This window comes from Caloenas nicobarica, chromosome 2 (assembly GCF_036013445.1).
Source record: "Caloenas nicobarica isolate bCalNic1 chromosome 2, bCalNic1.hap1, whole genome shotgun sequence".
Classification (NCBI taxonomy): Eukaryota; Metazoa; Chordata; class Aves; order Columbiformes; family Columbidae; genus Caloenas; species Caloenas nicobarica.
Window position 1 is genome coordinate 90,908,676 of NC_088246.1, and position 71,574 is coordinate 90,980,249.

General features: G+C 41.4%; 3 protein-coding genes across 4 annotated transcripts in view; 1 reads left to right on the plus strand and 2 right to left on the minus strand.

The window, feature by feature from the left end:
• Positions 1-666: 666 nt before the first annotated feature.
• SRD5A1 (steroid 5 alpha-reductase 1) lies at positions 667-16,785 on the minus strand. 2 transcript variants are annotated; one of them, XM_065629485.1, is made up of 6 exons: positions 16,374-16,785; positions 16,251-16,272; positions 14,130-14,296; positions 6,679-6,780; positions 3,642-3,792; positions 667-756 (listed from the first exon to the last, which is right to left on the minus strand). In XM_065629485.1, exons 1-6 carry the CDS (start codon positions 16,780-16,782, stop codon positions 690-692), a joined length of 918 nt encoding a protein of 305 aa, XP_065485557.1. In that variant the 5' UTR covers positions 16,783-16,785; the 3' UTR covers positions 667-689. The 2 variants fall into 2 exon arrangements, with proteins under 2 accessions (XP_065485557.1, XP_065485559.1); XM_065629487.1 differs by lacking the exon at positions 16,251-16,272 and having other exon boundaries at positions 16,406-16,785.
• A 332-nt stretch (positions 16,786-17,117) lies between these two features.
• NSUN2 (NOP2/Sun RNA methyltransferase 2) lies at positions 17,118-38,236 on the plus strand. The gene is made up of 19 exons (XM_065629484.1): positions 17,118-17,198; positions 17,276-17,433; positions 17,585-17,689; positions 17,788-17,893; positions 18,531-18,602; positions 21,274-21,358; positions 22,174-22,366; positions 22,771-22,845; positions 23,974-24,104; positions 26,699-26,772; positions 29,568-29,698; positions 30,306-30,402; positions 31,490-31,665; positions 32,024-32,116; positions 32,518-32,653; positions 33,925-34,005; positions 34,233-34,371; positions 35,222-35,261; positions 35,890-38,236. The coding sequence occupies exons 1-19, from the start codon at positions 17,118-17,120 to the stop codon at positions 36,290-36,292; spliced, it is 2,376 nt and encodes a 791-aa protein (XP_065485556.1). The 3' UTR covers positions 36,293-38,236.
• A 26,597-nt stretch (positions 38,237-64,833) lies between these two features.
• Positions 64,834-71,574, minus strand: part of UBE2QL1 (ubiquitin conjugating enzyme E2 QL1) — a 17,574-nt gene continuing 10,833 nt past the window's right edge. Inside the window, exon 2 of the mRNA XM_065629989.1 lies at positions 64,834-66,154. Coding sequence (XP_065486061.1) covers positions 66,023-66,154 — 132 coding nt within the window. The 3' untranslated portion in view covers positions 64,834-66,022. The remainder of the gene's footprint in view (positions 66,155-71,574) is intronic.

A 71,574-nucleotide genomic window follows, 5' to 3' on the forward strand; every position in this document is an offset into this window, starting at 1 on the left:
AATATTGAGATAGTTATCAAATTTGAGAGGTAGATGACAATCTTAGTGTACTATTTGGGAAAGGTAGCACTACAACTGTTTATGTAAATAGCATTAAGTATTATCTATACAGTGTCCATACCCAGGTAATAGTGCAAAGAGAAAGCACACTGACTCCTGCCTAAGAGCTCATATATTTATCTGATGTCTTTGGTCTGCATCATCAGTTCTCCTGGAAATGCTGGCAGGGGGAAGGAAGGATTAGAAAGGCAAGGAAAAAAACCCCACATAACCCCATTTGTGTATGCAGGCAAATAACAGGCAGAACACAGCATCCAGGTTGCAGTGAGGGTGACTGGGCCGACGGCACAATCCTCAGGACAGTGTGGGTAGAGCGAGTGGAAACAGCAGAAGCTGCACATGCAGAAAAGGAAGCATCAGAAGTCCTGTGCGGTACTTCCCATGATGTGAATCCAGACACATTGCTTAATGTATTTATGATGGTGCTCTGCTGTTGGAAAACCATTTCTGTTCCTGTTCGCCATGTCCAGATTCTGGGTTTTCATTAGAGGAAAAGCAGTAACTAATAGCAGCACTGATGCCAAGGCTTTGTCACAGTGATGATCAGGGTATGCTGTTAACCTGCCAACACCTGTTGTGTTAGCTGTTACAAAAAGCATCAGTTTAAAAAACAGTGTTAAAAGCACAGCTCAGTACACAAATGGGATCAAAATTTTTCTGTTCTTTGGGTAGTCTTCAAATTTCTCCAGGTACCACCTGAAAAACAGACAGAAAACTGATGAGTACTGAGTCTTCAAATTGCTATTAAGGAAATTAAGTTATTGTACAATGTGTTCAATAACTGCCATTTATCACATTCATCCTAATGACATCTAATCACCAACTACAATGAAACAAAGATTCTGCTGCCAGCAATGGGAATTCAAAACAGAGGTAGTGACAGCAACCAGGAAAGAATAACCTGTTGTTGCAAAATGTGTGTTGTTATGCATGCATTTTTTGAAGGAAAAGAAAACCCAGCCAACCAATGACACAAAAACTTTCAAGGGTATAACATGTCATTGTATAGTGACTTCATGTGGATGCAAGGGATACTTCACATACTGGAACAACAGTCCTTTCCTGGATAGAAACATCTTCAGTTCCAGTCAGGATTTAGGTAATCAAACAATGTGACAAACATTCCACTAGCCTTACTGCTAATCCCCTTCAAAGACCATCCCTGTTTTCAAATCCAGACAATTTTAAAAGAAAGCATAGCACTACAAAATGCTATTATTTGTCTGGTCACCTTATATAACACATATTTACTCCCATTTTCAAATATTTATTCTTCGGTTTCTCTAAAATATTAAAAAATATAATTAACTTCATCTGGGCTCCTCAAAGGTGCAGGTATTCATATGATCAATGGCTAACTAAAAGGTCAAAGCTGTAATAAAAAGAATAAAACATGCAGTACATGATAACCTGCAGCTGTGTAATACCAGCATTACACTATTTATCCTTTTCAGTCACTTATTCTAAGTTTTTCATACTTACAGACTATATCAAAATCTTTCTTCACTTCACATGGATTCACTATCTCTAGGTTTTTTTGTTTGGTTTTTGCTTTTTTGTTGTTGTTTTTGTCTCTGTGGTTGGTTGGTTTTGGGTGTTTCTTTGTTTTGGTTTGTTTTTTCTGTACACTTCTTTCATTTTTATGCATTTTTCCTTTAGTGCAAATTACTTCCTTTAACAACATTTAGCTTTTCAGAATGCTCTGTAAGTCAAGAGCTCTGAAAGAGTGCAGTCAAGGCTTAAGACAGACAAAAATCAAACATGGAGTTTAAGCCTGAAGAACATAATATACAGGAGAAACCTGCCATTGTTTAGTCTGGTGAGGAAGAAACTAAGGGACTCTGCTATTGCTGTCTACAGGATGGGGAGCTATTTAGGACAATGGAGCAAAACTATGAATGAAATGCAAACTCTTGCAGCTGGAATGCAACGTCCCCATGCAAAAGTGCAGGCCAGAGACTGAATGGTCAGATAGTAGCTCTGCACAAAAGGACTTGGACATCCTGTTGGACAAATTGAACGTGAGTCAGTAAAGGATCCCTGCAATGATGAAGGCTAACTACATACTGGCCTGCTTCAAAGAGTATAGAGCCACCAAGTCAAGGGAAGTGATTACTCAGCAGTTGAAAGCCTGCATCTGCATTATGTCCTCCAGTTTTCAGCTTCCTGTGCAACAGAAATGTCCCCAAACTAGAGAAGAATCCAGCAGATGGTCATTAAGATGATTGCACAGCTGGAACATAAGGAGGAGAGGCTGAAGGAGCTAGTCTTGTTCCGCCTGGAAAAAACGTCAAGAGGCAGATCTAATTGCAGTCGTCCACTGCCTACAGTGATATTATAGAGAAGGCAGAGCTACACCACTCCTGGAGGCACACAGCAAGTGGACAAGTGGCAGGGGATAGGAGCTGCAGCGCGGAGAATTCCAGCTGGACATAAGGGAAAATCCTTCTTTCCCCATGAGATTGAGAAAAATCCTGTTTCAGTGCTTTGCCAGAAATATGCTGAAGTCTCCGCCCTTGGAGACACTCAAAACTCCACTGGATGAGGCCTTGGGAAACAGAGTATAACCTTGTGGTTGGCCCTGGTTGGAGCAGGTCACACCAGGTGACTGGACCATCTTCAGATGCTCCTCCCAACCTAAGATAATCTGCAACTCTGCTAAGTAATAGTAGGTGGTAAAACAAGGAGAGATGGACACAGGTGACAGGCTTTGGAAGGTTCAGGTTGGATAGTAGGAAAATCTTGTTCACTGAAAGGGTAATACAAACAAGGTGCAGGAAAACCTCTGTTTCTGGAGGTTTTCAAGACTCCACTAGACATAGCCATGGCTGCCCTGACAGACAATGCAATGGCTTTTTTTTTTTTGACCTATTCCCTCCATAAACTCATGTTTATTTCCTTTTATGCCACTAAGTTTCAGCATGAGAACCAAAGCAGAGAAATGAAAATAACCAAAATGAGTTGGTGTTCAAATTCTTTTAAACATGCTATTCCTTAAAGAGAATCCTCTCAAGAAACAAGTCTTATCAAACTATGATCCCTCTGTTAGCAGGAGAGCCACATTGTCAATACAGTACATTAGTAGTCAGTTTAAGTACAGAGCAGAGACTTTATTAAATATAATCTACTAGAACCATCTTCATACTGTCTATACACTTGATTATAGACAATGTGATATAGACTTGACTATAAAGTGTGCCTGTTACAAAAGAACTGAGTGTCTTTCAAAATTTTGATATTGAAACGAGCTTGAATTGCAAGGTATAGTACATGTTCAATTATGTACGTGATCAATTATGACAATTTTCCATCTTCTTTACAGATCCAGGATGAACTATGTTCATTTAAACATTATTTTGACTACCCTATTGTACGTTGTGTATGTTTATGCTCAGTACTATCCCACTGAAATTCAGTAGTGCTTAACACTACTCAGATTATTCTCTACCATATTCTCCACTGCAGCAGCAGTCTTTTACAAGACTTGCTCTGCAACATCCCTGTGGGATGAGGCATAATTTGTGAAATGAAGATAAAGTGTGGCATAGAGACAACAGAAATTATAAGACACAAACACTTACTGGTGGTGTTGTTTTGCCCTTGAACCCAAGACGAAAAGTGTACACAATGCGAATGCAAGGCTTTCAAAGGTGTAGCAGGCAAGGGCAAACCCAAACCATTCCAGGATCTCTCCAAAAAAGTTGGCTCCGCTGACATACTCAAACATTCCTCCTGAAAGCAGGACAGAATTATTTTAAAAGCACCTTAATCAAGGATATCTCCAATGCTATCTTTTACTGTAAGTCAAATAAGAGCTATATGACCAATGTCTCTATGTAATTTTTATAGAAAGTGGAATCAGTGTTACTCAGTTCAAGCTGTACTACGAAGGATGACTTCAGACCTCATTCTAAGACAGACCTTCTCCAGCTCCATTTTTCCTCTTTAAGTCATGAAACAAAAGCAGATTTACCAGTAGCAGAAGCAAGCTCATGCCTCTGTAAATAATTACTTAACAATGATATTAAACTGGCTCCTCGATCATAAACTAAGCCTTACTTTAAAATATGTAAAAATGGAAAATACACTTCCCTTTAAGAGTCCCAGAAAATACTCATAGGATTACTTAGCATACAATGTTTAATTTAAGTACTTCAGAAATTAAGTGTAATTATGAAGAATATTATTATTATGAATTAAAGTTCCAAATTTATTTTGTAGCTTAAAATGTTTGTTCCCGACTCCCACCAGGTCCACTGCTTCAGCCCTGACACTCAGTGAAAGAAGTAATTGGCAATCTGTGTTAAATGTTTAAAGCCAATTATGCATAAACAACCAATACTCACCTGCTGGAAATTTTATAAAATAAGAACTTTCACCCTAATTCCAGAGTTAGTGTACAAATTGATAACATCTCAGTATGTACTTTACCAGTGGGACTAAGCAAACAAGTATTTGCCAAGTGTAATAAAGGACGTTTCGACCTTGCTTTAATTACTTCACTTCCGTGACAAAAAAGAAGTAGAATTCTAGCACTTAAACTGGATAAGTAATATCAAAAAGACCAGCTCCTCCTGATTGCACAGCAAATAACATTTCTTTCAAAACTTTTGTGCACTGAACACAGCACAGTATGTTCATATTCATTTTTCATGTAAGCTTGGCTTTACATCTATTAAAATTATAAAGTTACCTTTCTTTGTGAAAAATAAGTCTATTACCTTATATGTTTAGTTATTTAAGTTCCATTAAAACAGTCTCCCTAAAAACCAGGAGAGAGCAACAACTGAAGGAAAAACTCAGAGAAACAGCACAATTATTTTTCTGCTCTCACTGAGTGTAATATACCTGGAAGAGTCTAATGTTTCCAAGAGTGTCAAGAAACCTTAATACTTCAGTAGGGTCCTGTGTTGGCAGTTGCACTTCTTCCCCCCACGCCCTGAGAACTGGTGTGGCAGTCATACATCCCCCTCTCAGAACTGGGGCCTTAAATGGGGCGGCTGATGGCTCTTTGTGGAGACCCAGAGTTGGTGGGCAGGGTCATCAGCAGAGGAGAGGCCAAGAGCGCCCACAGCCCAGAGAAGCTTCTCGAATGCCCACAGTTGAGGGAGGGGTGCAGAGAAGGCGAGAAGCTTCTGGAATGCCCACAGCCAGATCTGAACAGACTATAAAAGGGGTTCCTGCCGGAGACCCCCTTTGTGTGGTCTCCTCGGAGCTCCGGGTCTGCCATGCTGCTGGAGTCCCTCCCCTTAGACGGAGAAGCCATCTACGGTAACCTCCCGGGATGGGGAGCGCCTCACCTCTGTGTGTGGGTGAGTGATAAATTACTGAATATATGCTTTAATAAGTCCTTGCCTGGTAGGCGAGGGTAAATTCCTCATCTGGGACAGACAAGGGTAAAGTCCTGGCTGCAGTAGGCTAGTGTTTCTCTCTTATGGGCAAAACGGGGCAGAGAGGGCTCTGGTTTTATTTTCTTGTGAGTGCGTAATGCACGCTGTGGATCCTCATTATTCTTATTTCGCTGCACCCCAAATAATGTCCTAACCTAATATCCCAACCTGTATCTTATGTTATCAGAGTGCTAACTAAGTATATAAACCCCGTTTCTAATCGGTTTATCAGCAGTACTTTTCCAGCCAGAATAAAGTTTGTTTTGGACACTGTTGCCCGCCTAAACTTATTTTGGGGTGCCTCCGTGACAGGTCCATAAGAAGTCCTTTCATATTCTCTGTTTTCCCATGATGACCAGAATTTATAATGCGTAACTTCCTTTGGATTTCTGTCCTCTTTTCCCTGTATCTCCCTACTGCAGTAGCTGTTGCTCTCTGATCACCCAAGATCCCTCCCTCTTCATGTGTAGGACAACACAAGATGGGTCAGCCACACACAGTTGCTGAGTTCTTTCTCCCTTCCCCTTTTGCCTCCACACTGGGATAGAGATTTAGGTCTTCTTTCTCCACCCACCTGCTGATTCTCATAAAAATTGTGGAATAGTGCATTACATTTTTACCACGTTTTAAAAACACAGCCAAAGTTGGTCAAAAATTCAAAGACTCTCACACGTCACATAATATCATGAAACAGATCCCTTAGAATACTTGGCTTAGGAGCTAAAAAATAGAATGTTTCCCACACTATGAAATCACTCTTGAAGTAGACAAACTGCTATTTCCACTTTCCTCTTATATCATAAATGACTATCTCCCCTAAAACACATCAAGCTTTAGAAGGTCATCTTGTTAGGTTGGAAGGGACCCCTTGAGATCATCTAGTCCATCCCACTCAGGACCACATCCAGTCCAGTTTGCAGTACCTCTACAAATGAAGACTCCACAACCTCTCTGAGCAACCAGTACCAGTGTTTGACCACCCTCATGGCAAACAATGCATTCAGATGTAATTTCATGTGTTTGAATTTTGTGCCCAGTGTCTCTGGTCCTGTCACTGGGCACCACCGAGGACAGCCTGGCTCCCTCTTCTTCATTCCCTCCCATCATGTATTTATACACATAGGATCCCCCTGAGACTTTTCTTCAGGCTGAACAGTCCCAAATCTCTCTGCTTCTCCTCATATGAGATATTTATTTTGCTATATAAATTTCTAACATTTTTACTCACCTCTTGGTATCTTGTAACCAGTCTCTCCAGGTTTTCTCAGATTTCTGAGAATATGATCAGAATGAATATTGATTGCCATGCCGACCAACCACCCTATTAAACCTAAGGAAAAATATTTAAAATACTATATTTAATACACTGAGCCAAGGAACTTTTTCAGAAAACAAGCTACAGTCATATATCTCATATTAGGTGTACTGTGTCAAAGTAGTAGGAACGTAGGCAGTATAAGCACTTCTGGTGACATCCTACACAACCCAAATCCCACACTAAGCTCTGCAGTCAGCAGAGCTCACAGTAATCAACAAATCACAGGTCTCTAGACAGGAATAGTACTGTAAGTATATAGTTTATTCTTATGTGCAAAACTTACATAAATGTACGCATGTGCATATATAGAGATGTAATGTGTATATTTCCTTAACTTCCACATAGAAAAAACAAATACACTAAAATTTTAAACACTGAAAGAAACAGCCATTCTCATTCCTGACAGGGGAACACATCTTAGTCCCCTTTTTTTCTTTTACTGACAATATACCAGTGTTTCCACAGCAGACTTCTGTGCTATAAAAGGAATAATAAAATTGTGAATTCACACCCCATTTACTTGTGTCATTACGCAAAATGGTTTAACAATTTACACCAGGCTTTCATAGAAACTGAGATTGTCACATTCTGCATCCTTATGTCTTATTGCCATAATTGCATGGGATAAATAAAAAAGAATTTAGGACCGAAATCCTGTATTTTCACCCTTCCATTTTGAGTCTTTGGCTACATGTTATCTATGTTATTTTCCTTTGAAGGCATCATTCCTTGTTACTAGAAACAGACAAGTTTTGGATTTTGAGGATAGATCCATTGTGTTGTTGTGAATCCACCTCCAAGCTTATTTATTTTTATTTAAATTACCAAGAAAGTGCCAGTGATGTGCTTCTAGAACAAAGTCACTTCAAATGTCAGATAAAGAAGGCTTTCTTTGCCTTTCTGCACCCATAACTTGAGTATTTCAGATGGTTCTCTTTCAGTACAGAGAAATGCAGTAGTATGATGATCTTGGCAAAGACATTAAGTGGACATCCAGATGTATAAAGCCGGGTTGCAAGACTAGTAACTTGTCAGAGCACACTTTACCAAGACTTAAGCTACACTTCAAAGTGAAGCTACAGCTGTAAGTGGACTTTGCCTCTCAAACAACTTGTTTGATAGGCAGCTTTCTTCTCTCAATCCCTTATGGGCTGTGGTTACCAAAAGGACCTAGCTGCCTGTTTGCACGTGGATTAGTAGGAAACGACTACTCTGCAGAGAAACTGAGGTTTCTGCATGAAAGCTCTCTCCGTATTTACCTATATAAATTTTTTTTAAAGTGTTGATTAGCTTGCTACAATCTGCTTACATTACAAAACTAGTAGCAGAATTTAGTCCTGCAAACAAGCATATTTCTTAAACTTTTGTTCATATAGCACACTAAGTTTCCATTAGCAATCAACGTGTGTAGACACCATATATAAAGTTATCTTTTGTAGTAAAATTTTAAATATATAGTTGAAAGGATTATGATAATGTAATTACATCATCATGAGATAGATTAGATCAATGTAACGAGGAATTTACAGACCAAAAAGCACAGAATTACAGTCATAGAATCGTAGGGTCATGGAATCATAGAATAGTTTGGGTTGGAAGGGACCTTCAAAGGTCATCTAGTCCAACCCCGTCAACAAACAGGGACATCTTCAACTAGATCAGGTTGCTCAGAGCCCCATCCAGCCTGGCCTTGAATGTTTCTAGAGATGGGGCATCAACCACCTCTCTGGGCAACCTGGGCCAGTGTTTCACCACCCTCATTGTAAAAAAAATTTCTTCCTCATGTCTAGCCTGAATCTCCCTTCCTTTAGTTTAAAACCATTACCCTTTGTCCTATCATAACAGGCCCTGCCAAAAAGTCTGTCCCCATCTTTCTTATAAGGCCTCGTTTAAGTACTGAAAGGCCACAATAAGGTCTCCCTTGAGCCTTCTCTTCTCCAGGCTGAACAACCCCAACTTTCTCAGCCTGTCCTCACAGCAGACGTGTTCCATCCCTCTCATCATCTTGGTGGCCTCCTCTGGCACCTCTCCAACAGGCTCATGTCTTTCCTGTACTTAGGGCTCCAGAGCTGGACACAGGACTCCAGGTGGGGTCTCACCACAGCAGAGCAGAGGGGCAGAATGACCTCCCTCAACCTGCTGGCCACACTCCTTTTGATGCAGCCCAAGATACAATTGGCTTTCTGGGCTGCAAGCGCACGTTGCCGGGTCACGTCCAATCTTTCATCCACCCGTATCCCCAAGCCCTTCCCAGAGGGCTGCTCTCAATCCCTTCCTCCCCCAGCCTGTATTGATTCTGGGGGTTGCCCCAACCCAGGTGCAGGACCTTGCACTTGGCCTTGTTGAACCTCATGAGGTTTCATGGGCCCACTTCTCAAGCTTGTCCAGGTCCCTTTGGATGGCATCCCATCCCTCAGGCATGTCAACTGCACCACTCAGTTTGGTGTCATACCCAAACTTGCTGAGGGTGCACTTGATCCCACTGTCTATGTCATTGTTAGAGATGTTAAATAGGGGTCCATACTGGGACCAGTACTGAAGGATACCACTTTTCACCAGTGCCCAGACATTGTGCCATTGACCACTAAACTCTGGGTGTGACCACCCAGCCACCAAACAATCCACCCATCAAACCCATACCTCTCCAATATAGAGAGAAGGATGTTATGGAAGACCATGTCAAAGGACTTACAGAAGTTCAGACAGACAACATCCATAGCACTTTCTTTGTGCACTGATGTAGTTACTCCATTGTAGAAGACCAGTAGGTTGGTCAGGCAGGACTTGCCCTTGCTCAAACCATGGTGGCTGTCTCAAATCACCTCCCTGTCCTCCATGTGCCTTAGCAAAGCTTCTACAAGGATCTGTTCCATGATCTTCCCAGGCACAGAGGTGAGGCTGACGGCTCAGTAGTTCCCAGGGTCCTCCTTTCTACCTTTTTTAAAAATGGGTGTGATGTTTCCCTTTTTCCAGTCACCAGGGACTTCCCCTGACTGCCATGACTTCTCAAATACCATGGAGACTGGCTTGGCAACTACAGCAGCCTGTTACCTTGGGACTCTGGGATGCATCTCATCAGGTCCCATAGACTTATGTATGTTCAGGTTCCTCAAGTGGTCATGAGCCTGATCTTCAGTTACAGTGGGGAAGGACTTTGCTCCCCAGTCCCTGTCTTGCAGTTCATCCACTTGATAAGTGTGGGAAGAAAGCCTGCCTGTGAAGACTGAGGCAAATAAGTTTTTGAGTACCTCAGCCTTCTGCTCATCCCTTGTTACCAGTCTTGCTCATCAGGAAGGTTACGCTTCCTTTTCTGGTTGACACACCTGTAGAAGCCCTTCTTGTTATTCTTTGTGTCCCTTGTCAAGTTCAGCTCCAGCTACACCTTGGCCTTCCTGACCCCATCTCCACACAACCGGGCAGCATCCCAGTGCTCTTCCCACGATACCTGTCCCTGCTTCCACTGCCTGTGCATTTCCTTCTTGACCTTCAGTTTGACCAGCAGGTCTCCACTCAGCCATGCCAGCCTCTTGCCCTCCTTACCTGATTTCTTACAACTGGGGATTGAGAGCTGTTGTGGTTGATGGAAAGCATCCTTAAAGATGTGCCAGCTGTGTTCTGCTCCTTTGTCCCTGAGGGCAGTTTCCCAGGGGATCCTGTTAACAAACTCCTTAAAGAGCTTGAAGTTGGCTTTCCTAAAATTCAGGGCCTTAACTTTACTCTTTACCTACCCCACATGCCTCAGGGCTGTGAATTCCACCAGTGCATGATCACCATAGCCCAAGCTGCCTCCAATCTTGACATCACTGATTAGCTCACTTGCATTGGTGACCATCAGCTCCAGTATCACATCTCCCCTGGTAGGACTGTCTATTACCTGTCTGAGGAAGTTACCCTTAATGCACTCCATGAGTCTCCTGGATTGCCTACATCTCACTGTGCTACTTTTCCAGCATATGTTGGGGTGGCTGAAGTCCCCCAGCAGGACAACATCCTGTGAGGGAGATGCCTCCTGCAGCTGGAGTAAGAAGGCTTCATCAATAGTCTCCCCCTGACTGGGCAGCCTGCAGCAGTCATCAACCACAAGGTTTCCTTTGTTGCCTTGGTCTCTAATTCTTACCCATAAGCTTTCAACCTGCTCATGGCTATTCTTTAGAGACAGCTCTTCACACTCTATCCACCTCTTTCTTGATGTAGAGGGCAACTCCTCCACCCCTCTTTCGTTGCCTGTCCCTTCTGAACAGCCTGTAGCCACCGATCGCCACACTCCAGTCGTGGGATCCATCCCACCAAGTTTCAGTAATGGCCATAGCCTTCTAGCAGCACTGTGGCCTCCAACTCCTCCTGCTTGTTACTCATGCTGCATGCATTGTTGTAGAGGCACTTCAGCTGGCCTGTCAGCCATGTCACCTTCTTAGAAGAACAGTCAAATACTGTTGAATTCTACCTTTACGGAAACGGATCATTTTAACTTTTTTCCTTCAAAAAAGATCTCTATCCAAACAGAGAATATTGAATCCCCACTGCATCCAGCAACAAAAATAGCTTGCTTCTCTTAGTGCTTAGTAACTATGTATCAATTTGCTAATTGCCAGAGAAGATTGAGACTACCTTTGAAAACAAGGGATGTTACTCATACAGCTAAATAAGCAAGTCATTATCTCTATCCATACAATAATTTGAAAGGAAACTTCTTAACAAGCACAGAGGTCAATTTTACTTAAATGTAAACAATACTACTAATTTACTTCAGTATTAGCAGGAAGAAAAAATCTATACCTAACATTAGTATTAGTTATAGAAAGAATATTAAATTTCTTTCTCAGGAGAGGAAATTAGAGGCCTTCTGATTTCTCTGAAATGCCACCATAAGTTTGGAGAAAGTTACCCGTGTGTTCTGTATTGGTATCTGTAAATTAGCATATGAACTACTAAGAGCTTCTTAGATAACGCAAAAAGACTGGAGCTTGCTTTAAGGGTGCCCAATTACTATAAAAGACTAGTTTGATTCTGTGCATTTTTACCCCTCCTACTTGAAAACAACCACGTGTCAGAAGGAAACCATCAAATCTCTCATCATGAACAACAAGCCAACGAATGCAGGCTATTTTCACAGCACCCTCTTCAGTCTGAAGATCCACTTTCCCCTGAAGTACTGCATACCCACATCCCCTGTGCCTGTACTCTGTGGGCATTGTACTTCACTGTCCTCATCCTCTGATCCTCACCATGGCTCAGCCCTAGGAACGCACTCTACAAAGCCAAGAGCTGGTTATGCACCATGACCTGCATGACTTGGCTTCCACCACGGGGAAATGTGGGTATGTAAACAGGAAGAGAGCCACAGTGTACTCCAGTAGATTCTCAGATCCACACGATACACCACACAACACAGATGACCTCACATCATAAGAAGGACCATGACTAAGTCGATATTACCAAATAACCTGATGCAATGGAAGAACACGTGTGCGTTGTTGCACCAGTGCCCTCTGCACCCTCTCCCATATAGAATATCGCGCAAAAAGATCTACTCCTGTTCTGCAGGCTGTTTCAGAGTGACAGCCTGGTAACTGCTGTCTGGTTCACCTCCTCACTCTAGGTTTCAAGAATATGAAGTGCAGGATGCTGTACAGAAACAGCAGGAAGACAGTTTCTACAGCTGCACGGAAAGAGCCTGGTAGACACTTCAGCTGAACCAGTGCCTCATTTCAGATGGTACTGTTAGTCTCTCCAAGACAAGACCATTTGGAGCATCCTGATGCCTATATTCAGATAGATACTGACTAACCCATGTCCCTCAGTCATGAGACTGCATCCAGATATGGACATGCCCATGCTCTCTTCACACCTGTTCTGTGTAGGAAGCAGAGGTGACATGTGTGCTTGGTTGCCTGACTGCCTGATAAAAGGCCTCAGGCAACACACCACGTGCTGATGTTCTGTCACCTGCAGTTTCTGAGTTGTAGGTACTGCTCTGCTTCACAGAGCTGCTGTGAAGAAAAGTGTTTTGATGCACAGAAGGGTTAACAATCAACATTAGAAGGAAGTAGTTGAGTGGGGATTTAAAGGAGTAAGAAAAGAGATACAGCATACTGCAAAGGGTTTGATGAAGCTAAAGCAAGCAAAGGAAGTAACAAGTTTTCAGTTAGAAGTGCAGACACATCAGGAAAGAACACAAGGGTGAAACAGGCAGGTGCATATGCCCTTGTTTGTAGCATTAAACACTTCAGGGTATCATGGGTACTCATGGTAAGTTCACAAACTTTTTATTGGCACACATACATAAGGTACATACTGAGAGATCATGATGTTATTCCCACAGTGGTTTGCAAGCTCATGGTTTTATCAAGTATTGTACTGCATCTGAAGCAGAAATTTCCATTTCCTCTGAAAATCAGACTAGTTCACTGCACTAACACACAGTCCAGAGAAAGCATGAAGGAATGAAAACAAAACTGTATTGCTGCTCCAAATGAATTGCTAGCATAGATACAAGCTATTGCTTTTCCAGAATTAACTCCTAAATATCTGAAAACAGTCTGTATACTAAGGTTCCACAGACAGAGAAAATGAGTTGTTTGAAATTCACCACCATGATGGTTAATCAGCCTGACTTCCCCAAATTTCTGTCTTCCATGCACGTTTATCTAATTTCAGCTTTCAACGACTGAACTTGTTTGGCTGCTACTTATAAACATTATCCTATTTCTCTTCCTCATGTAACTTCATATAGACCTAAGAAATATCTTGTTAGCCCTCAGCAAATATGCTTTCTTGCTATTGTTATTTTCTAATCTTATACTCATTTTTTTAAGTCATTTTAAACAGAGGCCTAAAGACACTGACAATGTTTTTTATTAACTAGAACATAATAGTCCAGTTGTTCAGGGTGTATCCAGTGTAAAATACAGCATTTCTGCACTTGAGTGACTGAAACTACTGGCATAAACTGCAGTTATGTGGAGGTACTTAGCTAGGATGAATACAAAATAGCAATTATAAATATCCACTATGTTCCAATTACATAGACATGCACTACAAAAACAAATAAGCACAAAAGATGTTCTAGTTACAGGACTAAAAGAAACAAGAAGTCTTAGGTTTAGCTGTTTCATAGCCATGTCAAATTTTAGATAAAGATTTATTGTAATAGTCTCAAGAAAGTCAGTGAGTGACACTATTAAAATGGATGCATACCAGGAATCTAATTTTCTTAGTTTCCCGCTACAGCAAACAAGAAAATTAACTATTAGAAAAGTTATAAAAAGGGATTGAAACTACTATAAAATTATAGTAAAAAATAAAAATCTGTGAAGACAAAGAAACTAGATCTAACATTCCCATAACGTGTTTTAACTTACCTGTAATGAAACGTGGATCTTTTAACCAGCCTGAATGGTACTTTGCATAGTTGGTTAAGCTTCGGCCTTGCAAGTATCCATTGTAAACACAGAACAGAAGTGCTAGCAGAAACGTGAAAAACGGCGTTGGCTTTCCTTGCCGGATCAGAAGAGGAAATATAAGTGCCCTACAATGAACAAGGGAAGGAAAACAGTTGCATTAACAAACAGAAAAGACACTTTTGATATCCAAAACTGTAATCTATAGTCCATAATATCCTGCTTTTCAAATTCTCAGCAGAGTCTGATTCCAGTTCAGGAGGATAGTTACACTTGCTTTAACACCTAAACATTAATTTTGTTGCTTAATTGGAATGACAAGATGAGTCCTCTGACAGAAATTTAGAATTTTGTGTCCAAGGCAATTACTTTGACCCAAGCAGTAAAGGCAACTGATGTTAAGCACAATTTATTTTTGTCCGCCTGTGTTCCTAAATCCTCAGTGTTATCATCAAGCTTTCTGAAACAAGTCAGGTCTCAACAACCCCTACACCAAATCCACCAGCACTTCCACCAGTGTAAGTCAACCCTCTTGAAATTAACCTGAGCTCAGTTCCTCCTTGCCTTAAAAGTCACTTAAAAACATCATTGCTTTGCCTTGACAATCTTGGTCTACCCTATAACACCTGCTAAAGACATGACAAATCCACAGCTGCCATCCCATTTGGGAAAGGCATCTTGATTGCTTTCCACAGAAAATCACGGAAGTAAACAAACAAGCTCCAAACAAGAAAAGCAGGTGAATGATTTTGTGCTCTGCCCTACGTAACTAGCCAACTCCCCATCTCCTATCAATTTAATTACAATCTATGACATGGAAGCAGGATTATTGAAGCCTGAGCATTCTTCAGGTGTTTTCCAGCTACCCAAGGACTGCTGCTTCAAAGGAGCCTTTCTAGCAGAAGCAAAACCATAACATCTTTCAGGAAAGCATAACAAACTCATTAATATGGTTATTTAAAGCCATTAATTACAATAAATGGAACTGGACAACAGAGGTCTCTTCCAGTCTATATTCACTTACAGAAAAGCCCCTTGGTCAGGCAATAGCAACAAACAACTGGAAAAAAGAAACTACAGTTCAACTTTCTGTACAAACCTTTTTCTTGTGTTTCTAGCTTTTCCCAGACATTGAGGATGGATTAAGATCCAAGGCCAAAGCTAATCTCTTCTCTCTTGTGAATGGAAAAAGTAGTAAAGAGACACTCCTGGGTTTGCAAAGTCAGTCACCCACCAGGCCAACTGTACATTGCATCCCTCTTGGCTACAAGGATGTGGAATACTGTTAGTCGAAAGCAACCATCTCTTGCAATAAGCATTGGAAAACAACTGCATATCAAGCCACACACTCAGCTTAGAATTAGTCTGACAAATCTATCTCTACTGTGTTAGTGTAGCGGCAAAATTACTTGTGGAGTACTACCAGTAACTATGGTCAATGACTTGAAGGGAACAGTGAAATCTTACCTGAGCTTCAGCTAAGCTGCCTGCCCCTGAGTAGTTCTATAAAATACCCAGATATCATTGACTACATGGCAACACGGGGCACTCTGCCTCAGCTTTGCCAGTATTTTATTATATATTAATATAATGATTGAATATCCTGAGCTGGAAGGGTCCCATAAGGATCATCAAGCTAAAGCCCTGAAATAAACACTACATTGAAAGACATAATTGGAAAACCAGAGTTTCATACAATTAAAATGGCATTGTATTAGCATCCACAGCTGAATCTTCCTTGTTGGAACACCGTGTCCTTCAGACCACCTTGGTTAAGTCACCGCTGAAACAGGGGTCATCACGGGAGCTACGGCTACAGCGTACACACCGTACAGACAGCGACAGAACACCGAGCACTCAGTTTTTATGCCATTTCTGAAAGGTGCCGCACACCACGCAGCAGCAAAACAAAGCAGGAAGCACAGCACCACCGCAATTACTTGCTCGGCTTATGTCAAAGCATAGAACACCTTAACATAAAGAAGCAGAAAAACTACTTTAGTGATCGTTATGTTAAGTAATAAGCATTAATTAAGAGCAGGACTTCAAACCCTGCAGTCAGGCGCTTCTATCAAGATGAACCTCGAGCCGCCACGGGCCCGCACTCCTCCGCTACCAGCCGCCCTCCCGCCGCTCGGGCAAACCCCAGCGGGAGCACCCGAGGGGCGGCCCCGGCCAACCGCTCCAGCGCCGGTGCCCGCCGGCAGCGACCCCCCGCCCCGGCCGAAGCGCCGCACCTGTGCGTGTAGTGCACGACGAAGCAGCCCAGCAGGAGACGGTTGGGCCAGGCGGCGGCGGCCGCCCCTCCGCAGGCGGCGAGCCCGAGCGGGATGAGGAGGGACGGCAGCTCCTGCAGCGCCCAGGCGGGGCGGGCGGGCAGCAGGCAGCCGAAGCGCCGCGACGAGTACCGGCCGTAGGGCATGGGGATGAAGCGGAGCAGCAGGGCGGAGACAGCGCCCAGCGCCACCATCCCGTAGGAGAGGAGCTCCAGCAGCCGCCGCTCCTCCGCGCCCGACACCCGCCGCCAGAACTCGCACACGCCGCCGCTCAGCCCCATCCTGCGCCGCGGGCACCCGCAAAACACGCGCGCCCGGGCGCACCCCGCCGCCTCCATTCATCGGCCGGCCGGCCGGCGGCACGCCCACCGCCGCAGCGAACCAATCGGCGCCGGGAAGGTACCTGCACCGCCCCCTCCCCGCCCGCCGGTTGGTGGGGCCGTCGCGGGCGTGAGCGGCGCTTGGCAACGGAAGTTCTGCCGCTGCCGTGAGCGGCGGTGGCGCGGCGCGCCGCCCCTCCCCCGGAAGAGAGCGGCGCGGGGCGGGCTCGCGCAGGCGCGCGGCGGCGGGAGCACGCGGCGCCGCCGCGGTTGGGCCTCGCGGTTCCCGCGGGACGGGGGCGGCCGCACCGGTGGCGGGGCGCGCGCTGAGGCTCGGGCGGGGCCTGGCCGCCATGGGCCGCCGGGCGCGCGACCGCCGGCGGCAGCAGCAGCAGCGGCGGCCGGAGCGGGACGGGGGCGGCGGGGACCAAGCGGTGAGAGCCGGGCCGGGCCGGGCCGGGGTGGGGAAGCGGCCGGGCCGCCGGACTTGACGGGTGGCGGCGTGTTTCAGGGCTGGGCCGGCGGCTACCCAGAGATCGTGAAGGAGAACGAGCTGTTCGAGCGGTACTACCGGGAGCTGGGCATCGTGCCCCGCGGCGAGTGGGACGCCTTCATGGCCGCGCTGAGGGAGCCGCTGCCCGCCACGCTGCGCATCACCGGCTACCGCAGGTAGGGACGGCGGGGCGGGCGGGGGACCCGGCTCTGCCCGCTCCCCCGGTACCGGGCACCCGCCGGTTCCCCCGCGGGGGCGGCCTGCTGGCTGGAGAAGGGCTGAGACACCCGGTCATCTTCCGCGGGTTTCTCCCTCTCCCCCCTGCAGTCACGCCAAAGAGATTCTCCACTGCTTGAAGGAAAAGTACTTCAGAGAGCTGCAGGACCTGGAGGTAGACGGCCAGAAAGTCGAAATGCCGCAGGCGCTGAGCTGGTAAGCGAAATAAGGAGCCCTGCATATTCCTGATGTTGAGCCTGACAAGTTGTTTTCTTTCTTTTGCTTCTGGCCTTTTTCCATCTGTTTTTCACCAGGTATCCAGAAGAGCTGGCATGGCACACTAACTTGAGTAGAAAAATCTTACGCAAGTCGCCACAGCTGGAAAAGTTTCATCAGTTTCTGGTTAGCGAGACAGAATGTGTAAGTTTTGGGTAGATCCTGATTTTTATTTTTTAATTTCATATCCTAAGCAGTGTTTTATTAAAGTGTGTTATGAGAAATTGAGACTGTACCTTTTCTCTCAGAAGTTGATTAACTCAGAAGAATCTGCATTTTATGTTGCTGTTAACAGTGATTCATCCCATGATTCTGGCACATAACTGCAGTTAGGAATATTTCTGCTGAACTAATTGCCTTTTTTTGTTTGTTTGAGAATGGGAAAATGAGTCCCTGTCAAATAATTAGTTGCTGTTGGAAGACAGGTGTTTGAGTCTGCTAAAAAGTGCTCATGCGTATACATACCAAGACTTACCTTTAGCGATGGATGTTTCTCACTTGGTTGAATCCAGTTTCTCATCTCTCTTAAGCAGAAACTACACCGACAGAATTAATCCAATTAGAGTAAATATGCAATTATCAGAAATTTCAACTGGATGAAATACTGTGATTTCAGTTGTTAAATGCTAACCAAATTTAACCCTGAGTTTATAATAGTGTGCTTTTCATTGCTTTATTGTTGTACTACATAGAGGTTTAAAAACGTATTGCAAAAGAAATGCATTCTTTTGTAGAATAAAAAGGAGTTTGTTTAGTTTGGTTTTGTTTTCCTTCTTTCAAGGGAAATATCAGTCGTCAGGAAGCTGTTAGTATGATCCCGCCTCTGCTACTTGATGTTAACCCTCATCATAAGGTAACTCTGGAATATACTGTGTAGTAGAGTTTTTCCCTAAAAGATAGTTTGATTAAACTACAAATTACAACAGCAGTATCAATGCTGATACACGATTCTGTCTTGGGTTGATGTGGCTTATGTTTTCTGCACGTAAACAACCACAATCAACTAGTGTTCAGATCACTAATACAGTCAGTGCAACATGTGCTTTGTCAGCTATATGTAATACTCATAAAAAACACTTTGTTTTGAAGTAGTCGCATAATCTTACTTTCAAAGTTTAAATGTGTTTAGCTGGATCTAAGTTATGTATTCTTGTTTCAACCCCCTTTTAAAGTAAAATGACTGTTTTTAACTTCCTGCCTTTTTTTTAACATCACACTGTGAACAGATGTAGTTTTCAAGATCCAAGTGATAATGTGCTTTACCAGGTAGTTTTCATCTTTCTGTGCCTTTTAGAGAAGTTGCATACTTCTGCTCTGTAAATCTGTCGGTTAAATTAATTTGGGTGATTTGACACATGCTGTTGATGGTGCCTAAAGAGCATCGATTGTTAGTTTTAACTGAGTTGTCCAAGGAATGCCCATGGTATTTTCTAATGGCAGATTGTAGGAGTGGAGATGTCTGATAGTAAACTTGCAGTTCTGACCTTAGTGATGTTATTATACACTGCATTTGTTTGCAGAATGAATCTGTCAGTGGCCTTATTCTCTTAAACTGGTAAATTAAAGAGATATGCCTTGCTATCTCAAGCAACCGTGTTGTGTACTTCTTAAAATTTTTACACCATGTCTTAAAATTTTAAGTTTTCAAACTTAACATATGAAAACATATAAACTGACATATATGTTTTAGAGACTTATTCGTACATACTGTTTCTTTATTAACATTGCCTAGCATACATAACTTTTCAGTTTATTTTCAAGTACTCTTACCCCAGTCCTGTATAACACAGGGCTGATGGCTGTGTTTTGTGAGGAAGGGTCTTCTCATCTCTCTTAAATAATGAATTGAATGATATCTTCAGTCCTAATGTGTCATGGGTGCATTTTGAGTTTTGTCTGGAGCTGAACAGATAGTGAGTGTGTTCAACTTAATGTGAAACACAAATTGTGAGAATATTTTTGCACACACTTTACTTATATTGCATATACTAAGGTAGCAGTATTTGGGTTTTGTATTGAATTTTTAACTTTGGTGACTGTATTTCCGCAAGTGCTTTCCAGAAGCGCCTGTAAGGTTTGACAATTTTCCTCATAAGTCAGACTCAGAATAGGTTCTTTATCCTCTCTTGTCACAAGACAGGAAATAGCTGCTTATGATGCCGTGGCTCTTGTTGTTCAGGACCTTTTGTGGTTCTTAGTGCCTTAGTTTCTGAGCTGCTTGTTATGCCCAGAATTACAGGTTACTTTTGATGCTTAACCAGCACATTCTGTACATCGTGTCCTACATGCTAATTTCTATCTTACACAAGGATCAACTTGATGACTATCAAACCTCTCTGTAGTTGTGTTGATTTTTAATCTACTTTTTACGGTTCAGTTTTCCCTCACCATCAATTTGCTGGACCAATTTTAGAGCATGTTTAGGCTTGCTTATTCTTCATTATGTTCTGCATTATCTACAGAAGTAAGTAGAAACCAGTAGCATCACAACTGTTGCTTTAAACAGCAGATATGATGCTCTCTTACTGAGTATGTCTCATGATGCGCTAACACTGCTGCATGGCAGCGCTTATCACGTGCTCTCTGGAGCTGTCCATAAATGCTATTTGTGTTTCTCTGGGGTCTTGTCTTCCAATTTAGTCTTGTTCATGTCAGGGGCTTGCATGAGGATCTGAGGAGATCTGTCTCCATCTTTTATCTTGTTGCATAATTTCAGCTAACTTTTACTGGAGCTAAAGGTCCAGAAGATAGATGGGAGTCATATGTTTCTGAAAATCTGTAACTAGGCAAGAGGAAAGACTCTAAGCTTCCTTTCTTAACAGTGTTAGCTGTCTAATGATTTGCTGTGAAATGATTCTATGAATGACTTGATCACAGGCCAAGTTTGCGATGAAGCAGGAGGGAGAAATATGCTAGAAATCAGATGTTGGTGCCTGTGTAGTTCTGTTCTGCTGCCCAATGACAGTTTGAATATTTCCCAAGTACTTCTTCCAGGATACAGAAGCAGGCAGCTTATACTGCCCTGATTTTTTGCATTAAGATGGAAATGAGTGAGGAGGGATAGCAGTTTGTTTTTATAAAATCTACATGATCTACCATCTCAGATAGTCTCTGATTAATTCGTTGATATTTAAATAAAAGTGCAGCTTCCATACCTTTGCCCTTAATGTTTGTGTGTATTTATAAAGCTCCAGTTAACTTCAGTTGGAATTGTTTGTGAGCTGATAAAAGGGTCATATCCTGTATCTGTATTTAGATTTCTCTTTTATTTTTTTTCCAGCTAATGTATTTGTTCCCTACAAACCAAAGTCCTTGTTATATTTTAGACCCTCACAGATAAAGCTGCATTCCATGATGCATACAAAGAATGGAACTGTACTTTGTGTTTTTGCAAACTGGTGTTCAGAACAATCATAATTCTACAATTGTATGCAAAAGTATTTAGACAAGAACACATAGTAAATTTCTCAAGTACTTAAAAAATATGAGGTAGGACCTTTTTTTTAACTTTCTGGTGTTTGTAGATTCTAGATATGTGTGCTGCACCTGGATCTAAGACTGCACAGCTCATTGAAATGTTGCATGCAGACATGAATGTTCCTTTTCCCAGTAAGTCTGGAAAAATTATCAAAAACTTTTGTGACTTTGAATTTCTGCTTTTTCTTGTAGAAGATTACTTTTAATATCACAGATAAGTAACTGCATTTAACTACATATTGAATACCCAAAGTAGTTGAGTTAGATGGGAAGTACTGCACTGCTTCCTTGAAACTTGTAGGCTTCCTTGCCTTGAAGGAGAATGATGCATCAGACATATATCTTCACAGATCAGACTACAGTAGATGTGGTCAGAGGTTAAATTTTATATATAAATCAGGTTTATTTAGTAGATGGTGGCCTATGAGCCCTTGTATTTTAGTGGTATCCTGCAAACACTGGATTAAGCTGCTTTAGCCTTAAAATGGTCATGATAGTTATCTTTTTTTAAAGCTTCAGAATCTTTCATTTCAGTTGGATGCTTGCAGAAAATACTGCCCATAGAAATTGTGAAGTTGGGGGAGTGGATTCTTTCTGTGTTCCACTGAAAACCTGCTGATGTACAGAGATTATTTGGTGGCAGTGGAGGTTTTCTCTGTTACAAGGGTTTAACTTTGAGACTGAAAAGTTCAAGGGCCCTTGGTTGTGTCTTATTTCCACTGCATGGAAGCTAGAACTCTTGAGACCATATTTGACACATCAGTTAAACGTCAACATACTTGTATGTTATTTTATGTTCAGTAAGGGGTCCTCTATTCCATAAGCAGCCTTTTAAGGAAAAACTTCTAGTGAAAGATTTACACAACTTTAAAGATAAGGCAGTAAACAATATAAAATTATTCAGCTCTTGGACAGTAAAGCATCTTCCCACTATTTTATGTTCACAGAGGGTTTTGTAATTGCTAATGATGTTGACAACAAGCGCTGCTATTTGCTGGTTCATCAGGCTAAGAGATTAAACAGTCCATGCATCATGGTGGTAAACCATGATGCCTCCAGCATTCCTAATCTACAAATAGATGTTGATGGAAGAAAAGAGGTCCTCTTCTATGACAGGATTTTATGTGACGTCCCCTGCAGGTATCTTGCATGTAACTTTCAATACACAGATTTTATTGTATTAAGTGCACTGCTGGAATTTTTGTGTTACTGAGTTACACTTTTTGTGTTGCTTAATGAGTTATGGTTTATGCTAACTTCCAAAACAGGTGAATGCCTTAAACTGTCGTAGGTAAGAGGACATCAAATCAAGGTGAACTTTTTTCATTACAAGTGGAGCTTAAATTTGACTAGTTGAAGGGCTACAAATTTTGAGCTCAGACTCAAAATATTGAAATTCAAAGATCATGTAGAAACAAACAGTACAGCATAGGAAAACTAGTTAACATGGGAGAGGGACTGTTAATTTTTTTCTGCTATAAAATGACTTTGGTATTAAATTAATTTTACCCACAAATAATACAAATCTGTTCAACCTGTTACAGCGGAGATGGGACCATGAGGAAAAACATCGACGTGTGGAAGAAGTGGACAACACAAAACAGTTTGCAGCTCCATGGGTAAAAATGCTTATTACACATCTGCACTTCTTTCATTTCTCTCTCCTCCTTTTACCATATCTTTAACATCTGCATGCATTCACATGTTAATATATGACAAAGCAGAGACTAAGAGTTGCTTTTCTGTCAAGTCAAGATCTTACATGCTATTCAGAGAAGTGTAGTGTTTCAGATGTCAGGAGTGGATTGTGTGAATCCAAATTGTTTGCATTCTTATGAATATCTGACATTAATATTCATTGAATTAATTTAGACAAGGTAGCTAACAAAAACAGGGAACAAATAATTTGATTGGAATTCTTAGTGTTTAGGCAGGTAAAACACTGTTGAAAAATCAGTAGCTTCTAAAATTTATTAGTAATGTTTTAATGCCTTTAGAATATTAGAGATCATACATAAATGGTTTCAGTTACCTGAGATTGATTTATGCTAACTGATGGTGAATGAGTACTTAGCCAAGTGCGGGCACATGGTAATAAGCAGTAATTTAAACATAGATGAAAAAGCTTGGAACATTTTACTGTGCAATTGTAACAAGCTGGGAATGTGGTCAGTTACTGTGACTCATCTGACTTATGGTGACTTGTTACTGCTTGATAATTAATTCATAATTACAGGTTTCATTTTAGTTTTAAGTATGCAGGTAGGATATAAGCTGGTGATTCAGCTGAATGATATTTTTGTTATAAGTCAAATGCTAGCTAAGACCTATTGTCCATAATATTTGTAACAGTCAGATTGCTCCTCATTTTAACTCTAGATTTCTGAGAAGACTCAGATTTTTAGGGTGTTATTTTTCTGGTGTTGAGTACTTTTAAAATAAACTTGATGAGGCACTAGAAAGAACAAAATACAGAATGTGATGTTAAAAGTTACCAAGCAGTAGTGTTAATGTTTGACCTAATTGTTGTTTTAATAGGTGTAACTGTGTGTCTGCAGTATAAACTGCACTAAGCTGACTTAGTTTAAAACTGATTTCAATTTGTGTACTGGTGACAGCTGTGGAATTTGGTATGTGCTGGTTTAGTCAACAGAGAGTTAATGTGTCTGCAATATAGCTTCACCTGTAAGAAATTTGATGGCAAATCTTTCTGGTTCCTGAATGATAGACCAAGAGTGTTCTGTTAGATTGCAGTTAAGAATTGCAACCCGTGGTGTTGAACAGCTGGCAGAAGGCGGGAGAATGGTATATTCTACATGTTCGTTGAATCCTATTGAAAATGAAGCTGTGATTGCATCTCTGCTGGAAAAGAGTCAAGGTGAGAATGCGAGCTTGGGCAGAGTGGGTAAATCTTTTTTTCTCAGCCCAATAAAGGATATGTGTGTGATAGTATTAATAGTACTAGTAATAATAGTACTAGTAATAATACTCTAATAAGCTTAGAGTAGATAATGTGGTCCTAGTATGCAAAACTTTAGCAGTTTTGGTACCAATAGTATTTAATTGGTGTTCATATGAGCAGTCTTTTAAAATAGATGTAAATCAGGTGCAGATATAAAACCTGAAGAAGTCATGTTAATGATGTGCAAAAGACTTCTACAGATCACTAGAATTCAGGCTATGCTATCTGGCTTCTGCTAAGCAATTCCACTCGTTGGAGTCCATGTCATATTTCATTTGGAAAACATGGCATGGGACATTACTGCTGTATGCTATAGGAGTGAAAAGCCCAGAGTGTGCTTAAGCAGTTAGAGGAATGTTATTGTGCACCAGTAAGTGGGAGTCACTGATACCTTTAGCATCCTTCGACCCACATTTTTACATGCTGGGAATTTTAATGTGTTCAGGGTCATGGGTTTTTTTACACTTTTGCCTTGCATATGAAGGCTTGCTTAAGTTGCTGTTAAGTCTCCATCATCTGAAGTAACAAGGTGGAAACATTGAGATGAGCTGGGAAACTGCACTGAGTCAGTTTCTGATGGCAGGGTTTAGTAGCCCAAATTTCTGGTCTTGAGCTGATGGACACTGTTTTTTCTGTGTCAAAAGCCTGAAGTTTGGAGACACCTAAATGGATTTTGCATGAAAAGTTCCACTGACTTTGTTGAGCCTTGTACAGAGCAGAAGCAGCTGTATTGCTCCGGGAGCTGAGCTGGTTCTAGAAGTAGAAAAGCCTGTTTTGTGCAATGTTTTCTTTGTGCCAGTCACTATTCTGACCTCAAATTATGCATGAAATTTCATTCTCTCAGAAACAGCAATTTAGCTGTGGTACCTGCAGATAATTAGGAACTGACTATTTAGTTTCCACTCAAAGGACATTTTTATTTAGAGGTGGTTTCTTTGGCAGACTGAGTGAAAGAACAGCATAGACATGTTTCTGGTAAATTATCATATGTGTGGCTTACCGAAGGCTGTAGTATGCCAGTTAAGTTTAATGATGACAAGATTGGTAAGGACTAGTTTGGATAGGAGTGTGAAGCAGTAGGGATGTTGATGGAGGCCAATAATGGCAGCATCTAGGGCAAATCCAGTACTTGGAAGCAAGGGTCTTGAGTGGCTGTGGCATTTGAATCTTGTTTCTGCCCAGTGGAGGTATTCTGAGGCTTACTGGGAGGCTCTGATGTGTCCCAGTGTGTGAACGTTATCCTTGGGGCTTGAACATAGTGTAGCTCAAGAAAGGTGAGGTAGCAGAGTGGTCTGCAAGGGGCATTGGATCTCAAAGATTTGCTAGGTCAGTCCAGAACATTTGTTGGTTCTTCAGTCTTAAGTTCCTAGCACTGTGTTATACTGCTACTTGTGGGGCAGATCAGAGATTGCTTTCCCCTTGGGGCTGAAGGAGTAAGGAAAAGGCACTTTTGTACCATGTTTCTCTGCTGGGAATTGTAGTATTTCTGACAGACCATTTAATGACTGATCAGTCTGATGTAGTTTTGAGCCATCAATTGAAGTCATGCTGTAGGTAGGCAGGACTTTTCAAAGGAAGGATGCAAACATCAAGTTTAATCAGATTTGAAATGTCGTTTTGGAATTTGTCTATGAATTCATGTCTCATGTTTTCATTTATTTGAAAGACTTCCTTAAACGGTCACTGTAAGAGTAAACGGTTAGTCCTGTAGAACAGGTTGATAAATTGTGTACAACATGAGGAAAAGCCTACCTAATCGTTAAATAACTAGGTAACCAGAATCACAAAAAAGAAATTTTAAGGTTATTCTTCTGTAGAGAGATCACCTATTTAAACAGTAAGTTTTTTGTGTTGTTTTTTCTGGACTTGGGCCATCTTAAAGTTTTTATTCAGTAGATTAAATTATACTCTGTTTTTGTAGTAATCTGACATATTTTAGGCACATAGCCTTTTGTCCTGTTAGTTTGATAGTTCTCACCTTCTGTTAAACAGTTTGGAATTTTCCGTTCCATTAAAAAGTAAGAAATCCTTTTTCCTCTCACACCGAAATATGTTAAGTTTGTAACTCCATAAAATCAGAATATATCAAGCATTTTAAAGGCTTAGTCATCCCAAAAGAGTACTTTTCTGAAAAATGCTTAATCAGCATAGTAAATGCACATACTAAGTGAGAATAAAAATTTCTATGAGTGCATTGCCTCAAACACTGATGTTTAATGATACAGGTTGCAGAGTATTACTCTATGCAGTTGCTGCAAAAAGTATCTAACCATTATATTTTGATTAGTTTATAGGTTGCAAAATTCTGTACTTACTATGAAAAGTTCTTACCATATTTTTTGTTAACTTACATGACAGTAATCGTATAATATTTTGTTCCTTGAAAGGTTTAAAACACAATGGTCTTAAAATGATCTTAAAACTTGAGGGAAAACTATTTCTATAGAAGTTAATTAGGAGCACAGCTCTCAAATTCAGTTTTCAAGAATATTTGTATTCTTGGGTTTCAGGTGCCTTAGAACTTGCTGATGTCTCTTCTGAGTTGCCAGGTTTGAAGAGGATGCCAGGAATTACAAAATGGAAGGTACGTATCTGATGTTCCTGTGAAGTTCTTTGTCTATGGTAGAGTGTTAAATTAGGGAAGTTTTGAAGTAAAGTTGCAAAACATTAGATAGAGCTGAAGTAATGGTAATGATTTTCCGTTTAGACTTTTAGACAATATAGCATTGTAGGGGACAGCACTAAAAATCTTTCTGATGCTAAGTTCTTGTCTCCTCATCTGCTCTCCTCTTTTTTCTCTACATTTCTTTGCTCTATCTCCTCTACTGCCTTAATATAATTCCATTTTATATTGTGTGCAGCATGTGGCCTGTAGATGGCAACATAATTTCAGCCACTTTTTAAGTTATCCGTCCTCTGTCTTTACAGTCTGTGAGTGTTAGATTTTACTGTTCTTTAGCTGGTCCATTTGAATCATTTGGAAGTAAAAGCTGTTAAACCCTTTCTGGAAGTAAGCTATAAAATCTGCAGTTGTGTGAGTAATCCTAGAATATCAGTAGAATCCTGTATTCTGTTCCAAGCCTTATGTGATTTCAATTCTGGAAATAGACTGGTAGGGAGGGGCAAAAAACCCTTAAGCTTCTTCATCCTCCTGTTATGAGTATAGTCAAAAAGAGTAGAAGGCTGTCCTGGTAGTAGAGAAAGAAACTCTGATTAAATTTTAGTTATGAGCATGTGCCTAATAACATCTGTTGAAAGTTTCCAATACTTTCTTCAGCTTTTATTTGCTGCTACTGTATTTTGTTCAGGCCTCATTGTCTAGCTCATCATTGAATATATTTGCTTCCTTTGGTGCTGTTTTTACTCGGTGTAGTGTTTTGTCTCCTGATGAAATGTCTGTTCAGTGGGAGTTCTGTGACTTAGTGGTTACATTGAATATTCCTGAGCACCAGTTGACTGTAAATCTCTGAAAACAGCAAAATAAAAATAAGGTCTTTTTCAAGGGACACTTAGGTGCTTGGAAATAACATTCAGTACTCTCTCCTTGGGTGAACTCAAATGAGTTATTTCAGAATCTTGAAGGAAGAGACCTTTTTAACTTCAGATATGTTAGCCTACATCTCCAACACTTGTAGTCTTCGTTCTACACTAATAAGAGTCTGGCAAAATGTGCAGTAGAGAAGTCTTCAGCATGTTCTTTGATGCTTTGCCATTCCAGCAGTTACATTGTGTGGTTAAACTGGTAAACCAAAACTGAACAGAGCAGGACTGTTACACATTTATCCTAATACATTAAAAATACTTCTAGACTTTTTTGTACTTCCAGTTATTTAACAGTCTCATTGTTTCTGTCAAGCTGAACTCATAGCTTCCAAAGAAGAGCAGTTCAGAATCTCAGTGTATCTTGTCTCTATCTAGCAATATGACGTAGCATATTTGGACTTAAAATACTAATTCTGGAAGTATAGTCGTTTCTATTTCAGGGACATGGAAAAGTGCAATATTTTAGGTGTGATCTGATCAGTGGCTGAGAAATGGCAGACTTCATGATGCCGAAATCTGTATTCTAACATCATTAGTGAAATTGTAATCTAGATAAATCTTGCATTTCAGTTTCCACTAGAATAATTAATTAAACCTTCAAGACAATCACAGTGAGATGTATGAAAACACTATTATATGTGCCAGTCCTGAAGTCACCATCACTGTGGCTTCTCTATTTTGTTGTATTAACAACAAAAACAGGCCTTCATTTCAGTTATTAATTTTATGCATTTGCCCCACACATTCCTGGATGTGACCTTTATTCTAGCCCTAGTGTCCAGTAGAAAACGAGGCATCTAGACTTCTGAAGTCAAATTTTCTGTTTGGCTTCTTTTTTGTGTGTGTTTTTTTGTTTGATTTCATTTGGTTTTGGTTTTTTGTTTGTTTTGGGTTTTTTTGGTGATGGTGTTTTTTTTCCACTTTGATACTCTTGCTTAAAGAGCATTCCAAATGCCTTGCTACAAGAGTTGTGGCTCCAACCTTCTGCTTGTATCTTAAGCATCTTTCAAAAGCTTTGACCCTTAGACAGAATGAGATGTTATGTCCACACAGTATCTTAAGAGTGGATTTATAGATGTGTTCTGAGTCCTAGATAAAGATGCAGACACTAAAAAATTCATGGGGACATGGTTCTTCAGTAACTTTCCTTGAAAACATTTCTATGACCTATATATGCCTGTGTCATGGGAGTCTGTGCTTTCCAAGCTGTTGTGTTGCACTCTTGGATCTTTACCGTGTTATGAATTTGGAGTTCCTAATTTCTAATTTCTACTGCTAGACTGCAATAACTCTTTTCCTTTGTATACTGCTTGGAAGCTGCCTATAGCAGAATGTCCCACAGCCAGTCTCATGGACAAAAAGAAGTAGTGTATCCTAAATCTGATGGCTTAGTAATCCTACTAATCACCACTGTCCTTCCTTTGAATGTTGGTGTTCTATATGTTCTGGAAGGTTAACAGATCACTGTAGTTGATTCTGCACCAGTCTTTACTTGACTGCACGCTTCCTGAAGCATATGAAGTGGAGCAAAGAGGTACAGCTGGCAAGAATCTCCTGCTCTCAAGTGCATACATACAATGCACAAAGGAACAATACACTTCAAAGAACTTTAATTTACCATAGCAGAAAATAACTTCTCTTTTTGCCATCTGAACCTTGGCTTGAAAGTATTTGAATACTTTTTTGTTCTGAAAGTACTTGGTTTGAAAGTATTTTAATGGTTGGACTCGATGATCTTCAGGTTCTCTACCAACTGAAATAATTCTGTGATTCTAATTAAAACCCGTAAAATGGTGACACATATTCTTCACAGTATTTATATTTACTCTTTTGAAGGTAATGCTGAAAGATGGGCAGTGGTTTGAAGAGTGGGGAGATGTGCCTTCAAACAGACAAACACAAATACGTCCCACTATGTTTCCAGTAAAAGATGAAGAGAAGCTAAAGGCAATGAATCTAGAGCGTTGGTAAGTTTTCCCAGAATAGATTTTATGGGGTTTTGATGATTACCTTGCATGGTGGTGAGCAAATTATGGTGAGGTCAGATTAGCAGTGTGTTGCAGTATAGATTTGTGCTAGTATAGGTCTGAGTATATTTTGATTGCTTCATATGTAATGGCAGTACACAATATTTAAATTCCAGTGAACTGAGAGAAATTATTGAAAAATGTTTACAAGGAATAATTACTCAAAAAAACCAGGTGAAATTCTTCGCATCCGATAGAGATACATATCCATAATTACTGGAAAAGTATGTAAAACATATTTTAACAGTGACTTATTTTCTATGAAAGACTTTCCATAGCTATTCTAAAAACAGTGTTTAGAAATGAGTCATTAAAGCACAGATGCGAATGGTGAAATGAATACATTGCAATGATACAAGTTATTTTGCCAGAATGCTCCATTTTAGATCCTGTTTCTAGCTTGATAAATTAAATCTGCGAATCCTACTAGCAATACCTAGTTTACCCTGGGAGTAAATATAAATGTGACACTTCTAATACTTTATGAAAGCCTGAATGCTGATGATGAATACACTGCAACATTTTTTTTTCCCCCACTCCCCCCTAGTCTTAGGATATTGCCACATCACCAGAACACAGGAGGTTTCTTTGTGGCTGTGTTAATCAAAAAATCTCCAATGCCATGGAATAAACGCCAGCCTAAGGTAACTTCTTTTAAGAAGAGCTAAAATGTTAACTCTTAATAACATTTCTTGAATTTTTTTAAAGCTTACATAGTAGAAAACATACTGTAATTGTTTTGTATCTACCCTTCAGTTATAGTTCAGTGTGTCAATTAAAAATAATTCCTAAATCCCTTAAGAACTTGAAAAAAATCTCCTTTTAAAATAGAAAAAATAAGAAGGGAGGGATTTTGAAATCATAGTAAAAATAGCAAGATAAAACCTGAACCTAAAATTGAGGCTTTAAAAGAATTACAGCAGCAGGTTAGATTGGGTAGCTAAAGCTGTCACTTCCTTCAGCTGTGTGTGGTCCCTCTGCTGAAGGCTTTTTTTTGCTGTGTTGTAAGCTAATTCTGATTTTGGTTTATCTTACTCTGTGGCTGATTGCTTGGGAGTGATTCACTAGCAGATTAGTCTGGCAGATCAGCAGCAGGGGAATGGATGTAAAACTGTTAGGAGCAGCAGCAGCTTCAGCCGTCTGACTTTAATCCATTTGTTGTCAATTGTCTTTAAAATCCTGTCAACAGGATTTTAAGTTGAAATGACATATTTGATCTCTTAGATTGCTCATATCTTTAAGAGTAGCTTCTTGTGTGAATCCCTTTTAGCTGCTTCTATTTATTTGATTTGCTTCGTTAGAACACTTAGTGAGTGAAATGTATGTGGCAGTATGGAAAAAGCATTCAGAAACAAGCGTCATCCAAATCGTTTAGGCTGTTCTAAGTTAATTGTAGCACTCGTGTGTGTCACTTTTGAGCGCTAGGAGGAAAGCGGCAATACTGACTTAAAATAGTCTTCTCTGTGAGTGCTCAAGCATTATTTCCTAAATGGTATAGAAACAGCTTTCTTGGACAGTTGGTGAGAAATCGTCCGGGTCAGTACTAGACGTAAATGCAACTTATAATGATATCTTGACTTAGTAATCAGTTTAGCTCCGTAAATGGATCTGTTTGAGCTCTTACATACAAATTGATAAGAGTTAAGCACATGCCAAGAGAGAACATAGATCCGTTTTGTTACAAGTTAGATGCTGCTTTTGCTTTATTGAAAATACTGTAATTTGAAATAGATTCATCAGAAATTACCACAAAGAACAGAAGATACTGAAGTGACGGCAGCTAATTCAGATAATGGTTCTGAATGTATTACTGAAGAACCAACACTTGCTGAAAATGAGGAGTCTAAGAAAATGCAAGAATTGCAGAATTCAGACACTGAGCAAAGCAAAAAGGAAGGAGTATGTGGGTAAGAGACCATGTCTAAGTATCTGTCCTGTGACAGTTTTGTAATTGCTGAGTATTCTATAGGTCTTTTGTTGTTGGACTCATTTAGAAGTTGATCAAGAAGAACTAATGAAGTTACTTTCAGAAGCTGACCTTTGGAAGATCCTTACTGTTTTCACAATTACTTCCTCAGAAACCTCAGTTTACTTGTTTTTCTGGTTTCTGTAGTGTTGTTTTGGTGAAGCACAGGAAAATGTCAGTATTCTGTTTGGCATGCTATTGTTACCATAAGGCAAGTGTTGACTAAATGAACTGAATATACTGATTTAAAACAAAGTACTTTTACTGCAATTGACAATACAATGGTATTCTCTTTTTAGACCACCACCATCTAAAAAAATGAAGTTGTTTGGTTTTAAAGAAGACCCTTTTGTGTTTCTCCCTGAAGATGATCCATTGTTCCTTCCTATCCAGTAAGAAAAAAATGTTTCTGTTTCTGCAGTAAGATTCCTAGTAGTTTAGGAATACTAGTAGTTCAGGAATATTAGTAGTTCAGTTCATCACAAAAGATGTGTCTAGCTGGTCATACATGAAACTTTTTCCCTACCTTTCACCAGGTTCCCCTCTCCTCAACACTTAAACTCCTCTTAAATGAAATAGCCAACTATAGTTTACACTGGAAATTCGAGTGTATCTTAGTGTCTATGACAGCTTGTCCTTTCTGATGTCATACATCTTAGAAAGTCTGATCTTCTTTTTCTGGAGCCAAAGTGTTAAGTGTTTGCACAGATAGCTTGGGGAAATGGTCTAACTCATGCATTTTGAGTATGTAATTTCATTGGTCAGTTAATCAAAACAAGTATTATGGCCACAGGAAGTTCTATGCATTGGACCCCTCATTTCCCAAGATGAATTTACTAACTCGAACTCAAGAAGGAAAGAAGAGACAGCTGTACATGGTTTCTAAGGAGCTAAGGAATGTGCTTCTGAACAACAGTGAGAAGATGAAGGTATGGTTCATCTCTTCAGGTTTTCACAGTGGAGATCATAAGCATCAGTGGATGTCCTCTTGAACTTTGTTGCCGAGCTCATTGTTTATATAGAGGATGAGGCCTCTGATGGGCCTTTTCTTTTAGTCTGAATGAATGTTTTCCTCTCTATCCCTCCTCTGTTAACGTGAAGAGTTGTCTCTGAGAGGTAGATAAGTCTCCCAAGATTAAAATCAGTATGCTTTTTGGCAGGTGCAAAGGAACTTAAAAGTAGAGGATGGGAAGAGGTAACTGCTTTGTGTGTACCAGCATTGTTATGTGGTCTTCAGGTATCTTCACAAGTGTACATTAACACTGTTGTATTATGAGCCCTTTAATTATAAAAATATTAAGAACTTCGAAAGCCTACCAAAAATACCCGATAACTTCAGCTGAACTATTAGCTGGTGGTGTTACATGGGGACATTATTTCAAAGTAATTTCAAAAACTGAACATTTTGAAAAGTTTTTAAGCTGAATGATAATGGAATAAGAAGTAATTTTTTGTGAATTAGAGTTTGTTTTTTTTTTTAATATGACTCTCCATGGAAAATGCCTTGCAAATTCTAAAGATTTGTCTTAAAAGTTGTCGAATAATTTAAGTCAGAGAGAGGTCATCTAGTCCAGCTTCCTTCCTGCCCCAAGCAGAGCTAACTTCAAAGCTGGTTTGAATACAGTTTGGGGCCTTGTCCAGTCAAATCTCAAAAATTTCCAAGGATATTAATTGCATCCTTGCAACAGATTTTGAAATGAATAAATAATTATCCCACATGCAGGAAGTGGCTACATAATTGACAAATTTTTAAGAAAGCCGTGCATTATATTAGGCAGTGAGACTTTGAGCACTACGAAGGATAGAGTGTCTTAAGTACTTTTGCATTTTTAAAATCCTGTCCTTGGTTAACTTTCCCAGAATCACACAGAAAATTCTTACTGGAACTAAAATTAAAATTAGATCTTAATAGTTCATTGCCCTCATTTGCCACTTCCTCACAGTGTTCAGTTTTCAACATGGAAATGAGTAAAAGGCATTTATGTTGAGAGAGAACTATGTTTTGATAGCACGAATTCCTTTTCTCTTGAATGAATTTTCACATGAATTTAATTCAGTGTCCATTGCAAACGAGCGACCGTTATCGCAGAATTATCCTTTCTTCCTCCTTTTAGTTGAAGAGTTGAGTAAAAACAAAGTTCAGAGTGGTAATTTGGAATTTATACTCCTTAATGATGCTTATTGGCTTTACTGTTTGCAGGTTATTAACACAGGGATAAAAGTCTGGTCTCGCAACAGTGATGGTGAACAATTTGGATGTGCGTTCAGATTAGCACAAGAGGTAACTACATAGTATTGTATTTTCAAAGGAGATACTTTGGTTTCCTCTAGAGCCTATAGTACAGCTGGTATTAACTTTTGTCAGATTAATGACAATTTGTATTTTCATTATGGTTTAAAATGTGAAAATTGTTTTCTGATATTAGCTAAAGGACATACTGCTTTTAACATTTTTCCTTCAGAAAGCAGAGATTGTATTTTGAAATAATTATTTTATTTATTAAACAGGGAATTTATACTCTGTACCCATTCATTCATGCAAGGATTATAAATGTCTGCATAGAAGATGTTAAAATTCTGCTAACCCAGGAAAATCCATTCTTAAGTAAATTTAGCAGTGAAACACAGAAGAAAGTAAAAGACATGGGTAAGCCTTCTAATTTGTGCTATGACATAATAATTATTATACTGTACACAGAAGATGATGGAAATCCTGTCACTTGAACTGTGTTTGCTGAAATTGTTAATTAGGCAAGTAAGCATTACTGAAACCCACTGTGCTACTAGAAACTGTAGTCCTTTCTGACCACAGCCTTGTAGTTCATGAACTCCAGACAACAGAAGAGTTGTCAAACTTAGGACATCTGTAAAGCAGTGCTGTGATTTTATGTACATTACTGATCTTCACAGCTGTTAAAGCTCCAGCAGGAGCTGTCATCTGTATCAAATATAGTGATTATGATTTGATTTTCTTAAATATGGGCAGCAATGTCTAGTCATATGAAATTTTTATTTCCTCTATGTTGCATGCTTGAAGAAATGGAAAACTCATTTTCAGTCTTTTGTTGATGTTATTTCCAAGTTATTGCTAGTCCTTGTACTTTGGTGTTTGATGAGACAAAATGGCAAGAACAATTTTTCTGAAGTTTGGGTTGACATACTCTTTGTTCATTTTACTTAAGTAAAAGTTCCTTGCTAGATTCACTGAGTAATCAATTTAATGGATTTTAGTTTTAATTTGTTTGTTTGGAGTTTGGGAGGGGGCAGGGTTGGCATTTGCTTTGGTAGCTATATAAATACTTTGGTCTGAGGGGAAAAAAACCCCACCCTGGTATTGTCTATAGTTTACTGTACTGATATTGGTAACTGTTAACCAGCTCATGCTGTGTGGCTATCTAAAATCCAGTTTTCTTGAATGTTTTCAAATTACAATAATTTTAATGTACCAAGTAACACATTTGTTTTGGTTTTGTTCCCCCCACCCCCCTTCCTTGTAGCGATGGGAAGTATAGTTCTGAAGTACGACCCACATCCTGAGTAAGTATTTATGCATTTTTGCATTTTTAAAACTTGAACTAGAATTTATTTTCACTCAGCAAAAACAGAAGTGGAGGCATAGAGATGCAGTGAAGTCAACAGCGAAGCCAGACAGGATACCAAGAGTATAATAGAGAAAGAAGCTATATTGCCTGTGTATGCTTTAAAAAATTGTAGGATTTAGCTTTATAAAGGAAAACTAGTAGTTCTGCCAGAGGTCCACAGTATCCCTGCATGCGATTGATTTGTTTGTGAAGTCCAGCATTTGGAATACAAAAAGTTAAACTTTTTCATTGTTAATTTTTGTTGACAAAGCAGTATCAGAAGCTCTTGAGAACTTTTTAAATGTGAAATTTCATCTTGCCGTTGCTTATATTAGTTTTGAAACCAGAGCCAGAAAATTATTTTGCCTGTTGCATTGAGCTTTATTTTTCTTGCTTGCTTGTAGACAAGCAGGTACCTGTTTAGATATTGAAGTTAAGACCAATGTACACACCACTTCTACAAATAGTTATAAAATGCTCTCACTATTAAAGATTGTGCACTTATTTATCAAGGTTTGGCTATAAAATTAAGTTTTGAAGATTAACTTTCTCAGCGTTGACTGAATGTAACTGTTTGTTTGTAGAAAACCTGATGATCTTCAGTGTCCTATAGTGCTGTGTGGTTGGCAAGGAAAAACATCACTCCGTGCCTTTGTGCCCAAGAATGAGAGACTTCATTACCTGAGGATGATGGGAGTTGAAGTCTTCAAAGCAAAGAGGAAAGAGGACGAATTGGAAAGTAAAATGACAGAAGTTCCACATAGGCTGGCACAAACAGAGGAAGGAATGGATGTGGAAGATAAAGAACATGATTTAGTCACAAAAATTGAAGCAGAAATAGGTGAAGAATCTTCCCACAGTCCTGTGGAAAGCAGTGCTATGGAAGTAGAAAATAAAACTGAGGACTTAGATCAATCTAGTAAAAATGCCAACAGTCATGTAAGCCAGGAAAGCAAAGACACGGATGCGAATAATGTGAAAGATTAAGTTTCCTTATTACTTGTCAGCTTCCATGAGGCTGACATCCAGACTTTTGCTTTTAGCATGCAAGTATGTTTTAAAATTTCGGTTGGAATGGGATGTTCCTTTTCTAAAGTTTCACCTATTTTATTTTTAAAATGAAAACTATAAAGAGATTTCAAGCGTGTCTTCTTTTTTACCTTTTTAAGCTCTGTATTACTGGTGGGTTTGCGTGTCTGTTGCTGGCAATGGACCATGCACCAGTAAAGCCCATATTTGAAATGGAATAATGGTATGTACAAATGAACTGCCTGTGTAGCTGGTCAAGAATTCCTTCAGAAGAAAAAAAAATGGGATTTCATTCCAAGCACATAAGTTTGAGAAAAATATATTTTCTTTTAATATGGCTTACCCACCTACCACCCAATCTGATTACTACTTATGCAGGTTCTTTAATGGATAAGGGAATTGGTGTGAATATGCATACAAATGCACATGTAGGATATCTAACTAACAACGTGGTTAACATTTATTTAAAATGAAACCATGCACAGCATCCTGGAAAAAAAATGCAGAACGCATTTTGCCAGAGACTATCTGAGATTCTTCTTCAGGGTAGTGAATTGCTTGACAGGCATAGCTAGTAAACGTCATTAACTAGATCTTCAGGTAAGCTGAGTGTGCCTCAGACTCATATCTTGAAATGTGCCTGTTGAACAGTCTGTGACCGTCCCTCAAACCTGCTGTGGTCATCTGTTTCTCTGTCATTCTTTCAAGTGGGAGTCATCTCTGATTTTTGCAAGATACTTGTTTATAGCTGAAATAACAGTTAAAAAAAAAGTGTGGTGGTATATATTGCTGTATAGTAGATGTTTAAAAGAGGTTATTGAGGTCCAAAAGGGTAATTTACTTAATCTAACTTTAAAAAGAAAAGAAAAAAAGAGTTGGCTACCTCAGAAACTTACACATTCCATCCTTTGTGGCTTGGTTTCAGCATTACTCTATGTACTTGTATGGAGCTGAGCTGACAGCGATGTGTAACCCCTGCCTGGGCCTTGGGCCTGCTCCCAGCTGCCCCGCTGTTCCCTGGAGGGAGGCCGGGCCAGGCCTGGTGGCTGCGCTGGTACCGGGGCCCAGGGACTGTGGTGGTTCCCCTCCCTGGCCTCGCCTGGGCCTCTCGGTCCTGGGCCTGTTGGGTGAGGCGGTGCCTGCGACGCGGGTGTTGGGTTTTGGTTCATAGGTCCCTGCTGCTCACGGGGGTGAGGAGCAGGGCTGGGAGCAGGGGAAGGGCAGGTTCAGACTGGAAAAGAGAAGGTCTCCGGGGAGACCTTATTGCTGCCTTTCAGTGCTTAAAAGGGGCCTGTAAGAAAGATGAGGACAGACTTTTTAGCAGAGCCTGTTACGACAGGACAATGGGTAATGGTTTTAAACTAAAGGAGGGGAGATTCAGGCTAGACACGAGGAAGAAATTTTTTACAGTGAGGGTGGTGAAACGCTGGCACAGAGAGGTGGTAGATGCCCCATCTCTGGAGGCATTCCAGGCCAGGCTGGACGGGGCTCTGAGCAACCTGATCTAGTTGAAGATGTCCCTGCTCATTGCAGGGGGGGTGGACTAGATGGCCTTTGAAGGTCCCTTCCAATCCAAACTATTCTATGATTCTATGAAAGTGACTGGTGGTACAAGGTATTGTCCTTCACTAGGACCATGGTGATGCAAATATTTCTGTTGCATGTCAAACTAAACTTTACTGTGTGTACTTTTACTGATGAATTCCTAATGTGGCTTGGATCCATTCGCTGTACTTGCTACAACAGACTTTCTGATGCCTGCCCTTGAACTACTTCATCAAAGGGAGTATTCTTGAGGGAGAGATGTAAAAGTGAAATAATGCCATGTCCTCTGATAAGATGCGAGTCTCATGCAGTGAAGAACCATTGACAGGACTCATTTTCCTCTTGAGAATCTGTAAAATAGGTTAATAAAAAAAATCAGTTCTTGCCCTTGTATTTTGCTAAGGTTTGAGTGTGTTCTTTGGATCAGGAGCTGCGATTGCACGGGTTATTTTTTAGCAGCTCTTCAGGCTGAAGAGCAGCACAGCAGAATTTTCTTTTGAATTGGAGGTGTATGCAAAGTACAATTTTTAATTCTTAAAGTACACGAGGAAAAAAATTATAGCAACCTGAAACTTCAAGCATGAAAATTAACATTGGTTTTCATGTCTTTGCATTTATTCTGACATATTTGGTATTTGAAATAGAAAAAGGGTGTAAGACCAGTGTCATTTTAAAGTCCTCATCACTGTCACAATCTGCAGCACTTAGCCCTGAGGATGACTAATTTTAATCCATCTAATCTTTTTATGCTCTAATGATCTCCATAAATTATCAGAAGGTCAAGTGTTAAAACTTATGTGAAGAAACCAGAATTTATTTTTAATTATGCCTGCTGTTACTGTATCTGCTGATGTCCCTGAGCAGCAGTTTAAGCTTCCTTTCTGTCAGTGACTCTCCTAAGGATACAGTTTTATGATAAGCTGGTAAGAATACTTGTTGATACAGAATCCAGACAAATCAGCAAAAAGCTAACTGTATGGAAAATGAACCGTCCTGATTTTTCTTTTTATTTTTTTTTTTTACCGAGTTTACTCCAGACTAAAATGAGAGTAGAAGGATTTTACATGGGAGCTAAAGAAAAGTAGGTTCTTAGCCCATAAATGGACTGAAATCAGTTATAACTTAAACTTGTAATAGAATAAGATCTCACATCTGCATTGCTTTAAATCCTTTGAGTAGTCCCATTTTCCTGCATTATCTATGAAATTTTGCTTTGCTTTTTGGAAGTTTTGTTGTTTGTTTTTTTTTTTTTTTTCCCCTGTCAAGTGCAAATGGGAGATTTCAGCCAAGAAACTGGGAGCCTCATTTTCTTGTGCTGATCAGCAGTGTTACTCCATATCTCCAAAAAGACCAAAGATTGCAGATTTTTCTTTTTTTTTTTTAAATACTGTGAGTTTGCTTATAGCAGTTACTCTGTCCCAGTTATTCTTGCCGTGATCACCAGAAAGGAAGATGTCCAAAACATGAGGTAGTGGCTGAAAACACTGTCCCAGCTTCCTAGACTGGGGACCTGATGAAATGGGGTGTGTTTTGTTTGGTTTTTTGAGTTCTGTGCTGCTGCGGTTCTGATGGTCAGATGGCTGAACCTCTGCTTGAGTGATTTTGAACATGGGTTGCTGCAAATAATTTAAAAGGAAGACAAAAGAGAAGTGATACACAATTGTGTTGAGTTTGAAAATGTAGAAGTCTTAAAAATTACTAGGTTTGAAGTTCACAATTTATTAAGTCCTTTCTTGTAAATAATCCCTAGTAAATACTGTGAGTTTAGTTAACATTGCTGTTTTTTAGAAACATGGGACTGTAGATGTTTGTGCTGATGACAGGGGGTTTTAGATGTGATAGAGGGGAAACAACAAAAACAACTCCCACATCTAAATGAATAGTCTCATTATGTTCTGCTTAGAGATGCTCTTGGGAGAAGCTGCTGGAGCCTTCAGAAAATGATGTGTTACCTGAAAAACCTAGAAAGAAAAGGAGCAAAAACACCACATGGGATACTCGTTTGTAGCTTTTTCTTCAATATTTACCTGATGTTAGTCATTGCTATGGAAGTTCATTAGGATTTTGATATTTTAGTTTGCCAAAAAATTAATATACCATAATCTAGTGCCACCACGGTGACTTTTTTTTTTCTTAAATGTCTCAACCATATTAAAAGTTAATGGAACTTCACAAAGTATATAGACCCTTTGAAAAATTCATGCTTACAAACTTCAAATTTAGTCTTAACAGTGAGAGAAAGCAATTTAGCTCCAGTAACAACCCCTACCTGAGGCTGCAGCAAAGGGAAATTAGTGTTTGTCTTTCTTCCAGTGGGGAAACTCCAGCCCAGAAAACAAGCGCTGATGTGCTCGTGTGGCATCGCTGCCCCGGCCGAGCTCTGCACCCCGTCGTGCCCTGCCGTCTCTCCAGGACAAACCTCGTAAACAACCCCCAGCAAAGCCTCATGGACACAACAGCAGTTTTGTTCTTCCCAACAAACGTCCCGAGAAAGTCGGCCGGCGTGCTCGTAGCACTGCGTGTTTTTGCCTCTCCGCGTTGCAGCTGGTGTTCCAGACGGTCGGTCGGGGCGCAGTGCGGGGGGACCCGCAGCCCCCGCAGGGGTGCGAGGCACCTTGCTGCCCACGCCCAGCACCAGCAAGGGCCCGTTTTTGGGGGACCGAGAGCAGCACAGCGCTGTACGTACCCTCAAGGTGCCGTGTTGCTCGCAGAGTGTCCGCGCCTCTGTCACTCCAAGTGGATTTTCCACACCTGCTGCCAATCCTTGTAGCAAGCAAATGGTCGTATGTAGTTATTATTTAATTTGTTGCTCTGTGTTTCTTAAAGAAACGCGAGTATTTATTTTTAACTAAAATCTGGTTTACTTCTTACAGTGTGGTGCTTGTGTTACAAATTTAAATTAAGTCTCTTCTGCACTTGGTATTCCTATTCGGTTGCATTTAATCAGGCTGTTGGCTACATAGGTATTGGCCTATAATCCTGCTTTTCTCATTAATTGAGTTACCCATGCATGGCTTTGGCAGGATGGGTAACTCCAGGCACTCACTGAAACATCCCTTGGGAACGAGCCTGTATGTTCCTGCCTCACCTGTATATCTCTTTGTATTTCTGATGCTTTGTGTCTTCCACCCCCATTTTCCATTTGTTGTCCCTTGAAATTATTGACTCCACTGCAGTTTTCCCTTTGTATAGCTCAAAGGCTTTCAGGTGTGTTAGCAATGGATTTTGCATGTTCCTAATGGGAAAACCAATATGAAGAGTGGCCAAAGCAGTTCTTAAAATGTATATAAGAAGAAGGCAAATATACAGTGATCCTTGCCTAGAATATTCTCCCAGACTGCAGGGGTTTCTTGGACCAGAGATGATGTCTTTGGGTTTAATGGTCCTTTGTATATTTTTTTCTCCCTTAGTTTCCCAATTGCTCCCTGAGACCATGTGAACTTCTAGCGCTCATAACATCCTGTGTCAAGGAGTCCCAAGATCCTACCTGTTGTGTGAAGTGTTACCTCGTTTTGCTTATTTTGGCTCCTAATAGTTTTGTTTGATGAACGCCACTTCTTGCATTGGAAGAGACAATAAGCAACTGATCGCTGACTAGTTTCTTCAGGGCACTTGTAATTTTATTGTATTCTTGTCATATCCCTTATCAATTGGATAAGAGGGTCATCAGGGGCAGTCAGCATGGCTTCGCCAAGGGGAAGTCATGCTTGACCAACCTCATAGCCTTTTATGAAGACATAACAAGGTGGATTGATGAAGGCAGAGCAGTGGATGTGGTCTAACCTTGACTTCAGCAAAGCATTTGACACCGTCTCCCACAGCATCCTCACGCAAAACTGAAGAAGTGTGGACTGGATGATCAGGTAGTGAGGTGGACCGCGAACTGGCTGAAGGAAAGAAGCCAGAGAGTCGTGATCAATGGGGCAGAGTCTGGTTGGAGGCCTGTATCTAGTGGAGTCCCTCAAGGGTTGGTACTGGGACCAGTATTATTCAATATATTCATCAACGACTTGGAAGAGGGAATTGAGTGTACTATCAGCAAGTTTGCTGATGACACCAAGCTGGGAGGAGTGGCTGACACACCAGAGGGCTGTGCTGCCATCCAGCGAGACCTGGACAGCCTGGAGAGTTGGGCAGGGAAAAATTTAATGAAATATAATAAGGAAAAAGGTAGAGTCTTACATCTGGGCAGGAACAACCCCAGGTTCCAGTACAGGTTGGGGAACGACCTCTTAGAGAGCAGTGTAGGGGAAAGGGACCTGGGGGTCCTGGTGGACAGCAGGATGAGCATGAGCCAGCACTGTGCCCTCGTGGCCAGGAAAGCCAATGGCATCCTGGGGTGTATTAGAAGGATGGTGGTTAGTAGGTCCAGAGAGGTTCTCCTCCCTCTCTACTCTGTCCTGGTGAGACCTCATCTGGAATATTGTGTCCAGTTCTGGGCCCCTCAGTTCAAGAAGGACAGGGAACTGCTGGAGAGAGTCCAGCGCAGGGCCACAAAGATGATGAAAAGAGTGGAGCATCTCCCTTATGAGGAAAGGCTGAGGGAGCTGGGTCTCTTTAGCTTGGAGAAGAGGAGACTGAGGGGTGACCTCATCAATGTTTATAAATATATAAAGGGTGGGTGTCACAAGGATGGAGCCAGGCTCTTCTCGGTGACGACCAACAGTAAGACAAGGGGTAATGGGTTCAAGCTGGAATGCAAGAAGTTCCACTTAAATTTGAGAAGAAACTTCTTCTCAGTGAGGGTGACAGAACACTGGAACAGGCTGCCCAGGGAGGTTGTGGAGTCTCCTTCTCTGGAGACATTCAAAACCCGCCTGGACGCCTTCCTGTGTAACCTCACCTAGGTGTTCCTGCTCTGGCAGGGGGATTGGACTAGATGATCTTTTGAGGTCCCTTCAATCCCCAACTTTCTGTGATTCTGTGATTCTGTAATTGTCTTTTTTCCAAGCTGAAGAGTTCTAGCTTACTTGTTTGTTCCCTGTGTATGGAGACTACTTCTAAACTTTCATGACCTTTATCAAATGTTTCTGAACTTCTCTCAGTTTTTATATCCTCTTCTAGGTGGGGAAACCAGAGCTGCACATGATGCTTAGGATGTGGCATTTGTGTGTGTGCTCTCTGTCCTGTTCTGCAGTCATCTAGTTATCATTTTTTAATGCTACTAAATATTAAGCTGATGTTTCAGTGGAATTGTCTATCATAACCTCATTGTCGTGGTATGAGCGGCAGTTGAGAACCTATTGTTTTACATGTAATGTTAGCATTGTTTTTCCCCAGTTAATCACTTTTATCTGTATTGAGTTTCATTTGGTGTGGTATCACCCAGTTGCTCAGTATTATAAGGTCCTTCTGCAATTCTTTGTAGCTGGACCTAAACATATAGCTACTGATTGAATATTGTCCCACCCAGAATCGTTTTCAGGAAGTCTGTATGTCCTTGGCAGCTCTGAAGGGATCCTGAGCTAGTTGTTCCATTACAAGGTCAAAGGAGAGGAATTTCATATAAAAAATGTTGATGGGCAGGATGACCGAGCACCAAAGAGTGTATAGTATTTTCTTTCTAAAATAATAATTTTTTAAAATCTGTCCACAAAATAATAGTTCTGGCAGCCTCCCCTGAATCTTTTCCAGAGCTCCTCAAACTTGAAACCTCTCTGGGACGCTCTTGAGAACCACCCCCTAAACTCTGATTTCCTGTGGCTTCTCAGGCTTCCAATTCACTAACTAACTTGTGCAGCAAGGTGATAACCTGAACATTTTGTTTCCAGGATTTCCTGCCCTTGGCATTCGAGATGTCTCGCTGGCCAGCTGTCAGTCTGGTACACTGTCCAGCTGTCTGCCCATATCCTCAGCTGACACTCTAGGGCAGTGAAGAGGGAGTTGGGGAAACAGCCTGATATAATTTTTAAAAAGTCTGTTTCAGGTGTTCCAAATGGATTTTTAAAGCCATTTTACCCTCTAGGATACTTGGCATTTTCAAGTCTTCGTTCTTCATCGTCTGAATTTTTACAAATGCTAAATCTCCTGGGGAATGAGATTCCAGGTCCTATATGGTAGCAAACAGAATCATGAACCTAACACTATGTTATAACATTGGATTAAATATGGTAGCATCTCCCAATAAGAAATACAAATGTAATGACAACCAGGATAATTAAAACTTCCTAAAAGCTTTTTGAAACCCACTTGCAAACATACCAGCATTTGATTAGTTTCTTCACCCAGAGGGAGGACAGGACATAAACTGTTTGGTAACACCCATGACACTGGAAGCAGATGCGTAGGATGTCAAGCCAGGGAGCTGGAAACTTAAATGATTCAGGGTGAACTAGCTGAAGGATGGTTCTCAGCAGCTATTTTTGAAATGCTACAGAAATTTTATGTTCAATTAGGCAGCCTTATAGGTTCCACATATTCGCCATGGAGAGGTGAGGCAGCCTGAGCCTGCAGATGAAGACCTGCTAACAGAGAGCAGCTGAGGACAGAGCATCAGGAGCCAGTCAATTATAAAATCACAGAAACACAGAAGGATATAGGTTGAAAGGAGCCTCTGGAGGTCACCTAGTCCAAAGCCCTGCTCTAAGCAGGGCTAACTTTGAGGTTGGGCCAGGTTGGTCCATGCCTTGTCTAGATCAATCTTGAAAATTTTTCAGATGGCACTTGCACCACCTCTCAGGACAAGCCTTTCTAATTATTAACCACTCTCCTGGGGAAGAAGTTTCTCCATGTGTCCAGTTGGAGTTTTCCCTGCTGCAACCTCTGCCTGTTGCCTCTTGTCCTGTCACTGTGCACTCCTGAGAAAAGTTTGGCTCCATCTTCTCTGCGACCACCCATTGGGGTATTGAAGAGAGCAGCTGAAACCCTCTTAACAGTCTTTTCTCTAGGACACAAAAACCCAGCTCTCCTCTCCTCATTTGTCATACACTGTAGCCTCCTAAACATTTTGGTGAGCCTTCACTGGTGGGCCTTTCCAGTTTGTTGGCAAATCTAAGTTGCACCAGGGGAGGTTCAGATTGGATATTAGGAAAAAAAAATCTTCATGGAAAGGGTTGTCAGGCATTGGAACAGGCTCCCCAGGGAAGTGGTTGAGTCACCATCCCTGGAGGTGTTTAAAAGGTGTTTAGGGACGTGTTCTTAGGGACGTGGTTTAGTGCCAGAGTTAGGTTAGGTTATGGTTGGACTCGATGATCCTGAGGGTCTCTTCCAACTGAAATGATTCTATGAATGGACCTATGCTGGACACAGTACTGCAGATACAGCCTCACAAGCAATGAGTAGAGGGGAATAATGACCACCCTCAAACACTGGCTACTTCATGACTGTTTTAAATTTCAAGAAGTTTATGCTGCTGCATTTATTTTAGAATATTCTTGGGGGGGGTTCGTGCCTTGTAACTTCATTTTCATATTCTATTTTTTCAAATTGCTTTTATCTTGATGACAGAAAAAAATCTGTGCAGCTGGGCAAAATGTGCTGGGTGATGAGAAGACGACATTACTAGCTTTGTTCAAAGTTTTTTTGAATACAAAAAGAAAAAAAAAAGCAAAGATTTTTCAGTAATCATTGCCCAAGGGCTTTTTATGTGGTGACAGACTCACGATGATAAAGAATGTAAATTATTTTGATTGAGGATTAAAAAACCAAAAATCACATTTCATGTGTGGATCGCCTTTAATGCAAAGATACATACCTTCTTTTCTGGCTTAAAATATGTACCTCAAGGCAGAAAGGGGCTAGAGCCTGTGGGAACGATTCACAATCTCCACTCAGTGGACCAATAAATTATCCTGGAAATCTGAGCTATGGAGGCAGAAAACATGTTGCTCGGCTCTGCCTGCAGCACAAAATGAAGCCAAAGGGCATGAGTACGTCATGGTAAAAAAAGGAGCGGCCAGAAGATCCCAGCTTTGTCCACTGCCTACACAGATATGTCCCACAGGTAAAGAGTGTGTGAGTGCTTTGAGTCTTGCTGTCTGGGTCGATGTGCCCTTGGGGACAATCTCAAAGTACTCGTGAAACAGCAATGCAAACTGCTTCTCATCGCCTCATCTGAGGTCCTGGCTGGATTTCTGAGGGGGGATCTCTGCCTTAGCTTGAAATCCCCTTAAACTTGCAGGTTAGGATTTTAAATAATGGAATTTCTCATCCCAGGAAGAGTTGAATCCAACCAACTTCTTCCCTCTCCTAGGAAAAAAAAAACCAACTGAAAGGGTAACTATGATAGAAGGATGGATGGATGGATGGATGGAATATGTGGTTTCTTAGGTTCAGTCTGTTGCAAAGAGGCCTCTAGATAGCCAGGGTGGCAGAGTAGGTGCACCACTTGGTGTAAGGCTCTTACAGTGCTACAGGTCTCTCTGTTTGCAATGGGTTACCTATCACATTGACGAAAAAAATCTAAACTGTAGAGAAATCAGAGATCTACTTCTTCGAACCGTCATCTTCTTCCACATAACAGGTAGAGCTGGGTATTAGTGGCCCATAATCGGATATCTGTCTTTTGGAAGAAACCTCCCTCTGTCTTCTGTAATGTAATTTATTAGCTCCTATAGGATCTTAAGCGTGACATTTCCACAGAAATGACGAGTCAGCACCTTCTTCCTGAATGGCCGCTTACAAGGACAAAAAAGAAAGCAACCTCTCACTTTCTAAAGTGTTTGAACATCACTACTTCTCTTACGCAACTTTAATTGCTCCCATGGACATTTTAACACCACCTCGAGTCTTGCTGTCTCAGTCAGTCTGTTCTCTGTTTTTAAATCTGTCATTTGCATAGGCACAGGCCTTATGGTGTTCATAATCAGCTTATTTTTTATATATGTTTCTATATCCTATCATTTCCTAGCTTTGAATTTGAGGAGGTTTTTTTTTTTAACTGTAAAGGGTTAAGTGCACTCAGCTGGTGTGAAGTGGTCTACACCTTAGAAATACGTGTTCCTTTACACTTTAGTAATATATTTTCATGGGAGGCTGGAAGTTTGAATCGATTGCTGCAAAATCAGCTTGGGTTATCTGGTTTTATATTTTTTATTGTTATGGTAAAAATAATTTAGAGCTTGTGAAAGGTGCCAGATTGACAGCCTTGGAGTTAAACTGATTATTCCTTTATTTCCCAGCTCCTCTCTTTCAGCTTTTCAAAGACATCTGCTCTTTTCTTATGTCCCATAACTCAGTTTTCGAGATGACTGCTAAGGCTTCTGAGACAGTGAGAGCCACTTCTCTCGGTATCCTTAGAAGATGTTTATCAGGCTTGTCTAATTTGAAGATGTCTATTTTATTTCATTAGGTCTACCTTATTTCATTATTCTCTGCCTTGTTCTTGCTCTGGTCCCCAAAACCTTTTCATCGATATTATGTCCCTCATATTTTTAAAGGGCTAGTTCATCTTCTTTAGATACATTAATTACTGTTTAGAGAGGACAAATTCAAAAGAAGTAATAGGCAATTCAGTTTGAAATCACCTGCTGATTCCTTTCCCTTGAATATATTTATCAGTGTTTTCTTTGGGCCTTTCAACAAGGTAAAAATAAACAGCAGAAAATGATTTCTTGTTATCCTGTAATCTCTTGCTAAATTGAATCTCACTATGCACATATTTCTTCCTTATATGCATGTATTCTTTTACATTCACTTTAACAAACTGAAAAAGTTTCCACTCTTTTCATGAGTCCTTTTTCTGCCTAAAAGTCCGCCAGTGAAGGACCACCAACATGGTTAGGAGGCTGGAGCCCATGCTCTGTGAGGAGAGGCTGGCAGAAACGTATCTGTTCAGCCTAGAGAAGAAATGGTAGGTGAGATAGAATTGTTATTTTCCTGTAAATAACAGGTGGCTACAGAAAAGACAGAGCCACTCCTTAAGGTGAAGTGACAGGACTAACAGCAAACGAGGATGGAGCCAGGCTCTTCTTGGTGACAACCAATGACAAGACAAGGGGCAATGGGTACAAACTGGAATACAGGAGGTTCCACTTAAATATGAGAAGAAACTTCTTCACGGTGAGGGTGCCAGAGCACTGGAACAGGCTGCCCAGGGAGGTTGTGGAGTCTCCTTCTCTGGAGACATTCAAAACCCGCCTGGACGCCTTCCTGTGTAACCTCATCTGGGTGTTCCTGCTCTGGCAGGGGGATTGGACTAGATGATCTTTTGAGGTCCCTTCCAATCCCTAACATTCTGTGATTCTGTGACACAAGATGCAGGAAGGGAGACTCCAGTTGCACATGAGGAAAGAATTATTCCCTGCAAGAGGACCTGAGCACTGAGGCAGGTTGCCCAGAAAGGTGGTACATCTCCATCCTTGGAGATCTTCAAAACTCGGCTGAGTGAGGCCCTGAGCAAGCTGACCTAGCTGGGAAGCTAGCCCTGCTTTGAGCATGGGGGTTGGACCAGCTAACCTCCAGGGCTGATGCAAAACTTGCTCATTTTCTGATTCTAGGATCGCTCCCCAGGCGAACGGATGCCTGCAGCGATGTACAGCCAGCCACAGCCCTCCGAGACGCTGCTGCTCACTACACCGTCAGGCACCCTCTGGCTGTTCAGACATCCGAGTATTTTATTTAGCAAGTAGGGAAACTTGAGCAAATTCAAGTTAAACCAGAGTGCAATGGTTTAACACCACAGTCACTGGGTCCCCAGCTGACCATGTACTATGCTTAGTATTGCTAGTGCTTTTCATTTGCTGTAATTCAAGTTAATTCAGGGGAATTTGTCAAAATGAGGACTGAGTTGAAACTGTTGATGGAACTGTTAATGCTAGACTGCTATGGTAGAAATGAGCCCCCACCTCGTTTTTTCGTACATCACCATGCCGTACCGTTACTTCAATAACACTACAGACGGTAGAAGGCTGGTGAATTGTGACCTGTGTTTCAAAATGCTGCATTCCTAGCTGAAGGAGGCTGTTGTACATGAGTAATGTGAGGCATCTACAGACCTGAATTGTTCCTGTTTTTATTAAGTCATATGTTCAGCTGTAAATGTTACATCGTCTCTAGAGGCAAAGGATGAGTCGTACATAATGACTACGAATTCCAGATAGAAAGGGCAGATCTGAGCAATTTTAGGACATGTTAATTTCCTGAAAAAAAAAAAAAAAATGAAATGAGGGTGGGATCACCTGGTTATCAGACAGCACAGGAAAGCCTGTGTTCCCTTTGACTTTGGCCAAGAGGTGGCCACCCACCCAAACAAGCACCACCCCAGCGCTGTGCCCAGGCCCGAGCTTTGACCAGATCAGGGGGTGCAGGAGGTTCAGTTTCTCAGGTATCTCATTTTAGAAAGGAAGCCTCAGCACTAAAGGGGCAACAGCTGGTGAGGCACTAATCCTGGTGGGACTACAGTGTGTTTCAAGGCGGCTGAGAAGTTCCTCTCCAGGACAGAAATACTGGTGGAAGGTGTTGATAGCCAGTGTTTGCTTTGTTCTAGGTGGCTTGTGAGACCATCTTAAAAATGAGTGGTCTGTGGAGAAAAGTAAATACCTGTGTGTGCTGATGGGCCTCCAGGAGGTCCCATCTGACATCAGCCAGTCCCGTGGAGATGGTTCTGATGCTCTAGAACATATTAAAGACAGTCAGAGATGTTGTTAAGGCAACTGAATCTTACTTCTCTGTAGGCGGGACTTCAGTGTTTGGCTAATATCAAAAGCAATTCAGTTAATCTGGGTTTTCTTTCTGAAAAAAAAAAAAGTCATTTGGTGTTTTGGTTTTGTTTGGTTGGTGTTTTTTTAGCAAAATCTTTTCAAGCAACACTAGTATGCTTTGCAGTGGAAAGAAAAGGTGAGCTAAAGAAAAACCCAGAAAAAGTGTGTCAAATAACAAGAGCAGTCATCAGAACTGCCAAATAATTTATTTGGTTCTTATGGATAATCCGGTTATTCTGCTTTTCACATCCAAATAGGATTTGAATCCACATCCAGTGTTCGGGAAAACTCACCTATTACCTCACTGTAACTCCTCAAATAAGAACTAACTCTTTAAAATTTCCTTTGACAAATTTTAACAGGCCATGTAAGTGACATGCTTTATTAAGAACAGATGTCATACAAAAGGGTTTGGAGGGTTAAAATAATACGAATTCTCTGATCATGCTATTACAAAGACTGTGCTGTTCTCTCTGAGAAGAAATAGGAGGGATAATGTAACGCTAATGGTGAAAAATATTTTTTTTCTGAGGAGTCTGAGCACAGGGCAGAACATTAACATTTTGTACTCCAGTCTGTCTTGGCACGGCGCTGTGATAACAGGGTAATGCTGTTAACCTCTGTGAACTGCATTGAAATGAGAGCTGAACTCAGCCCAATTCTTTCCCGAAGTTCATAGAAAAGCACATAAAATTAGATTTGATCTGAAAAGGTAAACACCACAAAACAGGGCATTTTCCCTGATACATTCTTTGTAGCATGCCAACCGTCTACGAAAAGCTGATGTAATTCTCCATCTCTCTAGATTAACTTCTGGGCTGTGCTCTGAGGCAAATGAGGCTGCGTTTCAAATCGACCCTGCCCACGAGGACACGGGATTGTGGAAACAGTAGGACGAGTTGGGTTGGAAGGGACGTGGGGGGGCTGCGCAGTGCAGACCGTGAAGGGCCAGCTTCAAGGCGGTTGCTCGGGGTCCAGGTGGGGCTCTGGAATCACCCAGGGCTGGATGGTCCTCTCTGGGCAACTGCTCCAGTGCTCACCCACTCCTGCAGGGAACCGGCATTCAGCATATATAGATATATATAGATAGCTAAACAAAAGTCAGCTGGCCCTTTACACAGCTGTACTGAAATGCTGTATTTTTTTTTTTTTTCTGAAATACAGTATACATGTCTAACACACACAAAAAATGACAGTACATGCGAGAACAGAGAAGTCTCAGTAGGAGATGAGTGATTACCAACAAATAACCGTTGCTTCACAGAGAGAATGTGCAGATTTATACAAATTAAACCTCTTGTCAGGGTAACTGCTATAATTGCCAAGGGAGGGGTGTTACTCTGCAAAAATGAACAGCAGATGCTGATCATAAAAAGAAGTTAAAAGTTTCAAACAGCTGGTAAGGACAGCTACTTGAATTTGCGGCTGGCAGCACCAAGCAAAGATGCCAGCTGTTGTTCCCAAGCAAGGTCTGAGGACAGGAGTCTAACAAATGCATCATGATTACTGGAAATCCACTGTACTTGCCTCCAGCCCCCCGGCTGAGCTTGAAGGTCACAGACAGGACTGTCTCTGGCTCTAGAGCTGCTCGCCCCCTTACGCGTGGAAGATGGGTGGCAGCAGCAACAAATTGCTCCCACAGCACATATAAGAGACGGCCTAGAAACAACCTGTCAAAAGAAGCCGAAGCCGTGATAACAGGTCCACGAGATCTCGTTATATAAATGTTCTTTGGAAGGGGGTGAACTTATCTGATAAATGCTAAAAAACATTGTCTCCCTGCACCCCTGAAGGATGTAGGATGGGTCTGCGGGAGCCCAGGATGCTGCAGGAGCACTGCGGAGTGGAGCAGTGTGCGTGAGTGATCCCTTCTCAGAGGTGGGTGGGCAGAACCTTTGCAAACACCAAATAAAAGGCCCTTCCTCCAACAGGCACCCCTGCAGCGCTTTCCTGCCTTAGGGGAAAAGCTCATTTGGCCTGGCTGTGAATACGCTCTTAAATGCTGTGCCTGCTTCTTCTCCTGCAGATGTGTCCGTTCACAAACCACTCTGTGCATCCTCAGAGGAAAGCGGAATGACCTGAGTCCCTGGGGAGGCTGCAAGGGAGACCTGGACAGGCCGGAGAGTTGGGCGGGGAAAAATTTAATGAAATATAACAAGTGCAAGTGCGGAGTCTTGCATCTGGGCAGGAACAACCCCAGGTTCCAGTACAGGTTGGGGAATGACCTATTAGAGAGCAGTGTAGGGGAAAGGGACCTGGGGGTCCTGGTGGACAGCAGGATGACCATGAGCCAGCACTGTGCCCTTGTGGCCAGGAAGGCCAATGGCATCCTGGGGTGTGTTAGAAGCGGGGTGGTTAGTAGGTCGAGAGAGGTTCTCATTCCCCTCTACTCTGCCCTGGTGAGACCTCATCTGGAATATTGTGTCCAGTTCTGGGCCCCTCAGTTCAGGAAGGACAGGGAACTGCTGGAGAGAGTCCAGCGCAGGGCCACAAAGATGATGAAGGGAGTGGAGCATCTCCCTTATGAGGAAAGGCTGAGGGAGCTGGGGCTCTTTAGCTTGGAGAAGAGGAGACTGAGGGGTGACCTCATTAATGTTTATAAATATATAAAGGGTGGGTGTCACAAGGATGGAGCCAGGCTCTTGTCGGTGACAACCAATGACAGGACAAGGGGCAATGGATGCAAACTGGAACACAGGAGCTTCCACTTAAATATGAGAAGAAACTTCTTCTCAGTGAGGGTGCCAGAGCACTGGAACAGGCTGCCCAGGGAGGTTGTGGAGTCTCCTTCTCTGGAGACATTCAAAACCCGCCTGGACGCCTTCCTGTGTAACCTCACCTAGGTGTTCCTGCTCCGGCAGGGGGATTGGACTAGATGATCTTTCAAGGTCCCTTCCAATCCCCAACATTCTGTGATTCTGTGATTCTGTGAAAGCTTTGGGGAGAAGTGATGAACTGGGAGGGAGGTGGGAGGGCAAAGGAGAAGCACCAGGAGAAACTTGGGAAGTTGGGAAAGGTTGCTGGGAGAAACAGGAATCCTGCAACATTTGGAATAATATGCAAATGAAGAAATTGCAGCTGGCTATGGACGAGAGGCGTTAGAAGGTTTTTTTGAAGATCAAATATCCAATATTAGAAGGAAAAGACGCACCTGCGGCATCGTGTATATTGCATAGTGCTAAAATGGTGGCTTTCCAGCAGGGAGCAACACATTTAAGCACCGATGCACTTACTGGTTCCAGCTCCTGTTGGAAATGTGTCCCTGCAAAAGTGATCTCTAGAGTGCTTAAAGGGAGCAATTAAGGGCATTGCTAGCAAGCTGCATGATTTCTTAACAGCAACTGCCTCTGCAGACAGTGTTGAAGACCGGCCAGTTCTGTGCCTGGGAGTAACGATGAAACCTTGTGAGGACGGGAAGTACTAGAACAAACTGGTGGACAAAACAGTAGGTACCAAACCCAAATGGCACATAAGAGAGTCGCCTGTTCCAATAGGCCCAGTTGATGTGTGTTTGAGAGCTTTGAAAGGGCACGAGACTGACACTGAAGAGCCGCAAGTGAATTTATATTATAGTATCTAATACATCATAAATATTAATGCATACTCTATCTGCAATGTTTATTAAACTGATATACTAAAATTAATGTTATTGATTTAAATTTATGTTAAATGCTAATGTTTAATTTCTAATTTTAATCTATTATTTTTATATTTTACTTATTATTTATAAATTATATGCATTATATATTATAAATTCTATTACATACACTATATACTCTATATTTATATTGTTATATATTTGGATAACTTATAGCATATAAAATTGCATTTGTTCATAAAATTATATATTCATAGATTATCACTATTAAATTGCATAACATCACATATTATTTATTTTTTATGTTTTATATATTATATAATATAATGTAAATAGTTTTCCTAGACGCATTTACATATATTGCATTATACATTCTATCTATATAAGTATGTATTACATAATGTATAAAATAATACAGTACATATAAAAGAATAATTTCTCACTGCAATGTGATTTTGTGCTAGAGGGCTGAAGATACGCAAAACACTGAGTGTCTGTTTTGTTCTGGTTTTCGGTTTGGTTTGGGGTTTTTTTGTGGTTTTTTTTCTGTTAGATTTAGAAAAAAACTTTCTTGATGATCCACAGAATCAAGTGCCAGTAAACCTTGTGCCTATAGTTGGCAAATAGGTTTCATTAATGATTCGAAAGTAAAATACGTATATATATATATATATACACACACATATATATATACACATATATCTATATATAAAGGACATAATGTAATTAATCATTCAAAAACCTTTGAGGAAGTCCTTTCATAGCAGCTCTAAAAATGCAGAATCTTCTTATGGCAACAAATCTGGCCATGATACAAAAACCAGAGTAGGACTGAGAAATCAGTTTTCAGGATGGCAAAAGATTTGAAACATCAAAATGTTTAAAAATATTAAGCTTCAGCAGTAGATCTGCATAACATATTAAATATTTGGAAATTTGGAAGGAGGATGTGAACAGTGAATTAGCAAAACCTGTGGAAGCCACATGGCTATTTGTTTTAGTTAAAACCTGAGATTATTACAAGGCAAGTCAAATGAAGAAGAATCTAATGAAAGACAAGTAAATGGAGGATACCATGACGAACAGCCCTCCAGGGATATGAAGGAAAGAGCACTGGAGGGAAAAGACAAAACTCTTCAAACACTTCTTTGAATTTTAGATGGAGAATACCAACGTGGTGGTGAGACCTGCGCCGCTGTACGCAGCTCAGGGTAGACCTGCTTGATGGGTGACTCCAGGCAGGTTAAACACTGAGCTGTCACACTGAGACACAAACTGGAGAAATGTAACGATTCTCTCTTTTTGAACTGGTTTTATTAGTTTCTCCCAAATGCAGGCTTCGCTCAGAGGTGCTCATGAAAGAAGACAAGAGCCAGCAGCCACGATACTAGTGGGACAGGAGGAAAAGGTGAATCCACCAGCGGGTGACTAAGCAGTGGAACAGGCTACTCAGTGGGGTGGTGGGATGTCCACCTTGTGAGATATCCAGGACTCAAGTGGACAATGCGCTAAGCGACCTGATCTAACCTTGAAGTTGGCCTTTTTTGAAGCAAAGGGTTGAATGAGATCATCTCCATTCCAGCTTGAATCATTCTGATCCTCAGGACAAGAGTCTGACACTGCACTCTGAGCCATCAGGATACAGAACTAGATGACTGTCTCATCCAGCTGGACAATTCATTTGTACTTATTTCAGCATTTCTGTAATTATATCAAAAATACAAACCAGATGCCTGTTTCAGATCTTGCCTACCCACAAGATAAACCAGTTGTTTTTATTGCACATCACGGACACAGAATGGAATTTGCAAGTAATATTGAAAGATTATGAGATATAATACATAAATATTGTCAGGCATTCTTTAAGAAAAACTTGTATATTTGTAGAACATGTTCAGAGTCTTCAAATGCCCTGGCAATAAAGTTACCAACTGGCCAAATCTGTCTCACACATAACAATACGAAAACTAAGATTCCTTTTTCACCAGCTTTGAGCATGTTGAAGTTTCCAGTGGGATCAGGTGCAATAATAGACAAAATTAGAGCTCACTGCAAACTGTGAATATTTAACGGGTGAAAACCAACATCAGCAGGCAATGCGCACTCACAGCCTAGAAAGCCAACTGTATCTTGGGCTGCATCAAAGCGAATGTGGCCAGCAGGTCAAGGGAGGTGATTCTGCCCCTCTGCTCCGCTCTGGTGAGACCCCACCTGGAGTTCTGTGTCCAGCTCTGGAGCCCTAAGTGCAGCAGAGACATGGACATGTTGGAGAGGGGCCAGAGGAGGGTCGTGAAAATGATCAGAGGGATGGAACAGCTCTGCTGTGAGGACAGGCTGAGAGGTTGGGGGTGTTCAGCCTGGAGAAGAGAAGGCTCTGGGAAGACCTTATTGTGGCCTTTCAGTACTTAAAATGGGCTTATAAGAAAGATAGGGACAGACTTTTTAGAAGGGCCTGTTGAGATAGGACAAGGAGTAATGGTGTTAAACCAAAAGATTTAGACTAGGTATAAGGAAGAATTTTTTTCCAGTGAGGGTGGTGAAACACTGGCCCAGGTTGCCCAGAGAGGTGGTAGATGCCCCATCCCTGGAGACATTCAAGGCCAGGCTGGACAGGGCTCTGAGCAACCTGATCTAGTTGAAGATGTCCCTGCCCATTGCAGGGGGGTTGGACTAGATGACCTTCAGGTCATTCCTGAAGAGAGAATATATTTCTTGGAATTAATTTCAATGACAGAGATGGCATGACCACGTTATAAACCAGGACTATCTACTCTTGGATTCATACATTGGCTTTAAAAGGAGACAGCCGTCACTATTGCCCTGATCCAGCAGAACATAACTTAAAATCACACAAAGGCAGCAGGAATGTTTATTTGTGCTGCACGCACGTCAATTTACTTGTTATACTGGCAATGTCCCACTTTCTTCCCAGCTGTTATGTTGCACAAAACTTACCAAAAACATATCAAATCAGGTATAGCTCTGCAAAGTAGATATGAGTAATGCAAGTTACAGATGCCTGCCAGCTGAGGATGGAGGGAATACACAAACACTTGTGAGTGCTTTCCCTCCTACCACCACTTGCACCTTTTCATTTAAAAGGAGAACACACTGGGCTATGATGGTGTCAGTGACAAGGCCCCTTGGGTATGATTGACATGTACTCCAAATCTCTTGGGAAAACACTGGGATGGTGGAAAGGTATGTTCAACTGAACGGCTGCTCTGAGCATGTGAAGTAATGTAGGAGAAAAAGGCATAAAGAAGAATTTTCTGGTAGTCTTTCGAACTTACAGGCACCCCATGACTTCTCATCCTTCCCAGTTTGACTTGCTTTACCGACAGGAATTTATGTTCTTCCCTGTCAAAAGAAGACTTCAGGAGAAATCAACAGCATAAATGGAAGCTTCTCCTTCAGGAGGCTGCAATAACTACTGCTTTTTTTCCTTCCAAAGAACTCTAAAGTTCTTCCAGGAACATGGTTACCTAAAATAATTTGTGGTTACCAGGTCTACTGGTGGAGACTGTTTCTGACGACTCCTTTGCCAACTTCACTATAGTGGATCCTCACCAATCACAGCCTGGTTATCCCAGCTATATATGTGCTTCTTCCATTAAAAAATTACCATGGGTATTATGGGCAATGTCCAGCTGTGTCTTTCTGAGAGCTACTGCATGAATCGTAGAGTAGATAGCTCCAACTAGCCAGCGGATCCTGTCATCTGTCTGAAATTCATGTCAAGAAAGACGTTCTCTCTTCAGATCACTTCCAACGCCCAGGAACCTCTGAATCTATTACTGCCAGTACAGAAGAAAGAACAGAAATGGCCTTGAAATAAAGTTGTCATTTACACTCCAAGTGCTGCAGAAGATGTGTAGGTAGTTATGCTCCAGGTTTGAAAGCCCTATGGGTGTTATGGTGGAAAGAATACCAGAACAGTCTGTTTCAGCTTTGGTCTTGATTTGAGTCCAAGTTTCCCCTGGACACATATATATATATATATATATATATATATGCACACACCCCCTATATTATATATGTAAATATAAAGATATATAAAAATTTTAAAACACATCAGGAGTAACTGAGTGTCTGTAGACCCAAGGGCTCGAACTCATTTTTACCGGGGGCCACATCAGCCTCACGGTTGCCTTCAAAGGGCCGAATGTGATTTTAGGACTGTATGAATGTAACTACTCCTACATTTACACAGTCCTAAAATTACATTCGGCCCTTTGAAGGCGACTGCGAGGCTGATGTGGCCCCCAGTAAAAATGAGTTTGACACCCCTGCTGTAGAGTAACTGTTCAGGTCAGGCCAAGAATCAGGCAACTCAACATAGATCCACATGGTTTGCAAGAGACCCTGTAAAGGATGGGCTCCACTTGTGCCCCAGAAAAGCAGCAAAACTGCTCTTGCAATGCTTAACATTCGAACCGACTGCTCTTCCAGTATTAGTCCATTTTGCGCCGTGCAGAGGATAAAGGAGCTGGATCACAACACTACTCACTGTTGCAATGTTAACAGCTGTGCTCTATGGCGAGTCACTTTGAATACATTAGTCCTTTGTTCGATCTCTTTGTTTTTCCAAGTGCTCTGACTGAGCTTGTGAGGGAGGGGTACTTGACAACACAACTTTATCTCAGAAATGGGGTCAAAAGAAGTGCAATCAGAGAAGGCTTTCCTATCCCGGAACGGTGATGGTGATGCAAGGCATACCAGGGAGCAGGGAAGGAAAGACAAACCCAGGTCCTTACACTGGCTGTCCTAAGACTGGGGAAACGTGTATTGAGCAGATTGGGATCTGTTCTGCAGCAGAATGGGGACATCAAAAGCAAGCAAATGAATGGTGCTGTGATGCGTTCCAGATGAAAGTCCCTGTCAGAACTGCCACCAAAATCCTTTTTGCCTCAGATTTTTATTTGCAGAGTGTTTAGGGGGTGCAGGTAAAACCAGGGCAAGATTGAGAACAGGGGATTTGACCCTAGGAATTCAAGAATAGTTCTCCTTAGCAAACATGAAAGCCTTGCAACGTGAGACAACTTTAATTACAGTAACTTGCTTTCCAGAATTTAGAGACTTTTCCTGCAGAAGATCCCATCTGTAAGCTCCAGGCTTGCTTTACTTGGTTTCCTTTCTATTCTCTCTACTGAGGGAAGTATTTTCAAATGTGCATTGCAGGAAAACAGACAACAGGAAAAACCTGTTAAAGTTCTTCAGGGAAAACAGAATTAAAAGTTCTCTAAAAACACCTTTTTACATGGAAAATATTTAAAACAGTGGACTGGTAGCTGGTGTATGCATGCGAAAATTTTAGTGTGGATATGCTAATCAGTGACACCTTCAACAGGTGTTTGCACTTTATACACCTACATCCATACAGTTAATTGGAGCATAGAGTGCTTAGGAGGGGGTACTTTAAGTAAGGAGTAATGATCAGCTGGCCCTTTCTGGAGGTTAGCAGCTTTATGAATCAGGTAGAGCTTCACAGGCATATTTTTGGGCATGAAATTTGTTTTCCCAATACCTCTGAATAGCAAAATTTATAATATAAATAATATAATAGAATCGTAGTTTGGAAGAGACCTATGGAGATCTCCAGGACAAATGCTTACTTCAAGCAGGGCTAGCTTCGAAGCTGCATCAGGTTACTCAAGGCATTATCAAGCTGAGTCCCAAAAATCTCCTGCGATGGAGATTCCATTATTTCTGGGCACCTTACTCTAGTGCTTGCCTGCTCACGCAGTGAAGAGGTTCTTCCCTCCGTAAAGCTGGGCCCTTGCTTGCTGCAACCTGTGGCTGCTGCCTCTTGCCCTTTGGCTCTTCATCTTGGAGAAGAGTGTGGCTCCATCTTCTCTGTAGTGCCTTTCTAGATAGTGGAAGACTGCAATTAACTCCCTCTCAGCCTTCTCATTCCACACTGCGCAGAACCTGCTCTCTCAGCTACTTCCTGCACGTCACAGGCTATAGACCCCTGACAATTTTGGTGCCCCTCCACTGGATTCCCTTGTTTGTCAAAAAGTGCCGTTTTCTGGCAGGCCAAAACTGGACATAGTACTCTAGATGTCAACTCACAAGGGATGAGTAGAGGAAACCCACCTGCTAAAGCAGGTTCACCAGAGCAGATCACACAGGAAGGTGTCCAGGCGGGTTTTGAATGTCTCTGGAGAAGGAGACTCCACACCTCTCTGGGCAGCCTGTTCCAGGGCTCTGGCACCCTCAAGTAAAAAGTTTCTCCTCACATTCAGATGGAACCTCCTGTGCTTCAGTCTGTGCCCATTGCCCCTCATCCTATTGTTCGGCACCATTGAAAGGAGTCTGGTCCCATCCTATTCGACACCCATCCTTGAGATATTGATAAGTATTGATAAGATCTCCTCTCAGCCTTCTCTTCTCCAGGCTGGACAGACCCAGCTCTCTCAGTCTCTCCTCATAAGAAAGATGCTCCAAGGCCCTAATCATCTTCCTAGCCTGTGGCTGGACTCTCTCCAGTAATTCCTCGTCCGTCTTAAACTGTGGAGCCCAGAACTGGCCACAATATTCCAGATGCGGCCTCACCAGGGCAGAGCAGAGGGGCAGGATAACTCCCCTCGACCTGCTGGTCACACTTTTCCTAATGCACCCCAGGACACCGCAGGCCTTCTTGGCCACAAGGGCACATTTCTCATAAGGGTGGTCAGCTTTCATTCCCAAGATGCATTCTAATCCATGTCAACATGGATTTTGTGCTGAATTTGAAGTCCTGGTTTTGTTGAGGAACTTCAGAAAGGGAATCTTTAGTAAAAGTCTACAAATCTTGTTAATGCAAACGGGAAGTGAACTCCTCCTGTAAATCACATAGACAATTAGATTTGGTTCAGTTACATTTCACTGATTTTGCCAAGAGGACCTGCAGCACACTTCAAATATTTCTGTTAGTGAATCACAAATAATTTAGAACACATGAGGTCACTGAATAAGAAAACAGAAGAATATTTGACAGCAAAAAATAATGAATGCTAAGTGTGGTGGCAAACACTAAGTATAAAATGCAAAGTTTTCAGAGGCTGAGAAGTTCTCTCTGAATTCCCATTTGGTGAAACACAACTGCAATGAATGTTTATTGCCACCTTATTTAGCAGCATGAACAAAGGGAACTGTTATAAATAAACAACACCATGACAGTTTCACTGCTGTTAGCTTGACGTTCTCCTCTGAAGTCAATCAAACTGAAAGACAAAGCAATCAGGGAAAAGACTAAGTCAAACATCCAAATCACACGGTTTCTATTTTTGTGTTAACTGTCGTCATCACTGATCTGTCCAAGACTTACTAGTAGTGTGAGGAAGCTGTTGGTGAAATTTGACAGGTGTCAGCATGGCATTTGCAGGCTTCTAGATTGAAATGCAGGCTTTAAATGTAAATTTACGTGACTTGTTTTAAGGTTTCCTTAGCATACTAGTAAAACTCTGATGTGATATAAAGGGGGGGAGGGGTAAAATTTACAAAGCAGAGCAATGTACATTTAAGAGGAGGCAATTAAGCAGCAATAATACGAGGGCGTGGTGGGGGAGCAAAGACGCAAGCTCTGTCTTTATAACTTTTTGTAATGTCCTACTGGCTGCTCTTGCTGCAGTACCTCACCTCTACCCTTTCATGTACAAAAGAAACCACCTCTCCAGTGCAACTGTGCTGATAATAGCAGGTGACTCACTTTCAACCTGTTTGTCCTCAGACCTAGTTTGACAACCACTTTATTCTTCAGTGCGAGCAAAGCAAAACTTTAAATGTGTCACTAACTTACACGAAAACCCCCAGTGCATATTTAGTAACCCATCTGCTCCACAAATCTGAATTCAGGTCAGAGATGTACTGGACCCTTTGACTCAATCTGAGTAATATACACGTTTGTAAAGTATTTGCTTAAGTAAGCTCAGAGGCTGGTTGTCCCCAGCTTCCCACAGCTTTGCTCTTAGTGCATGTGCACAGCTCTTGGTCTCTCTCCTTCACTTGGATCAGGGCAGCATCTTCTTCGCAGGAATGCACCGGGAAGGCTGGAGGAGATACGTACCCAGGAGTTTTTCTTCAGCATCTCTACTGACTGTCATCTTCTGAAATGTGGTGTCTGTAGCAGACTATTTAACATAGGCTGGTGCTTGTCAGGGAGGGGATATGTAACTGGAAAATTATCTTGTACCAGCAGGTTGGCCTGCTTAATTCTGTTTGTACAGTTCATCATACAGTTTGAGAGGAACTTCTTCACCAGAAGTTACCTACTGCATGGAAGACACAAACCTTTCACACTGACTCTGTGCAAATGCTTCCTCACGTAATTTCAGCTCATGTCTCAGATGCCTAAGCATGTATCACACCTGCCCATGTAACACGAAAAAGTAAATTCTCAGTACGTCAGCCGAGCTCCACACCCAGGCAATCACCTGGAAGACAGTTATCCTCTCGAAACTTCATCGACAAGAAGTGTGTTCATAATCGACCACCTCATTGGAGTAATAAATAACCACACTGGCCATAATGCTAGTGTAAAATGAAGATGCTATGACTTGGTGTCTGTGCCTGAAAATCTTGAAAAAAAAAAAGAGTAAAATGTGGAGGAGAAAACTCTGAGATTTAAATCCCAAATGTCAGTTAGTTCTACAGTATTTTCTCTGTACAGTCAGCCTATCAAGAATAGATTTCTCTCAATTGCAAGTTCCTGTGGAATGGAAAGTACATACACGTCAGAGCACTGCCCATCACAGCAATCACTGCTTGGCAGCTGTGACTCTGAATGTCTTTCTAAATGAGTTTTCTAAAAGTATATATATTACACAGCCATATCACATGTATTTGTTATACTAGAAAGGCTTTGTCCCAGCCCTGCAACAAGCTCCACTTTAGGATCTTATGTACTGCTTTGCTCAAGGAGAATGAACTGAGTCTTTTTTTTTTAATATAACATAGTGTCATAGCACCAAATAAAACTGACCATACCAATTATCTTTTTTTGCACTTGGGACTGAAGTTTAGGCTGGAAGGAAGGAGACATGCTGCCTTCGGGAGAGAAAACAAGGCAAGGTCAAGAGGTCTTTGGCTGCTAAGTTTTTGATTGTTGAACTTTCAGGACCAATTTCTAACGATACATAAATATATTCCCATATAAATCACCAGCTATATTCTTTGTAGACATCTTTCAGCATTTAGGTATTCAAAGACAGCTTTCTCCCTTTGTCATAAGCTTTCTTCATTCAATGCCTGTATTCAGCCAAGCAGCTTTTTCAGACTCAAAGAAACTCCTCCAAAAGGACATATTCCAAAAAAGCCAGGAAGTAACTTCCTAATACAACTTCACACCTCTTCAGATGCTAGTTTCAATTAATCATCTGTTCTGGGGACAGCAGATGGAAAATAATATTCCTGAAAAAATGGGTCTAATGAGAGCTGGAGGATCTGTGCTGACTGTTAATTTTACAAGAAGTACTAAGGAGATTTTTGACTGGATAAAGGGAGAATATTAATGCTTACTGTCAGAAAAAAAAAATCCTCCTACTTTTTTGATATTGAGGAACTCTGACAAACCAGACAACTGGCCAGTCTATTTTGATTTTGGCCTCCTCGAGTTCAGGATCTAGGAATGACATTTGGCTCTACTTCTCAGTCACAAAAGTGAGGTGACAGCCTCATTTGAGTTTCACACCACAGCTCCAAATCTTAACATCCTTCTCAGCTGCCAGAATGAGGACAGAGCAAGGAGGAAGCACACAGCACTTGCCTAGGATACAAACAAAAAGGATATTATAGGATTTTTTCACTGAAGCTCCCTCAACTGAAAGGCACCTGGAGCAGATCTGCAGTCAGCTCCTGCAGTACGTCCTACCTAAACTGCTGTCCTCCAGCCCTCCTTCGTGCTTCTTTTTGGTACTGTGCTGTTCTCCTTTGATCCATCTTATCCCCTTCCATGATCAGGTTTTATTTATCCTGTGTTTTAGCTGCCCAGTTTTATCTTCCCCAGCCTATACTTCTCTCTCTCTCAGGTCTTGCTGCCTTCCTCTCATACACCTTTCCTTTCCTTTCCTTTCCTTTCCCAATTTCCTCATTCACTTCTTTTACGTTTGTCTCTCGCATAGAAAGTAGAACCTGTCTAGCATACAGCTAGACAAAAACCATGAACTAATTTCTCCTAAAATAGATCAACCCTATTTCTAAACCTCTTAATTAACTACATTCCCAGCCATCTCCCTTCCTCCCTGCTCAGAAGCACAAAGCCTCTGTGCTCCCCGCTGTCCCCTTTTTCCTGCATCTCCCCCAGCGCAGGCTGCTCCTGCTTTCAGCTGTTGTCTCTTCAATAGGAGCAGTCTTATTTTTGGTGTTCAGGAACTTCATTCCGCCCTAGTTCATGCAGCGCACTTTTCCTTCTTTCTTCCTTGCACGATTTGTCGCTGCAGCTTATCACACGCGCCCTGCTCTCCTTCTGCTACAGCTTCAAAGCACTCCAGATTTTTTTGTTTGCCTCCCCTACTGCTCCAAGACTGAGTTATACAGAGAACCTCCTACAGCCTGAAAGTAACTGTGATTTTTAGCGATGATGTTTGCTATAACTATTTAAAGCTCACTGAAGAAGACACATAATAAGTACGTTTGAGGGAAGTGCTAGCAATCCACCCACTATGTTTCTTTTAGCTAACCCTTTAATTAAATATTAAAGATATGGTTCTCAGGAAGATTTAAAATAACCCACTGACAGAAAAAAAAGAGACAGGTTAAAAAACAGCAGCAGAGGAAATAATGCCCCCCCCAAGATTTACCACAGCTTCACACTACTTTTAACATGATTTTACTGTGCAGATGAGGGAAGAGCTTTTCCGAAGGGAAATAACAAACCTTATGCTTTCCAGTGCTAGATCTCTCTGCATGTTCTCAGAGAGTCCCACGAGGGATTGCAAATTATTTGATGCCTAACTAAACATACTAGCTTCCTCTTTCATAAAGGATAGCAAAAAATGTTTATGAAACTGAGTAAATAAATTACTTGAAATGTTATTCCTCACTTTTGAGGGGAAAAGTAAATATACACTGAATTACAGCATCATCTCCAAGTATAAAGCAGGGTGAGATAAATCACAGCAAGATCTGCACAGATTTGTGGTATGAAGCATTTCCATTTGTAACTGAGATAAGGCACACCAGGTGGGTACCACAAATGGTCAGAGGAGGAAGAGAAGAGGCAGCTGATGGAGATGAGAAGTGTCAGAAACCAGCTATGTCCATGACACGGAGTGGCTCTGACCTGCATAACCTTTTTGGTGAAGGCTTTGATCGCTTTTCTCCCTATCTAGCTGACAAACTGCTACCCTGGCAAAGCAACTGAGCAGTGGTTTTGCATTAATATCTGCTCTGCTGCTTCTTCACTTGAGTGTGAACTCCTTTGTCCTTTGTTAGCCTTTTGTTCTTCTCCACTGTGAGTAGTTTCAATCAAACTCCAAACCCCAAAACTCTTTGTACAGTGTCCCCTGTTGCTGTAACACAAACTGGTCAACCCTTTCAACTTGGCCTTGTGTTAGCCATATAATGGAAAATGTTTACAAACACACATTTTTCCCCCCTCCAAATTACTCTGTCCTGCTTTCAATTAAAATATTGCCACAATAGATACACCTATAGTGTGCCTAGATTTTCACAATAGAAAACATATTACTTTGAATACAAGAACTGGTCAAAATGATTGAATTCCTGAGGCAACAGAAATGATACTGGTGATTTTATTCAGCATGTGTCCAATACGATCTTCCATTCGGAATCCACAATTTTAATGCTTTTTTAATACCATTCTAAACATCACCTTCAGCTTTTATGGAGTCCCTTAGAAAGGTTTTTCAATTTGTTTACCAGAAAACTTAAATCTTAATGATTAAATAATAGGACATTTATATACATCAGTGGGTTTTCTCAGATACTGGGCTCTAAGTACATACAATGTCTATTGAATGAAAATATAAAAGAAAATTCCAGTCATGCAAATCATCTTACAAACCATGTTCCATTTGCCTTGAAAATGTTTACTCTGTACTGGCATATCATTTTAAAATTAAGCAGATAATTTTTAAGGTTGCTTTGTCCATTTCCATTCATTTGTTTTGCCATTTTGAAGAACTGAGAGGCCACATGCTACTGCAGAAGGTACCAGCAGGGTAATAATGGTTCTGCTGCCACCAACCACTCTGAGCCCTGGCATGGATGCGTTTGAAAAAACCACCTAACCTTCAGCTAACTGCACTGGTTTATTTCTGAACAGCACACCACAATATCAGCATAGATAGCACATTGTAACCTGTTGGGTGATTCCACTTAATTTATCAACACTAGGACCTTTCAGCATTTGAATTCTGGTTTCGTTTATGAATTAAAGGTCATATATAGAGCACAAATGAGGTCTAAATTTAGTCACAGCAGACCACAGTTCCACATAAAGACAAATCTTCAAGTTATGTTGACCTGCTAGGAGACGAAGATAAACAGCACAGCAAACATGTACCTGCAATGCACTGCTTCCCTATTAAATATTAACTGTTTCATTTACATTTAAATGAACTGAGCAGCTATGGATAGACTTTCCAGTACTGCTGTTTGGTGCTGCTGTCATGGAAAGAAGCTGAAGACAATGTGGGCTGTATGGGGGCAAATGACACAATCTCAGCATCCGCTCAAGTGACTTCAATGATGACCATTCTCCAGTCTTGAAATATAATCCTACACAGCATTTTTTTTTTCTCTCCCTCTGTAAACATATCTGTTCATAAATAACTTAGATGTCTCCTTGACATTCATGGTATGTAACTGAAGCTGAAGTAGAAAAGGATGGGCGGTGTACAGCACTGAGGAGATGTCACAGTACTTTTGTTCAGCATTTTTGTCAAGTGCAGGTTGCTAACATCAGCCATCAGAGACGGGTGGGGTGACCCACCCATATTTTTCATGGGTCTTCACCAAACTCTTAAATGTTGCTTCAGCTTCCTTTCGACTGAATGATTTTTTTGATTTGCCAGCTTTTCTGCAGATACGGCCCTGCACCAAACGAAAAAAGAAAAACCTTCATTAAACACGTGAACAGGCAGCTGGAAACCATAGCCTAACTTTTCAATGCATCAGGCCAAGAGGCATTCACTCATGGGTACCAGAAAGCGGAGTTCCCAAACTGGGCCAGGCAAATGCATTATTAGAGATGATTAAAAATGATATGCAGTGAAGTTTAAAAAAAAAAAAAAAAAAAAAAAAAAGACATCTGCTGGGCTATTTCTTCCCAGCAAGCCCCTGTGCTGGCAGCCTGCCCTGCATGCAGCAACCAGCGGCTGCTGCTGCGGCTGTGCCACCCAGCTCGCCTCCCCTTCTGGGGCACGGGGAGCCCTGCAAACAAACCAAGGGACCTCTGCCATAAAGCGTTTGGCCTGGTCAGGGGTGCAGACAGGGACGGCGCGGAGCACAGCGACACGCCACAGGAACGGCACCTCGGCGTGGCAGGGCCCTGCCTGGGGACAGGCAGGTTTTGTGGGTGTCCCCCTGGCCCTTTTCAGCCACAGGAGAGGAATGAGCTCCGTAACAGCCCCCCTGGCGTCCCCCGCTCCAGTGGCTGTGGGTGCAGAAGGAGAGCGGCTGCTGCAGCCGCTGCCGAGGCACCAGCTCAGGGCTGGGGAGACACAAAGAGCTTTCAAATTAATCTTCATGCTGTGCTCGTAATACAGTCCGAGGTGTGGACATCACGCAGTGGGTGACTCTGGGGAACCACCACAAAAGCGGGGAGTTTCCGAGTGCTATGTCTCAGAGCTCCCCGTGTCTCAGCCCCCGCCTCCCGCTGCTCACGCAGAACACCATGAAAAAATACATCCATCCCAGCAAACACACTCCGTTTTTCTTCTGCTAATCGGACCCATGAGAAACTAATAGCTCTGGCATTTCTTAAAGGCAGGAGCACCTTTAAACCAACTCACTTCAAACCTACACGAAAAAAAACCCACCCTGATTTGTTTATTACCCTTTCACGACAAGCTTGATAATAGATAAAAATATACACATTTAAATATACTGCATCTTTATTACTTTGTAATTAAATATTACCTCTAAATGCAAGGCAGTATATAATTTCAGATCCTTGTTTGGCAACAGAGACATTTACTGACTTATTAATAGCTTACCTTCTTTTTCACATGGGTCCATGTCAATTACCAACTAACAGAGACACAAGAAAGAAATTTAGCTGCAAATCTGTTCCACTCTACAGCAATAATACCCTTTAAAATATTTATGCCTATTGGATTTGTCACAAAATAGAAGTTTATTAAAGTCACAAGTTGAATAATTTTCATAACTTTGATAAACTGCACTGAAAGCCTTTTTAAGAGTGAATGGTATTTGATGAGCAGATACCATATTACAGTGTTACAATTATTAACAACCAAGTTACTATGTTCTCATTTTTTCAATTTTTTTTTTTTCTCAAAATGATGCATCAGGCTGCATCTTTTGACTCCTGTATTTTATTGTCAATTTGGAATTTAAACCAAAAATTGTCCTTTGTAATCACATGCAACAAATCATACTGAGAAAATAACCAGGTATATGGAAGGGGAAAAAAAAAAAAAGAAAAAAAGGAAAAAAAAAAAGGGGAAAAAGCAAAGTCTGTCCTCAGAGTATCAAAGTTATTTTTACAGACTAAAACGGGCAGGATTACTCTGCAGTGTGGACAAATCATTTCATTCTAGAAAGCTGTCACAGTATTGCACAGATATGCTTTTGTGTTCAGCACCACTGTTATTATAACAACACTACGGACACACAAGATAAAAAAGCTGTTTCCTACTCCTTTTTTAATAACTCGTTTTTCTGTGTGGTTTGACTTCTCTTTCAGAGTCTACCTTAACTAAAGATTAAGAACAGCCTCTAATTCCCACCTTGATTTACTCACAGACAATTTATACCCATTTGGTTTTCACAAAAATAGCTTTTTTACCTTTCGAGGCTTTTCCTCGCCTTTCTCCCTAGTCACCATTTACAGAATGGCGATGTTTTTCCTCTTTAAATACCCCTTGATAGACTGAACAGCAAGACACCCTTGCCATCTGCATACTAATTTGGCAATTAATATTTCCCAAATAAGGATGATCTGAATGGTACTCAATTTAACCCTACTAGTAAATTTTCTTAAAAATTATTCCTTTTTAGTTTTGACAAAAGGAATACTTAAATAAAACTGAGTAACATTTTTTAAATCTCACTAACTAATTACCTTACGTATTTTTGCTGTTACAAAACATGTTTTGTATTTTCTTCCTAATCTGAGCTTTTGTTGGAAGCAAACTTAGAGAAACATAGGGAAAGATACAGCAAAGTGCAACAGAAGATGAAATCAGCACAAGATATGCTGTCCTCAAAAATCTCACCAATTAAATATTTTTGAAAGTAAATATAAACTTACTCCACTATTTAATTTCTGGATTGTCTATTTGCCATGTCTTGTTTTATACACGGGATTTTTTTATCACTTAAGGCTTTGATACCTTTCTGAATTGTGTGATACCTTTGTGAATTGTGATCCATGTCTTCTGCAGCTTTATCCAGGTATTAATAATAATCTATACATAGAAATAGGGCCTTTGCATTGAGAACAGCTATCACTCATGTTTAGTGTCAGCTACTTACTGCTTTCGAGCAGGGATAATAAGAATTCTTTGGTGTTGCAGTAACGCTGTAAATATCATCACATCATCTTAAATGTTACTGGAGCCACAACAGATGAAATGAGCATCGTCCCATTAGTTTATTCTCATTCTTCTTTGTTATTAAAGTATCATTAGATCCACTTCTAAAATGCATTCTGGTACCATATGCAGGTTCTATGTAAACTGCGTCATCAAAGAACAGATAATTCTACCCCACTGTAGTCCATGTATCTCTATGTTTATACAGAAACTATGGGTGGCATGGTCAGCACTGTCTCTTATTAACTAATATCCTGCCAGGTGTTTATAATTTCAATAAAATTTAACCTCCTGGACTGAAAGTTTCCCTTTTTGGTGCCTCAAGTAAATCTGAGGTAAAAAGAAAGAAGGGTGGAATTTCAGTCAACACACTCAAGATGCTTTTGTGTCTATACTTGAGTCATATCTACTGTCTTAATGATTTTTACCTTTTTGGCATTCCCGCAAAACTCTTCCCAAGTTTAACCAAAAAATGGCATTTTGCAAGCAACTCTAAAGGAAAGCATCAAACATTTTAACAAGCACCGTTACCAGCTCTCACTACAGTTTATTTTCAGACTGCTACTTGAACATGCAGTCATTTTAACTCTGGTCAGGAGACTATGAGCTACTGCATTCTGTAAGCAGGATAAATATGGTAAATACAGTAGGCAAATACAGCGCTGGCCGTAGCTCAGTTGCGCACAACTGCATCTGTACCGATCTCTAAACCACGCACGTCAGTACTGCTGTGGTAAGGAATATAGGTCATTTGCACAGCCAATGTTCTGGTGTGTCCAGCACCAAATCCATAGAAGATATCAAACCAATATCTGAACAAGATCAAAACATTCCACAGAAGATTAAAAACAACAGAGAACACCCAATAAAGCCTTTCATAAAGATGTTAGTGTCGAGTTTAGCTCTGAGAAGTCATACTGGGAGCTCATTTAAATACTTGCAATACTTTCAAACACTCGCAGAGTGCTTTTCATAAAGAGATAACTGAAAACCTAATTAAAACAAAGAGCTGGAGAGAACATTTCAGATTTTGCCATCTGCTGTGACTTCACGTTACTTATCAAGATATAATTTTACCAAGCTAGAAACATAGGAAAGGTGAAGGCAATGCCACAGCATCCAGCTGTTTTGCACAGCCACGCTGAAATGCAGGGGGACACGGGCTACACTCGGCCTGCACCCCGCTTGTGCCCCTGCGGTGGGCAATCGCACGCCACTCATCTGTTAATCAAACTAATGAGTCTGAACAAACACTCGATAAGGATCCAGTCTACAGCCCTGATAACTGCTAGGAGAAAGGCCTCCTGGAGCTGTCTGCTGCGGGTGGCCTTCTCAGGACACCTGGCCTTACTTGGGACTGCTCCCCGCCGCCACATTCAGCAAAAGACCTGAAGTAAATCTCACATGTGATCGGCACCCACATTGACAGGCCACTCTGGGCAAATCTGGGAGCTTTTCTGCTTCTCGGTGATGCTGCAGTGGTCTCCGCGTTTTTCCACAATCATGAATGCGTTTGCATGTCCTCCCCTCAAGAGCGCTGTGTGACACGGAGGCACATCCTCAAAAACATTAAACTCAACATCTAGTAGCTCTTTAAAGTCCTTCAGTGTCATTATCAGCAACGTGCCACATCTTTTCTTCCCTGACAACACCGTAACATGAAGTGGTCCGAAGGCAGAGTTAAGTCACACAGAGAGATACCAAATACGAAGCCTGAAGCTCTTTAGCCCTGTAATCCCACGACAACCATGAATCTGCCCACGTCTCGCCTGTGTGTTATGAAAAACAGTCCTGGTATTTCCAGAATCAGTATGGCCTCAAGCAGATTTCTCTGGCAGTGATGAAGGGATTTATCTCTCTCATACCAGCTATGGTAGGTCCCAGACCAAAACCCAACAGTTCTGGCATAGCACACAGCGTCAGGTGTGCTTGTGGGCCGTACCTGGAAGGACAGGACTACATAATGGTGGCTGGCCCTTCACAGGATCATACAATCACCAATTGCTGGCTGGAAGGTCTCCAAGTAGGTCTCCAAGTCCAATTCAGACACTTGGAGCTGAACTGCCAACACGGGTCAGCTGTAGCACTGCGTAGCCAGGTCCTGAATCCTTCAAGGTTGTGCTCAGTTCTCTCCTGATGAAAGTCCCTGTGTTACTAGGTCCTACATTTTCAGAGATTTATTGCATGCAGTCATCAGCCCTTACAGGACTGAGGTTGTTCTGGAAACAGTGTAAGCCCCTGCACTACACGTCTCTGAGATGCCACAGCAAACCCTTCAGGCACATCCAGACTTTTTTCCTGGCCTGGTTAACAAAAAGTTGTATTCATCGCAAACAGTACACAGCTAATAGAAGCAGGCAAGCCTTCAGGTTGTTAGCATTTGTCTCAATGCAAACTCCTCAGCCCTGCGTTCCTTTCATTAATCCTGGATATGCAAATAACTCTGGGTTGGTCTTCCAAAGGCAAATCATACCTGCCTTCCTCGCATGGGGCTAAATGTGGCCCATCATTTAAGCCAGCACAAGGGTGCATGGGTACGATTTAATTTTCTCCATCTCTTACGAGATCTCTACAGCAGGCTCTAGTAACCCACTTCGAGGTAAATGTAAAGAGGCGGAAAACAAGCAGAGGTTTAGAGAGGTAAACAAAAGACTGTAGGAAGTCACTGTGCCACCCACTGCATCCGTGGTGACCCCTCCAAGGACAGGAAGGAGACCCACAAGGATATACCCA

Excerpts from the sequence above, each read along its gene's own strand:
- NSUN2 (XM_065629484.1), top strand. The coding sequence starts at position 17,118 with ATGGGCCGCCGGGCGCGCGACCGCCGGCGGCAGCAGCAGCAGCGGCGG. Across the intron at positions 17,894-18,530 it reads TGGTTAGCGAGACAGAATGT|GGAAATATCAGTCGTCAGGA; the intron begins GTAAGTTTTGGG and ends CCTTCTTTCAAG. Across the intron at positions 31,666-32,023 it reads AAAAAGGAAGGAGTATGTGG|ACCACCACCATCTAAAAAAA; the intron begins GTAAGAGACCAT and ends TTCTCTTTTTAG.
- SRD5A1 (XM_065629485.1), bottom strand. The coding sequence starts at position 16,782 with ATGGAGGCGGCGGGGTGCGCCCGGGCGCGCGTGTTTTGCGGGTGCCCG. Across the intron at positions 16,273-16,373 it reads GGCCGGGGCGGGGGGTCGCT|TGCGGGCCCGTGGCGGCTCG; the intron begins GCCGGCGGGCAC and ends GTAGCGGAGGAG. Across the intron at positions 14,297-16,250 it reads CGGGCCCGTGGCGGCTCGAG|GGCACTTATATTTCCTCTTC; the intron begins GTTCATCTTGAT and ends TGTTCATTGTAG.